Genomic DNA, 72,089 nt, shown 5'->3' with positions numbered 1-72,089 from the left:
CCTTTGTTTTACCACACTCGCCTTTGTATTTCATTAGAACTGGCAGAGCTGCACACCAGGGTAACTTCTGCTTGTTTCCTGCCGCGAGTAAGGTAGCATGGGGGGGAGGGGGGATTGTGTGTGTGGGGGGGGGATCGGTGGGTTTAGAAATATGTGAAATGCAAATTGCTCCATCTGGAAAGCAATAATGGGTCTGGTGGCTTGATGGACTAGTGCATTGTCTGTGGGGGCATGTTTTTGCCCTCATCCCCCTTCACCTCCCTTTTACTCATACCTAGCCTCCTACTGCTATGAGCTCCAAAACAAAAATAAAAAATGCAATCCTTCCCTCTTCTATCCCTCCACTATCCTTTTCAAACCAAATAATAGACTAACCTGTCCACCACTCAAATTAATTTCATATTTCACTATACTAATTCCCCACTAATCCTTTATGGCTTCCAGGGTAACGTGCTACTGCCGAAAAAGCACTACAACACCTTATGAGGTGTAGCAAGCACTATATAAATACAAACCTTTTTCCCTCTTCTACCCCTTCGCTATCCTTCTCAATCCAAATCACTGACTAACAGTCCACCACTCAAATTACTGTCATATTTCATTATACTAATTCACCACTAATGCTGTATGGGTTCCAGAGTAGCGTGCTACTCAATGAAAAAGCACTTCAACACCCCACCAGGGGTAGCAAACGCTATGTAAATGCAATTACAATACAATACAAAGGGTTTTGTGTTTTCACAGTCTTTTAAGTGAGCATAAAATAATGTAATAACAGCTTAATAATTGTGTGGAAAACGCTGCTGCAGCAGAAGGGGACAATATAAGTGGTCTCTTTTTTTTTTTTTTTTAAAGGGCCATTCATTAGTGAAACTGGAACTGCTGTCAGGTGTGTAAGTGGCCACTGCTGGTTACCATTAAGGAAGCAATTGAGGCCGGACTGGGGTCCAGGTGTTTCAGGGGTCCACTGCATCACAATTAAGACTGTGTACCTTTATAAAAAGGGCATGATAGCTTATTTTCCTTTCTAGCCTTAGGATCGAGGTGATGGTCTGTCATGGTGGGAAAGAGGTAAAAGGTTCAGAGGCGATTGCCTGCTACTCATGTCTGCATTTATGATTAGTGCAGCAGGTGTGATTGCATTGGGGGTCCAAGAGTGTGAGGGGCTTATAACACCCCAATTATGGGGATACGTATGTTTTGGATAATACGTTTTTGTTCGATGCATTTGCTGTTTTATAAATCTCATAGGTTAGTGAGGTTTATAAGCTATAGAAAAAGTACTCCTGAAATGATGTCATAAGCCCAGCCCCCTGCAGGCAGCCATGTCCCTCCTGCTACCCCAATCCTTGCCATAAATTGTGGAGGGGGGCCTGACCTCAAAGCATTTTACTTAGGGGGGCTCTGAGGAAAACAAGTTTGAAGACCTCTGCTCTAGAGGTTTATGCCACCGCTCAATGTGTCAACTGACACTAGTCTGTGAGGTCTGCCACTGATCGTGTACGTGTAGTCCACGAGCATCAGTTGGTTACTCTTTTAGTTGAATGCAATTCAGATGGGGAAGCAGATGCCAGGAGAATAAGCATTAGAAATGCAATAGGTCTCAGATTTGTTTGAGTTAGAGCTATTGGCATAGCTCAACACCAATATGCACTCCTGGTGATCATTTAGAGTTATACAATAAAGCTTGCAATTTTTGGCTGAACATATAACAGCAATGACAAATGTAAAAGTGATATTAGATATGATCATTACTTAAGCAGTCATGCCAATCTGCTGTGATTCACTATAGATGTTCTATGAATTGTCTGAAAGAGGAACACAGATGAGATGTTTAGGTTAATGGCACATACAGTTTAATGCTCTAATCCACCAAGATCATACACATTTCCCACAGAACTTGGGAAAATCCAGCCAATTCTTTGTTTAAATTCACTTAGCTCCCATGTAGCACATGTAAAAACCAGAGTGCATGAACACTCCATACATTTGGGTGGGGAATGCATTTACCACAAAATAAGAATCTCTAATTTGATCTTATACTCAGTTTTTCTCAAGAAGAGTTCACGTTATTAATTAGTATGTATGTACCCCCAATGTATATACAAACCTAGGAAAGATCATAATAAGTAGCGCTCATTGATGCACTGGGACAAAACACTTCAAAACAATTTATGAAACTAATCTCTTCCACGCTAGGGCTTCCGCGGTCCATTGACCCATCCGAGGTCTATTGACCCATCTTTCCTGCCTAAGAAGTAAGACAGGCACAGTCATCCATGTACTAGTAAGGCTACCCAAAACTACAGGAAGGTCTAGTAAGTCAGACTCCCTCCTTCCCTACTCCGACAGCAACTGACAGTGAACTGAGGAGAACAAAAACAGAGGGCATACGTGCAGGCAGCAGAAAGGGGAAATGTTTCACAAACCTGTGAGCGCTATATCTGTATGTGATATTTCACAGGGCAGACCTCAAATTACTTTTGTTATTGAAGAGACACAAATATGTTTTATAGCCCAGTACAAATCTTACATTTGGTTGATGCAGACTAAAATGTCATGAACATTTTTGAACCCTTTAAGACATTGTTTGTAGCGGGGGGCGTGGCTTGGACGGCAGCAGAGATGGCTGCCTGATCACGTCGCTCAGAGGAGCGAAAAAACCCTCTATCAGGCTCCAGATGCGACCATTCCGAGAAGAGACGGTGTGTACCATCTTGCTTTGCTGGCTGTGCTCCTCGAAGCAATGATTAGGGACTGCAGCAGCACATTATCGCCCTAAACCCGAGCGACTCCCGGCACTCCACGGCACCCAGACAGGAGCCCTAAGATGGGGGCATGCGCCCTGTCGAACCTTTGGATCGTCTGATGCCACCTGTCCCCTGCTGACTGGCTCCTCTCGCGGAGGGGCTACCTCACTGATCAAGACTCTGCTACAAGAGGTGGGTGCCCAAAGTCATCACAGTTGTCTCCTTGTTTGCTCACCCTCCATAGCGGCATGCCTGACCCCAAGATGGCGGATCTAAAGACACCCTCAGTCATTGCTGGCCAGCGCTGATTATAAACGCTGAAATTGACTTTGGACCCTGGTGTTTCCCTGAGGATTGCCGCAACGGGACTGCGAGAACCAGCAGCCCCGTAACTTTGTGCAGCTGTGTGCCTCTTCCTGCCCCTGCCTGCTTCATATCAACTCGCAGCCCCCGCTCTGCGGGAGACGCTATCTGAAATTGACTTTGGACCCTGTTGTTTCCCTGAGGATTGCCGCGACGGGACTGCGAGGACCAGCAGTCCCGTAACTTTGTGCAGCTGTGTGCCTCTTCCCACCCTTGCCTGCTTCTTAACAACTCGCGGCCCCCCTCCGCGGGAGCCGCTCGCTGAAATTGACTTTGGACACTGGTGTTTCCCTGAGGATTGCCGCAAAGGGACTGCGAGGACCAGCAGCCCTGTAACTCTATGCAGCTGTGTGCCTCTTCCCGCCTCTACTTGTATGTACTTAATTGCACAAGTCTACCGCTATGCGGAACGCGCGCGGGCACGCGCCGGGCGAAGCCCGGGCCAAGGACGGGCCCGTTTAAGCCCGTTGCAGCCCAGAGTAGACCGGACCGGGCCAACCCTCTAACGTCTGCATCCAATACTGAAGATCACCCTGTACCTGTAAGTACCTGCTGCAATATTTATAATTGAATAGGGAAATGGCGGGGCGTGAAAGCAGGAGCAAGAAATTGACAACTGGAGGTCATGTCGCAGGGACCTTGGATAATTTAATTCTGGGGCTAATTCATTATTAAATAACTCTGGTAGAGCGTCTGCTCTCCCAAGACATTGCCTTTGCGAAAAGATCTTCGCTGGGACTTCTTGCGAATGCCCGTACACCAGAACGCAACTCTTTAATATCAGTTGGGGACGGGCTGGACACTAGTATAATCTCTGATACCATCTAAGGAGTGGGGAAACTACCTCCAATCGTGGAAATACAGCCACAGTCAGTAGTAGAGATCAGTCTACCAACAACCCTTTTATCCAACCAGGTACTAGGCGGACTGGATGATCACAATATGCGCCAATTAAGGGGGAAAACTGAAGGGGCTATATCAAAAAGGAAGCGCGCTGCCGTAGCTTCTTGTGGCAGAAAGTCCAAGATTGCAAAATGCACTGATGATAGCGCTTCAGCGACCTTGGCCCAGCCCCCCAAAGACCTTAAAGGTTGTAGATACCAGGCCACTTCAACCGCTACCGACAACAGAATCCACCCTAGAAGGGACAAACCCAGCGACCATAATAGACAACAGAGGACTCGCTTCTGGCAAAATTGGGTCTCCTTCTTCATTCATCATTTCAACCGCTTGAACTGAGAATCTCATTGATAGAGCAGCGACTGACAAACATTGAAAAAGTTACAACAGGGACCTTGGATCATCTAAAGTCTAATAAGGTGATTTCTGCCCAAAAACAAGCCAAAAATGGACAGGGTGATCGACTCCAAAAAACCTTGTGGTACCTTCTGACTTGCCTCCTGCATATGTGACAGGTCCAACTAAGGCAGATCCTGTTGATCCACCTGGCAGCTTCCCTATAGAGGTCAATAATGAGAACACCAGTACGGCTTACCAGCATCAAGAGCAAAATGGCCTAAGTAGACCAATTAGAATTGATATGCCGACAGAATCAAGTCCGTATGTAGTGGTTTTTGCTGGGGTACCTGAACAGTCAAAAAACTAGAGAGGAATCTCATCTGTCATTGAAAAACAAAGTTATAGATTGGCTGAATGGAAACAGACCGCTCCCGGGACACGCTAGTAGTGAAATCTTGCATGTTCGATGGGTATCTTGGGTTGGCCACAGGCCCAAGAACATCATGGGCGATTGTGTTTTGGTAAATTTTAGGGATGTTCGGGCTGTATCTCATATGATTGGACGCAGCCCAATTCTAGTTCAGTTATACAATCTCTACCATTGTCGTATTTCTACGCCCCTTGCCCCACGCGTTCCAGGCCAGCTATTGATTTAGACTGGAAGATAGTTGGGTCCTGTGTAGGGGTGGGGAAAAATAGGGGCAGATATGGAGCAGCCCCTCCACCCTTCGATATTTATACACAAAATAGATACAGCTGTCTGGACACGGTTAACTGACTGGAGCACAACGATGAGGATCCAATGGGGTCACTCCTGGGGACAGAGAGGGCGAAACGACGAAATGGGCTGAGAGGGAATCTCCCGACAGTTGCAAGCAATAGGAGTATAGGAGGATGTTTGGTAAATATAGCTTCCCACGCCTCCCAAACTAATCATCAACCACCTACTGCCATTAGTATCGAACCCTCACCAAAAACACCACTCGAGCCATTTCCAAACACAGCAGTTGAAGATAGTCCATTGGGTCCCGTGGTGCTTGGAACAAGATTCCCTGAAGGGGGAACAGAAGGAGTCTATTCGGAGTTCTGAGTCAGGGAGAAAGGGAGTCATACTCAAGATATTGTCATGGAATGTGGCAGGTCTGCCTAATAAATGACCTGCCCCGACTATGGATCCTTTGTAGACAAAAATGATGTGTGTCTCTTTCAAGAGACATGGGCCTGTGAAGAACAGTGCCGGGGGGGGGGGTTTGCTTCATTCCACGTCTCGGCCCTGGGGGGGGGAGAAAGGTTGCCCGTTGGGAGACCTCACTATCTGGGTTGGCTCCCATTTGGGATGCACTGCTACGACAGTAACCACCCATTTGCAAGATGTCCAATGTGTAGTTCTAACATGGCCCAACGACTTGAAGCTTGCCCTCATTAATGTCTACTCCCGCCCCGTGACTATAACCAGTGAGTCTAGGACCATCGAGGAACTATCTCACTTCTTGCATACCATCTCGAGCGACATTCATCTCTTGGTAGGGGGGTGATCTGAATTGTCACTTTGAACCCCTAGAGGGCCTGAAGGATGAGGTTCTAGTGGCAGAGGATGACTATTGGTCCATACCTGTGACCCAGGCTCTATCTCCGAGAGCATGGTCTCCTCTAGCCATACAGATTATTGCTCTTACTTTAAATCATTCCCTACGAGCCTGTAATGGTCACACTCCCTCTGATACCCCAGCAAAGTGCACCTTCAACAAACCAGGCCAGATGTCACGCCTTGACTATATCCTGAAAGAAACACGCTTATGGCCATTAGTTATAAATTTACATGTAATCACGCGAGTGGAGAGTGATCATAATGCCCTAATTTTAGAGTTGGGCCCGCTCAACTTCAGTGGGAGCAGCACCACAGCCCCTGGAGATCCTGATGACAGACTTACTCTCACTAATGATAGGCGTAGAGTTAAATGGCAAAAACTAGTGGAACATCCGGAAGATATTTGAAAACTCTATAGCCGGATTGTCCCCCTGTTTACAGAGGTTGACGTGCTAACTATGTAACCTTTACCCCCTGATTACTCTACAAAGATACAGGCTCTTCATATGGATCTAGTATTCAATTTGGCGAAGGTATTTAACCCCCGGGTGACTAAGAAGAACAAAAGGGCTAGACAATGTACCTGGTTTAATGCAGCATGTAGGGCGGCAAAGTCCGAATTAGTACGGGCTTTAAAGGAAAACAGTAAACCTGAAATTAAATCCAGGAGAGCGCACTATAAATGGGTGATAAAATGCGCGAAGGAGGAGTGGGACCATGAGAAGTGGGCTAGCTTATCCACCGCACTAGCAACCAAAGATTCTAGGAAATTTTGGTCAATAGTTAATAATGGCTCGGGAGAACTAAAACCTGCCATTGAATCGAACATAGCAGCGGAAGCGTGGGAAGACGACTTCCGGGCTCTTTACCGCAGCGAGGACCAGTCAGATGTTCAGGAATTTTTATTGGCATACCCAGTTTTTAATTTACATTCGGAGGCGGAGGCAGATGTCATGCTTACTGAAGTGTGTAATGCAAACTCCAAGCTGGCCTTAGGCAAAGCTCCAGGCTTAGACAAACTTCCGGGCGATCTCTTCAGGCAGGAACAGAGGATATGGGATCCATATTTTTGGATCCTTTTTAATGCGGTCCTGGGCGGTATGGCGGTGCCCTGCACTTGGCTGGGCACAGAGATAGTCCCTATTTTCAAAAAGGGTTCTCCTCTGCTCCCAGCCAACTACAGGCCCATCAGCCTTATAGATGTCCCACAGAAGATTTTTGCCAGGTTAATCTTGGACCGTTGACCGTTTGCAGGACTGGATGGAGGAGCACACAATCCTTAGGCTGTATCAAGCGGGGTTTAGAAAGAACACCTCCACTATGGACCAAATCTTTCGATTATCACTACTGTTTTGGAAAACTGTGACTATATAGAGGGTGGCAGCCTCTACATGGTGTTCGTCGACCTCCGCTCGGCTTTTGATCTAGTCCCCCGGGGGAAACTATGGATTGTTCTCCTAGAATTGGGCATACCGGTCCCACTCTTGACCATATTGATGAGGTTACACGAGGTGAATTTCGCCCAAGTCAGATGTGGGAAAAGTGGTGCACTGTTGGCAAGATTCCCTGTTGACAGGGGGGTTAGGCAGGGGTGTGTGCTTGCACCTACCCTGTTTTGCCTCTATGTCAACGGGGTAATCTTGCACCTGAATGGAGTGCAGAATAACGATGTCCCAAAGTTGGCAGGCAGAAGGGTTCCTGCGATTATGTTTGCCGACGACACCCTCTTGCTATCTAAGTCCCCAATGGGGATCCAGCGCATATTGGATGGCTTTGAGGCATTTTGCAGAGGAAGGAGTTTGGAGATAAACTCGCTAAAAACCAAGTTCATGATTTTCAACCCCCCCCATCCCCCCCCCCACCCCCCCTAAACTCGCCCAAATCCTAATCTAGGTACATCAAGGCTAGAAAGGGTCTCGACTTTTGATTATCTGGGGGTTACCATTAACGAGAATCGGACGTGGGGCCCCCAGCAAATCAAGTGTCAGCTTAAATTGGCCCAAATTGTTGGCAGCATCCTGAAGCTATCCAATACTTCCTCTATTAAACCGGTTGGTCCACCATTGGAAGTATGCAAAATGCAAGCTAGGGGTGCGATTATGTATGTCGGGGAACTTTGGGGATACCCCTGCAGGACTAAAATAATTAAGACAGAAAACAAATTCCTAAGACAGTTTCTAACGCTACCATCCAGCACTCCACTCCTGCCGTTAAGGCTTGATTTGGGACTTAGGCCTATTGACGAGGAGCTAGCGCTCAAACCTTTAAGGTTTTGGCGTAGGCTCTGGGTGACAACAGAACTTGCACACTACAGGCAGGAACTTATAGAAATACTAAGCCTTCCTGGAGCTGGGAAAATTCCCTGGCTCAGATTTAAAGAACGAATGTGCAAGGCTAGGATTATCTGCCCTATGGTCTGACCCGGGGAAAGGATCCAAAATGATTATTCGAAAAAACCTTACGAAGATTTATTGTGAAAACAAACATGCTGCTGCTTTGTCTAACTCTTTAGTCGGCACTCTAACTGCTTCCTTTTTAACTGTTAAAGATTTTTATCATTTTGAACAATTTATGGATGAAATGTATCCTACTTTGGCAAGAAAACTGTACATACATTGGAGATACGGTGTTCTACCTTTGCGAGCTTTTACTAGAAGGTGGTCATCACCAGCTTTGGAAAATTGTCCTGGGTGTAACTGTGACAGGGAAAATGATCTGCACGTTCTCTTCTTTTGTCCAGCTTACCACAAGTACAGGAAGTATTGGCTCGTACCCCTCTGTAAGAATCTGTTTTTTTTAAACTGAATGCTTTTAGAGTTCTAAAAACAGATACATCTAGACCCATTGTTTTTGCCGTTTCGCAATTCTTACTAATCCAAAACAAAATGCCAATACTGTCAAGTGATTTCAATACACTTATTTCATACCACGCATATGGACAAGACTGTATGCAGGAAGGAATTTATCTCTCAGACTAAATCAGTTCAAATCTGCATTTTATTTGCACAATTCTTAATTTTTGTTATTTTTTCAAAATATTTTTTCATTTCAAAGATACTTTTTGAAGCACATTATAAATGAACAATACAAAATATAATCATGTCACAACTCACCTATATACACCATTCATACCAACAAGACATTGCAATCCTACTGTGAACTCATTCAAACTACTGACTATATAGAAGACAAAAACACTTTTTGTACAATTATATACAATATATGGGAGAGAAACCATAGATATGCAATTTGATGTAAATCACTTTGATCAACAGATTTATTCAATTCTCTTATGGTTTCCACGAGAGAAACGTGATATCAAGGGGTCTACGCGTTTCAAACTCCTGGTTTTAGGAGTTCTCGTCAGGACCAATAGCTGTGAATGACAAAAACAAGGAGGGACCTGTGTTAATGTATAACCTGTTTGTGCGTGAACCTACTTGGGTTCGACACCCACATATCTGCCTCTTACCTCTCTAAGTGTAGCAAGGTGTGCCTCATATATTCAACATATGTCACGGAGCGGGATCACCTGTGTAACAATTAAATACGTTTACTAAAGCAGCTTTTTCATGACACCGTTTCGTTACATTCATGCTCAACCTCATACTTACTTCAGGAAAGGTGTGTATGTCTTTGGTTCTATAATGGGGAAAGGACAGAGATTACGTCAATGGCTATTGTTTAAAACTGGGGCTGACATTCCCATGCATAACTCGGCATTTCTTACCGGGTGGTTCGCTGATTACGCCGAAAAAGTTTGCTTTTATATCGATCAGGTCGATGATCACAGGGCGTCTGTGGGGGCCAAGAGCAGAAATGACTTAGTGTGCGAGGTGGACGTAAATCATTAAATCCTTCAAATACTTTACGAGTCTCAACTACGTTTTCGGGACGAGCCTTACCGGTAAATGCAACGCTGTGCGCCAGCATCTGTTTCTGTTCGGGCGCGGAGTCGTATCGCGTCTAAGGGGTCAAAAACGGGAACGGTTTAAATACATGTTTGCACAAATCAAGCTGAATTCAAGTGTTTTCAGTTTGAGTTAATACTCGTACCTTCAAGTAGCTATGTGCTCCGGTCGGGTCCCGTCCTCCGATCCACTGGGTCTTTTTCTCCATTTCTCCAATTGCTGAGAGGATGGTTCTCTCAAAAGTTAGCAATTCCTTAGGTGTTTTGTAATTAGGAGGGCACAATGTTGATTTGTTATGAAGACCAGTAATTTCCATATTGGTAGTAGTTGGATTTTCTGTGAAGTACGTTTTTAACCTGACTTTCCGGAAGAATTCAATGGTTTCTGTTTTTAGTTTCACAAAGTCGGTCCAAGATCCTAGAGGAGGAGATTTAGACATGAAATTGTCTAAAAAAGAGGCCTCAATGATTGTCAGATTCAACACGGCTACCAATGGGTTAAATGAAATATCTGAGATGTTCAAACTATAAGAAAACATTGACACTGATGTTATAATTGAGGAAGAGTCAAGTCAAGTCAAAAACCACTTTATTCGATTTTGTTAAAAATCATAAAAGCATACTACAACAATATAAAATCATTCCAATATAAAATCATTCCAATTACACATTTTGCAATTTCATATAACACAATGTAGTTAAAAACACATTTTATAAAAATTCCAAATTATACAATTCAATTTTAAAAAGGTCATAAAAACTTATGTGCAAAAGAGCCAGATATATTTTAAATCATCCCAGTCCCCGTTGTTGGGCTTGTGCTTTCCTCCTCCTAATTCGAACTGCAGCCACAAGATAATTTGCCACACTAAACATTACTAAGGGAGAATCAAGCATTTGTAAGAACAAAAAAGCGGGTTTTGCTTGCATGAACGCTTTCTCCTTTAGTAAAGGTAACAAATACTTTCTCCTTGGAACTTGATAAAATGGGCAAAACAACACAAGGTGTATGTTGTCTTGTATGGAAAAATTATCACATTCACATACTGGTGCATCCTCAAGTTTGCACCAACCCTGTCTCTCACTGAGTACCAAGTATATCTGGTTGAACCTAAACTTAACCAGGAGCCATCTATGAAATGGGATATTAACTAAAGTAAGGTACGGTTGGATGGCAATACATGTAAGAGTCATATAATGTGCTCTGACCGTAGGTTTTAATAACTGGAGTTGTTCTCTCTCCAGAGACTTGAGTCTGCAAAAATTCTCTTTGACCCAAGCTAGGTCAGCTTTTTTTAAACCAAGCGGGGAGGAGAAAATCTCCGGACGTCCAAGTTCTTTCGAGCACTTATTAATGTAAGCCAGCCAAGCAATATCTTTATGTTTATCCAATTTTAGACAGTCCAACAAAATTTTGTGGTTAAGACTTAAGTTGTTGTTGATCCAAACTCTTATCCATAATAGAATAGGAGCCATGGAGAGGATATCTGTGATATAACAAACTCCAAGCTCCTGATGGACAGCGAAAGTGGCTGTTGATAAGGGGAGTCCTAGCACAGAACATAAAAACTTATTAACCTCTGTTTGAATGGTTTCAGTTTTTACATAACCCCATAATCCAGCTCCGTATCTCGCTATAGCCAATGATTTTGCCCTATACAAGGCCAAAAGTGCACCACTTGGTTTCCCCCCCAATCTCCTTGCAAAACTTAAGATTGCATTTACAGAACTCCTTACAGCTTTGGTCTTTGCTACTACCTGAGGGGTCCAGCTACCCTTGGTATCAAAGATTACTCCGAGGTAAGTGAACACTTTAACATTGCTGATCACTTCCCCTTTGCAGTAAAAGGATTTGGTGTTATTCTTTGCTGCCCCAAAGACCATAACATGGGATTTTGCGTTGTTAACTACAAGGTCAAGAGAGGACATAAAGTCACTAAATGCATTAAGAAGTCTCTGGAGGCCCAAATGTGTCCTAGCTATTAAAGCAGCATCATCCGCGTACAGGAGCACTGGGATGTGAGTGTCTCCTGCACGTGGAGTGTCCACAGATGAAGCCAAAAGAGTATTTTCCAGAGAATTTATGTACAATGTGAACAGCATAGGAGCAAGGATGCAACCTTGTCGCACACCCCTGCCTGATTTAAACCACGCTGTACGATGCCCCTCTTGATCCATTCTAATGGAAGCCTTAAGGTCTTTATGGAGTTCAGCCAAAAAGTGAACCAGAGGGGGGTCCAATCCCATCTGTAACAGCATGCCCCACAACTTAGCTCTGTTCACTAAATCGAACGCTGTAGACAGGTCCATGTATGCTACAAAAATAGTCCCTTTTTTAGCCTTCGTATATTTAGCAATTATCATGTTCAAGTTCAGACATTGGTCCTCTGTCCCTCTGCCTGACCGGAAACCATACTGGGCATTGGACAAGATGTTATTCTCTGTGGACCATTTATTAATTTTCTCCAATAAGACTTTTCCCAGAATCTTCATGGAGGAATCCAACAGGGATATGGGGCGATAACATTTTGGGTCATTTCTTACTCCTTTTTTAAAAATTGGTACAATAATTGAGCATGCCCAAGTATTTGGAAAGCCCCCCTTAAGCACATTATTAAAAACATTCGTTAATACAGTTACCCATAGCTCTAGGTCTGATTTATATAAGTCCAATGGGACCCCATCGGGTCCTGGTGCTTTGTTCTTGGCGGACCCAATTATAGCGACCTTGACATCATTTTCAGTAAAAACAACCGCAGGTTGCAGATCAGTGTTACACGGTAAACAGAAGCTTTCATAAAGTAAATTGCTCCCATAAATACCTGAAAAATGGTTAAGCCAATCTGACTCCGGTATATTGGCCTCAAGGTCTGTGTTGCCTGTTTTAGCAAATATGGGGTTATTTACAATGGACCAAAATTTAGAGCTGTGTTTTAAGGTGGTGGAATCCATTAAAGCATCCCAGGCTTCTTCTTTGACAGCTTTTTTCCGTATTTTAACCGCCTCTGCGTATTTTTTCCTCAGTTGAGCTATCACTTGCTTGTTTCTTGGGGAATGTTTTAGTGCAGCTATCAGTGCAGAGTGGGCTTTTGAGCAAGAATGGTCGAACCAGCCGGAGACTGGAGCGGGTCCCCTTTTAGGGCTAAGGGTGAATTCTTTCTCCACCTTCAAACAAATAGCCTCAAAAGCGGCAATAATATCTTTGTCCTCCCTAGCTGGGTCCCTGCAAATCTGAAATTCCATCGCCATTTCATGTTCAATGAGATTCAAAAAATCTTCAGGGCAAACTTTGCACCATTTTAAACGCCGCCCACTATCTTTACTCTTAATGTGTTTCACAGAAGTGGATAACAAGACCTCCTTCAACAATCCAAGTGATCCATCCAGTGTTAGACACACCGGATTGTGGTCGCTAAAGCCACTTTCAATGGCGTTATAAAAAAGGACATAGTGAAGAAGCCCTGGGGACATAAAGATGTAGTCAATGATGGATTCACTACCCCTTGCATTGTAGGTTACCACCCGTTCATTATGGTCAGCAAAACTAGGTTCATAAAGATCATTAGCTGATAACAAATGTTCCATAGAGGAACCCTTCGGGCTATGCTCAAAATGGGGAGGGGTCGTAAGATCAGGCCCATCGGGATCTTTAATCTGGCAGTGTGATTCACATAAGTGAACATTAAAATCACCCATTAAAATAATTTGAACAAAAGTGGTTTGTTTTGACGTGTAATCCTCAACAAATAAATTTAAACAATCTAAAACAGAGTTTTGAGGGTCACCCTGCGGAGAATTATAGCAATTTATAAGGAGTGTTTTATTTTTATCTAATTGACATATTTCTACCAGTTGAAAGTGGTATGAGGAGCTATGAATTTCTCTCACACTCCCGGCTATATTGAGGGATACTAAGAACATCAGGCCGCCAATGTCCCTTCCCGCCACAGAACACTGTGCTTTTACAAAAAAGGAAGAATAACCATCCAGCCAAAAAGAGTTGTCCCTGGCCCATGTTTCCTGCATGGCTACAATATCGTATTCTTTCAACTTGCCTAGCCAGATTGGGTCATTTTGTTTTGCACGTAAGCCAGCAATATTCCAGCTCAGAATCTTAATGTTTCTATTACCTCCCTCTGTTGTTGCCTCCCCCACATTTGCAACCACATTACACGGGGTAAAGTTAATAGCTGAATTACAGGGGGTTGGGATGTCTATAAGGGCATCCTGTGTAGTAGCTGAATGGTTAGTTAACACAGGATCTAGTCAGTCCATGACAACCTGGTTGTCAAGAACCGCGAATCTATTTGAAAGAGGTAGGTTGTCTGAAGGTGTATTCATTACCGGTGTGGCGACACCACTACCCCTAGCCCTTTTAGTCACCCATTTATTTCCTTGCTGCTGGAAATTTTGGTTGCCCTGGTGCCCTGGATTGTTGTTTAGCTGGGGCCTACCGCACCCAGCCCCGGTTGGCCTGGGTGTGGGAGGGTAGAAAAAACCCAGTGGCATAGCACGCACACCTTTACCAAAAGGATCTAAAGGGGACGCATCCCAGAAGAGTCGGCTAGTGACATCACACGATTTAAAATTTACTATGACACAGTCACCCGCCACACATTTCTTGGTTTTACCAACCCAATTGACCCTTCTACACATCAATATATTAGCTGAGATGTTGCTTTCACCCGTGCAATTTGTATTGCACCACTTTTCTGTGTGCTTACGCAGCGTTGCATAATGTTCTACCTCCCCCGGACCTAATTTAGGTACGTTAACCAGGACAGCCACAAAGGGTGTTGCATCAGGAGGTAGGTGTACTGGGGGCACCCTAAACTCCTGGTCTCCCAAGGGGCATGATGGCCTAGCCACTACAGATGTATTCGGTTGAACCTGGTTTGGTGCAGCTTGTGGTAAGGGTGTGTATCTACCATTTACAACTTTACCTTTGACTGGTACAAGGCTTTCTGTTGGTATGTTAATTACTGGGTTACTTGGTGGATCAATTCCTATGGGTACTATGGGTACTGAGACAGGCGGCTGATTACTCAAAGAATTATTAATACGTTCACATTTAATCAACAAATTGTTAACACAATCCCTCAATGTCTCTGTAATATCTGTTGCAATTTGGATTAGGGCTGATTCTAGCCTCTCAGTAAAAAGTTTTTCCAATATTTCCATAAGACCCTCCTTAGTAACAAAGGAGGCCTGCTGTCCCCCAGGTTGAGTGTTGGCCACAGTTTCATCCACACTCCCAACCTCATTACCGACAGGTTTTACAGAAATAGGCAGTTCTGGGGAAGGCAGGACTGTGGGAGTCTGTGCCAGATTAGTCCGGCACGCTTCAATTATGACTCTCGGCTCCAGTGGTACACACCTAATGGGAGAAGAGATTGTAGTGCTACTACTCCCAGATGTAGTTTCCAGCGCCAATGCACGTTCAGAAACTGCTATCTGGGTGGTTAATTCGTCCACTTTGGAGGTCAAAAAAGTGAGGATACTGGTTGTGTATTTCGGCACCTTAGCATTAGCCTCGCCTGCTGCCGATGTGTTTAGTTTGCGCTTACCCATGGTGAAAGGGACGTGGCCCGTCCCGTCCCTGGTCGTCCTTGGACGGCCTTAGACGGCCCGCCCTCTGCCCGGGCTCCGCCCGGCGTCCGCGCGCGTCCGCGACGCGGAGGGGCTGGCCCGCTTTTGAAGCGCCTCCGGGCGCGCTGTCAGCGGGGACCGGAAGTCCCGGAAGTGCACGCAAAGCCCGCTGGGAGCTGTAGTCTCCAGCCGCCGAGATGGTGATGGCGGCGAGACCGACAGCGTTCCTGGACCCAGGGGCGTGAGGCTGCGTGTCAAGGTGGCGAGATGGCGTGATGTTCCTCCAGGTGAGCTGCTGCTCTGACAAGAGCCCCCCTAATTGAGGAAGAGGTCTCCTACCGAAAGATGCCCCCCAACGGAGACACCACCGAAACTTAATGCACTACTTGACACGTTTTTTCGTCAAAACATAACTTAATAATAATAACTACGAAAATATCAAGGAGATTTCAAGTGAATATACCAGCAAGCACACAAGTTAAGTGTCGACATGTGATAACCCAACCATTCAAATATGGCGAACAGAATACTTGATGAAGTCACGTGACGCCAAAACCAGGAAGTAAATAGACCATCGGACGTCTCCACTACTAGATCGGAGGACGGGACCCGACCGGAGCACATAGCTACTTGAAGGTACGAGTATTAACTCGAACTGAAAACACTTGAATTCAGCTTGATTTGCGCAAACATGTATTTAAACCGTTCCCGTTTTTGACCCCTTAGACGCGATACGACTCCGCGCCCGAACAGAAACAGATGCTGGCGCACAGCGTTGCATTTACCGGTAAGGCTCGTCCCGAAAACGTAGTTGAGACTCGTAAAGTATTTGAAGGATTTAATGATTTACGTCCACCTCGCGCACTAAGTAATTTCTGCTCTTGGCCCCCACAGACGCCCTGTGATCATCGACCTGATCGATATAAAAGCAAACTTTTTCGGCGTAATCAGCGAACCACCCGGTAAGAAACGCCGAGTTATGCATGGGAATGTCAGCCCCAGTTTTAAACAATAGCCATTGACGTAATCTCTGTCCTTTCCCCATTATAGAACCAAAGACATACACACCTTTCCTGAAGTAAGTATGAGGTTGAGCATGAATGTAACGAAACGGTGTCATGAAAAAGCTGCTTTAGTAAACGTATTTAATTGTTACACAGGTGGTCCCGCTCCGTGACATATGTTGAATATATGAGGCACACCTTGCTACACTTAGAGAGGTAAGAGGCAGATATGTGGGTGTCGAACCCAAGTAGGTTCACGCACAAACAGGTTATACATTAACACAGGTCCCTCCTTGTTTTTGTCATTCACAGCTATTGGTCCTGACGAGAACTCCTAAAACCAGGAGTTTGAAACGCGTAGACCCCTTGATATCACGTTTCTCTCGTGGAAACCATAAGAGAATTGAATAAATCTGTTGATCAAAGTGATTTACATTGCATATCTATGGTTTCTCTCCCATATATTGTATATAATTGTACAAAAAGTGTTTTTGTCTTCTATATAGTCAGTAGTTTGAATGAGTTCACAGTATGATTGCAATGTCTTGTTGGTATGAATGGTGTATATAGGCGAGTTGTGACATGATTATCTTTTTTGTATTGTTCATTTGTAATGTGCTTCAAAAAGTATCTTTGAAATGAAAAAATATTTTGAAAAAATATTTTGAAAAAATAACAAAAATGAAGAATTGTGCAAATAAAATGCAGATTTGAACTGATTTAGTCTGAGAGATAAATTCCTTCCTGCATACAGTCTTGTCCATATGCGTGGTATGAAATAAGTGTATTGAAATCACTTGACAGTATTGGCATTTTGTTTTGGATTAGTAGTTAGGGCAGGGTTTGGCCTTACTGTCTGGAAACCCATACCCAGTTTTGGTTTATCGTTTCGCAATTCTTGGCAGCAGTGTGGCACAAGCGAAGGCTCTTAATTGTCAGAACCTGAATGTGATTATGACACGCAGCCTCTAGAGTTTCGATAATTTGCATTGTATTTTGACTGTGATAACTTTTATTTTCTTGCCATACTGCTCCATTTGGGAAACTTATGGGGAATCTTTGTCTCCTTGCTATAGTGATTTGAAATGCCACCTATCAATTTCGCATTTTACTGTTATGTCTCTTTTATGGCAAATTGCCGAAATAAAGATTTTATGATGATTATGAATCTACAGACTGCCTCCCCGCATGCCTTGCTGATTTATGCGACCGCTTTACTGCCAGCAGGCTTTGCCGCTCAACTAGTCTTGGTCATATTTATCCCCCAAGAGACTGAAATAAAGTCCTTTGCTGTCGCACGCTCAAAATGGCGCCGCACTAACAACCAAGGTCATAATTATAGCGAAGTTTCCCCGGCTGGCTCCCCTAACATGACTGAAGCGAAGCGTTGCCCAGACTGGTTATCCTGCTACCTGGCGCCCTGCTGCTCTCTGTGGTGGCTTGATAGCTACCCCTCCTTGCGCCACAACCTCGTCATAGACACCACCGAATGCCGGCAACCCTCGCTGGTGATATGAATGGGGGGGCTTGCCCTGCTTCGCCGCACCTACCTCCATTCTAATCAAAGAGTCAGACTCACTGATACCACGTGGGGCATCCAGGTCCGCTCCCGTTCACACTAGATGACTAGCTGGCAGCCCACCTGTTTGTTCACCTGCGACTGGTAACCTGGGGCTCACAATTTCCAGCGTGTGATATTCCAATCTGCCTGAGACTTACCCGCTTACTCCAGCCAATGACAAATACCGATAGCGCTGGCAGATATGGCTTAACCCCACCTCACCTTAATACTTGACAGCCATTCATCAAGGTGCAGGGCTCACAGAGATCCGCCTGGCAGTCGACGCATCCTGCATGTGGATTCAGCCTCATTTGAAACTCTGACCACCGTGTGCTCGCACCACTGGAACGATTCCACGTGCAATAAGAAGCCTCTCCTGCTACGGTGCCCATCATACCATACCGCCCACACACCTGCTTAACTTGCCAAAAGCGACTCAGAAAAGGGGATGGTGATGAGCAGAGTGTCTGAATTAAGCAGACCACTCTTACCCAGTCCAAAGATCAGGGCTTGATCCATCACCGTTATTTAGCTCACTGCATCATCCAAGCTCAGAACCTGGCTATATGCAAATCAGTCTGTCCCTGGCCCAGTGCATCATGGGAACAGGGCAGACTAAACTACCAAGCCAATTCTTCACCAGAAAGGAGACAAGCTTCCGGGGACCGGTTTCTGGCATTTCTGGCATGCCAAAAGGGCAGAAAGAGAAGGCAGAAACAACACCAAAAAAGTGCGACCAGAACCTACATTCTCGGATTCCTCCATCAAAGCGAGAGCCGACATATCAGCTACCATGGACATGACCCTCAAAAAACTTGCTGAAGTACATGATCTTGCCAAGTCCGCCAAGAGCAATGCAGACTCCATGCAGTTGGAAATCACAGCGATCAGGGCGGACATGAGCAGCATGAATAAAAGTCTCAACGAAGCGGAGCAACGCTTGAGTGACGTGGAAGGCAAGACCTCACAATCTTCAACACTAATCCAGCGCCTTCAAACCACTACAAACTATCTTATACGACAAAATGCTGAGTTGGAAGACCCCAATAGGAGGGGGAATATCCGTATCTTTGGCGTACCAGAGAATTCTGAAACTGATGCAGGTTCATGCGTGGCATTCCTAGAAACATGGATTCCAATGATCACAGGGATAAAATTCCAGCACGGATTCGAACTAGACAGAGCGCATAGAATCCCTACCTTCCACGCCCAAGGTAGGAAAGGCCCTCGCCCGCTAATATGCAAACCTCTTAGGTACCAGCACGTCAAATCCATTTTGCAGTTTGCGAAGAAGAATCACCAGATTTCATGGGAAGGCCAGAAGATAATATTTACCCAGGATTTCTCCAAAGAAACTGTAGAAATACAGAAAGGATTTCTCCGACTTGGAAACAAACTGAAAGCGAAAAGTATCCTGTTCTCCTTCGCTGGCCCATCCAAATTCAGAATCACCGACAATGGCAAACAGTTTTTCTTCTCTGATCCACGTGAGCTAGCATGCTACTTGGAAGGCTGCCCGACCCAGACAAGGACCTGTCAAGCGGTTCTTCCAATAAAAGGAAAACGGACTCCCAAGAAGCTCCAAATACCTGAAATGCCATGCTACTTGATCATTGTCACATAGTCGTAGGTCCAACTATATACAATGGCTATAAGTTTTGTCTGTTGTCTCTTCTTGTCGATTAACCTGTTCGATTGGCACTAGTTTACAGCACTCAATGTGCTTTTTCGCCCCAGCGGGGCTTCCGGTTGTATTTTTGTATAACTTTGATTATACAACACACTATGTTAAATTTGTTGAGATATATGCTAATGGCATCCGCAATTTATGTTGCTTGTACTGTTTGGACGTAGCCACCCCGTTGTTCTATAATATACTCGTTACCTAGCTACTTCTTCAACCAACACCTATTTCTTAAAGGCTATTATGGGCTCCTCATATAACCTGTAATAATAATAATAATAATACTGTATTTTATAAAGCGCGAACAGCTACCTCACGAGGAGGTGTCCCGGCGCTAGAAGAACCACAGAAGTCCAGGGGCAGAGATAGGAGACCTAGCGAGGCTGGGAGAAGAGCCAGGTCTTTAGCATCTTCTTAAAGCAAGGTTCAGATGGAGCCTGCTGGATTGCTTGAGGTAGGGAGTTCCACCTGTCTAGCCTGAAGTTCCATAGCCTCATTTAGAAACCTCTGTTCTCCTAGCAGACGGTGTTGCCGTCGCACACTCTAACTTTCGTATACTGGGGAGGGTGGGAGGGGAGAGATAGGGGGAAGGTGGATGTAAAGGGGGGGGGTCAAAATCGAGGGTTCTCACCTCACTGGTCGTTTCGATTTATATTGTTTTCTGTCTCTTCTTTTTTGTTGTGAAGGTTAATACATCTATGATAGCGCACAAACTACACACTTCCGAATGCCCACACACAAGGATTGTACCTGGACACACCCAGTTAACATTTCTACATCTGACAACAACTTGCTTGCAATGGCTAACTCCCTCAGCGACATCACCTAGATAGATGACTATGACTAATTCTATAACAGAGAACCTCACTGTAGTCTCACTGAATGTTAAGGGTCCTAACCACCCTGTGAAAAGACGCAAGGTCTTCAAATACCTCTCTAAATCAAAAGGGGATGTCATTCTACTTCAAGAGACTAAATTATCAGAGGATGACATACGCTTTATCAACCTTAATTGGATCTCTCACACTCTCTGCTCCTCGGCAAACCATAAGAAGGGAGGGGTCATAACTCTAATATCAAAAAAATCTAACCTAACGGTCACCTCGCACACAGACGACACGGATGGTAGACTACTAATTACCCATTTGTTGAGAGACGATGACCCAATCCATGTGGTGAACATTTATAACCCCAACTCTGACTCACCTGACTTCTGGGAATCAGTTTCCCAAGCCATAGGAAACATCCCTCAGGATGAACTCCTAGTGGTGGGTGGAGACTTCAACCTTCCCATGGACCCCTTGCTAGACCGCAAATCAAAGTGCCTATTCCAACCCTCTAAATCACACGATTCACTAGTGCGCCTATGTAATAAATTCCTGCTAAACGATTCCTGGCGGCTCCAGAACCCTGACAGGAAAGACTACACCTTTTATTCAGCCCCTCACAACTCATACTCGAGAATTGACTACATCCTGATATCTAGCCCCTTGACTCACCTCATTGAGGAAACTGATATTGCCCCAAAGTTGATCTCCGATCATGCTTGCATTAGCGTTAAGCTCGCAGGCTCCCATTCGGTCGTGCTCCCAATACGCTGGCGCTTTAATGATGAAATTCTATCAGCCCCCGCAAATAAACAATTAATAGAAAACGCCATCACTGAATACATCACAATGAACGACTCCACTGACATTCCCACCTCCACAGTCTGGGACGTATTGAAGGCCACAATTAGAGGAACAATCTTAGGCATTAAAGCGAAAACAAATAAAGAATTAAATCATGATCTGGATAGACTTGAAAAGGACATTAAATCCCTGGAAACCTCCTACTCTACTGATTTAGACAACAAACTTGTTCTAGAGCAACTAGTCAGGAAAAAAAACGAATATAACTCCGCTGTCAGCTGATGCGCAGGCGTCTGGTTCAATAAATTCAAAGCCCTGAAACTATGCGATGGGAATAAAGCTGGGAAACTCCTCGCATTCTATCTCAAGCATAAGCAGAAACTGCTTACCATAAACTCGATCAAGGACTCATCTAATATCACACCCACTAGACAAGGGAAGATTGTAGATACCTTCAAGTCCTTCTACGAGGACCTTTACAGGAATAAGATGTCCTTTGATCCAACTGCTTGCACTGAATACCTAGAGAACCTGAACTTACCCAAACTCTCAGAAGAAGAAAACGCTACATTAAGGTCCCCTATTAAAGACACTGAAGTCCTGTCCTCTATCAAATCACTTAAGAGCAACAAAGCCCCGGGTCCAGATGGGTTCTCCACGAATTTTTTTAAAGAATTTGACAAATCACTAACCCCCATGCTCCAAAAACTTTTCAATTCGATATCCCCCTCGGGTAGTGTTTCGAAATCCAATAGCGAAGCCACCATAATTGTTATCTCGAAAGAGGGTAAAGACCCCCTCCTACCTAAAAATTATCGCCCCATCTCCCTTATAAATCTGGACTGCAAAATCTACGCAAAAATTCTAGCAAGCAGATTAAGCGCCATTCTTCCAAAATTAAACAGTGACTCCGAGGTAGGGTTTTTAAAACATAGAATGTCCAAAGATAACACACGTCTCCTCTGCCATATCCTTGAGAAAGCACCAATAACACCCTCCCCAATGGTAGCCATAACCCTCGACGCTGAAAAAGCGTTTGATAGGGTTTCTTGGTCCTTCTTACACCATTGCATGACAACTTTTAACCTAGGGAATTCCTTCATCAACATGGTTATGGCCCTTTATTCTTCACCGTCTGCCAGAATCGCCATTAATGGTACCCTCTCAGACTCATTCCGTCTACAACAGGGCACCAGACAAGGATGCCCTCTCTCTCCAGCCCTATTTCTGTTAGCCCTTGAACCTCTTCTACTAGACATAAAACAGAATAATGATATAGCCGGAGTGAACTTCGGAGACACTCAGGTGAAACTAGCAGCTTACGCTGACGACATTCTAATTGCCACAGAGAAACCGGAGACCTCCATAGAAGCTCTTATGGATACCATTGATAGATATTCCATTCAATCGGGATACAAATTAAACAGCGATAAATCTGAAGTAAAACCATTAAACATCCACGGCACTAGGGACATGCTGGGCTCCTCCGGCCTTACTTGGCAAACTGGTTTCGTTAAATATCTGGGAATCCAATTCGGCAGCTCCCTTCTTGAAACGCTTCACCACAACAAATCCATCACTCTAAACAAAATTAAAACACAGCTGGACGGGCTATCTTACTAATGTCGCTATCTTGACACAGATAGCCGTATACTGACCGAATGAAGACGACGACCCTGTGCATACTATACTTTATACTTACCGTTGGTGAGTACATGTAATCTCATACTATTTAATGCGGGAGTAGGTTTAAGATTAGCGCTCTTTATTCTACTGAGTTACCGGTAACAGACTTCTCTCGCTTATGATGGGGGTGAATTTTATACTAGCAATGTAGAAGACAAGGAAACCTCGTGTACAGAATGATTATGTTAATAATTTTATTTAATTTTGTAATTGGTTGAGGAGTATGCATTTAGTGAGATGCTTTTACTCATAAGATGGTCTAATAATATATGCATGGTACATGGACCTGAAATCGGGGAGTGACATGTGCTAACTCTATTGTTTAGAATATAGTGGACAAGTGAAGCCTAAACGATCACGTATAGAACACACCAGACGATAATTACTGGGTGAGTGTTGTAGGATATACGTTTGTATCAATTCTACCCAGCAATAATAACTTGGATTGTAATATATTTATTTTTGACTTCGGTTGACATTATAGATGAATAAAGAAATAGAGGTGGTTGACATATTGCTGGATGAATTGGGAGGAGATTCGAAAGGTAAACCAAATTTAATAACAACATAGGGGGTGAACGTTGGACTTTAATTTGGCAAATTAATTCTGTTTGGACTCACCAGTGAAATATTCAGTTGCATTTTTGATATCAGTGACAGTACTTAGGGTATATATCATTTTGAAATGCCTCTGTTTTTTCAGACTGATAGATTTGTTTATACTATGAGGATCATATAAGGATGAGAGATTACGGAAAGATACAGAGGTGATAAGTAACCCCCACCGTGCTTATATATCTTGGTGGCAGGGGTCTTTTTTTCTATTATACACAGGGTGGTTATTAGTACTGGAATGGTTTCTTGACGATTTATTTTCCTACTTCTAACTCTTCACTTGTCAGACCTTTATCTGACTAGATGGTGGTTGGTACTATCCCACATCTTACTTAAGATACAAGGAAAATATTTTTACTGATTGTAGGAAATGTTCTGTTTGATTACAGCCCTGAAGAAGTCGAGGTATAATTTATGCACGACGAAACACGTGTTGGCTGGTGTAATCAACTTTTGAAATTCATTAAAAGGACTTCAAATACAGAAAGTGGACTCTTTTGTGCATTGACCTCGGAGACTATATTGATTGATCCGACTCCTGAGGATTGGAGTTGCTTGCCATATATACGTTGGAACTATATGTGTGAACTGTGGGTGTGCTCAGAGGATATTGTTCTTATTGTTGCTTCACATGAAGCCATTTGATGTAGGATACGCATCATTCCTCTAGAAGCACCTTATGATTATTGTCACTAGTTATAACTTAGTACCCTAAAGTTAAGGTAGTGCGCCCATAATAGGTTGGTATCCCCCACTAAATAGACCCCCGTTTTATAACTTGGTGGTGTAGGGCCGAAACCATTAAAATGATGATCGTCCCCCTAGTTAATTACCTTATCATGATGCTCCCTCTTACCCTAACCCAGGAATTCCAGCATAAACTCGACAATCTTCTTTCTAAATTTTTGTGGAAAGGGAAAAAAGCCAGAATTAGCCTAAAATAACTGCGCCTAGATAAATCCATGGGGGGGATCAATTTAGCGAACTTCAAACTATATCAGACGGCCTTCCTAGGGAAAAAAGGCTCCTACTGGTTAGCGCCACTGGCTGATTACACTCCGGTATGGCTTACTGTCGAGAGAGCCCTTATTAAAAATCTCGTCCCAGCATCCCTCCTCACGGCCAAAATGAATACGCCTTGTTGCTCAATTCCCGTTTTCAAAAACACAAGACTTGCCCTGCTCAAAATTGACAAACTGCTGCCGAAACAGATACGAGGCTCTGAATGGGAATCATTATGGCACAATCTCTCAATAAAATACAAGGGGATACCCCTCCAGAATGAGACCTGGGTTAACAAAGGGTTATTCTTTCCCTACCAACTGTTCTGTAACAACTATCCGCTCTCTTTCAATGAACTCCAAAATATATTTATGGTCTAGACTCTGCAGAATTGTATAACTTTTTAAATATTAGAACAGCAGTTACTAAAGCAAAACTGTCCAAGTATCCTCCATCACTTCCGAAGTATTTAGTCTCCCCCAATATGCTGGGTCATCAGGTCTCCAGACTCTATAAATTGCTTCGCCCACAACATTCCAACCTCACTAAAGAACTCCAACAGTATTGGGAAGCTCCCTCATCGCTACCAATTTCAGAAAGGGAATGGTCCAAAACATGGGAATCTGCCACAAGATACAAAATAAGCCCTACACTTTCCCAGACGAAATTTTGGCTGCTCCACAAAGCCTTCTGGACCGGCGCGTCTCTTTGCACATAACATCAGGGACAACGCCACATGTTGGAACTGTAACGATAAAGATGGCGACCTTGAACACCTAATTCTAAGCTGTACTTGTGTTACGATATTTTGGGACCAAATATTTGCCTTTGTCACGAAGGTCTTTTCTTACTCCCCACCCAGAGAGTTCTCCACTATAGTGTCTGGGTTTACCAAGGCTACCCCACTATCGGAGGATGATAAAGCCCTACTTGACCTCATGTTCACGGCCGGAGTAAAAATGATCCTGAATAATTGGAAAGACACCAGCAAGGCCTGCTTTAAATGCTGGCTAAACTGGCTCACATACTTGAGAGGTGCTGACAACATCTCACTCCACACACAATAGAAGGGGGTTCCCCAATAGGATGAATGATGTAGGCAGGAAGGGAGGGGATCAAAACAGTGTAAATAGAAAAGAACAACACCCTGCCAGAGTAAATAACTAATGGTCCTCTAAGGGATCCACATCTGTTATAGAGGGAGCAGTGTTAACAGTACATCAGAGCCAGAGACATCAATCATGTGTAAATCAGTCCATACTTTTTATAGAAAATATATATTTTTATTCATTTTTATACAGTTAGATATTTCTAAAAACATTCAATAAATACATATACAGGGTTTAATGGATGAAATTAGTGCAATGTTTTCGTGTCACAAGGGGAAAGAGACATATTTATAATGTTAAGTGTTCACTCACTCCAGGGCAATTCAGGGGACTCAACGGACACTCACACCTTCAAGGGATCAATCAAAATCACACACATTCAAACAATTCATTAGGATGAATCTAGCATGGCCTGAAACTATGAAATGAAATTATGGTTGCATGGACGGGGGTGCAGGGGTAAGAAGACAGATTAGATGATGTAGTGTTGTCCGCAAGGACTCAAATACTGCCGTTCTTAAAGGTAGCGCTGATGCGCGTTTCGGTGTAAGGCACCTTTGTCAGGGCAAGCAGATACAGCCACGGAGGGGAACACACACTGGGTTCAGGGAAACTTCAAGGTGAAAAAGGGCGTATTTTCCCAATCTACTAGATGAGAATTTCTGTTCAGCCAAAGGGAGAATCCTATTTTTCTTTCCTTTAGATAACTGTGGGGGAGTCCAGCGCTAGTATTTATTGTTTAAAATCAGACTTCGGGTCGCAGGAGATCAAGCACTGGTGGTTACTAGAGGACGGTGGCCGCGTCTGGATAGCGGGGGATAATGGTGGTGGAGGCTTCACGACATCCACTCCTTTGTAATAAACAGGCTCCGAGGGGTAGAGTCCCAGGGAGGTCTTTAACACCGAGGCGCTTCCAGACTGCTGGGGCTTTTTCTTTCTCGTCCGATGGCGACGTGGAAATAATAGGAAATTATTTCCACAAAGGAGTAGATGTCGTGAAGCCCCCACCACCATTATTCCCCGCCATCCAGACGCGGCCACCGTCCTCTAGTAACCACCAGGGACTCTACCCCTCGGAGCCCGTTTATTAAAAAGGAGTGGATGTCGTGAAGCCTCCACCACCATTATCCCCAGCTATCCAGACGCGGCCACCGTCCTCTAGTAACCACCAGTGCTTGATCTCCTGTGACCTGAAGTCTGATTTTAAACGATAAATACTAGCGCTGGACTCCCACACAGTTATCTAAAGGAAAGAAAAATAGGATTCTCCCTTTGGCTGAACAGAACTTCTCCTCTAGTAGATTGGGAAAATACGCCCTTTTTCACCTTAAAGTTTCCCTGAACCCAGTGTGTGTGTGTTCCCCTCCGTGGCTGTATCTGCTTGCCCTGACAAAGGTGCCTTACACCCAAACGCGCGTCGGCGCTACCTTTAAGAACGGCAGTATTTGAGTCCTTGCGGACAACACTACATCATCTAATCTGCCTTCTTACCCCTGAACCCCCGTCCATGCAACCATAATTTCATTTCTTAGTTGCAGGCCATGCTAGATTCATCGTAATGAATTGTTTGAATGTGTGTGATTTTGATTGATCCCTTGAAGGTGTGAGTGTCTGTTGAGTCCCCTGAATTGCCCTGGAGTGAGTGGAACACTTAACATTATAAATATGTCTCTTTCCCCTTGTGACACGAAAAAATTGCACTGATTTCATCCATTAGACCCTGTATATGTATTTATTGAATGTTTTTTTAGAAATATCTAACTGTATAAAAATGAATAAAAATATATATTTTCTATAAAAAGTATGGACTGATTTACACATGATTGATGTCTCTGGCTCTGATGTACTGTTAACACTGCTTCCCCTATAACAGATGTGGATCCCTTAGAGGACCGTTAGTTATTTACTCTGGCAGGGTTTTGTTCTTTTCTATTTACACAACATCTCACTCCAGAACACCCCGTGGCGACCCCCCGCCGGCGAATGTGGACGTCTCTTGACAATTATTTCAGCGTACACAAACCCCCATGAATCCTCGACTTGCAGTCCCTGCCCACTAGGCTCTTGGGGTCACGCTTACTCATCTCCAAACTCAGTCAGCAGTCTCTTGTCAGCTCCGATGGGCCTTGCCCGGGGAGGGCTGGTGTGTGCATCACGCCCAACACTCCTGGGTAGTGGCCTAGTACACAACTAATGTCTGCTATCATACCACCTTCGCATTTATTGTACATTTTTCTGTTATTGCATATATATTTTTCCCGCTGTCTGTATGATGATGTAACACCTTCATTTTCTTCATTTCCTTCATATCCTTCATTTCCATTGTTTTCATAGCCAGACCGTCAAAACTCAGTATGTCGCCATGATTCCCTTATATTGTATTTTCTTGCTTTGTTCTGAAAACTACCAATAAAAATTTGTGAAATAAAAAAAAAAAGACATTGTTTGTAGCATTATCTGTAAACTGTTGCTTGCAGCTTCAGGTGTTACGTTCACCTCTAGCTTTAATTACAAGCTTTTATGCAAGGCAGGATGTAGTTGCCTCATTCTTGCTTCCATGTTGGTTTTTGTTGAGCGTGCTACACTGGTTGAGGGAATGATGAAGGAATTTTGGACTTACTCCACTTGATCCTCGGCCGAATGTTCTAGTCTAGGGCCATTAAAATATGTGGTAAAAGATTGGGTGCTTGGCAAGTCTCTTTCTTAGACAGCAAAAGCTTTTGTTTTTTTGATCTTCGTCTTCTGCTGTGCTGTGCCGTGCCGTGCCTTGCCTTGCGTTTGGCAAAGCCGTTGACCTTTAAAAGTAAACAATGGACGGTAATCAACCAGCAAGCACATGAGAAAGGTTCGTTCTATTGCCTAAAATTTTGCAAATACTTCCTGGAGAAAAAATGGATTGCTAGAGCCAATATATCTGGTCTGTAACTAAAAGTGCCCCTTCAGCTACTGGTGGGTGTATGCACTCAGTAAAACACACGTTTTTAGACTCTTCCTTTCAATCATGCATCCATTCATCTACCCACTGACTCACACTAGAAACTGCACAGTTCTGGCTTAAAAGGCGGCGGGCAGCATATGAATCTTGCTTCTAAGTTTCCATGCGTAGGGGATGCACAGGTTGATCAGATTTTGAAACCTAAAAATGGTGACCTTTCACAAACATCAAAGTAGGACTCTGATTTTGAAGCGACTGAGAGGCACAGAATGACTTGACAGCACTCACGAGTAGGCTCACTGTTAGACCTGACATCATTGGCTTGAGTCTCTCCTCCATTTTTTTCTGTTTGCCTCCTCTGTTTACGATGTTTTTGCTGGTATACTGCTTTGGGCACTGTGCCACTGCTGATCAGTGCCACAGTGCAAGTGCTCCCTATGTAAAATTACTGTATTGATTGAATTCCATGTTTGGCTTATTTGGTTTACTGTCAGTCCCTAGTCTAGTGCACCAGGAGTGCCAGGGCTTGTAAATACAAATCACGCTCGTGGGCTTGCAGCACATGTTGTGCCACCCACAAGAGCGGCCTATTAAAAGTATGTCTACAGGTCTGCCATTGGCAGACCTACGTGCAGTCTGGTACTGTCACGCTGACTGCGCAAGTACACCTACTTGCCAGTCCCTAAACCTTCCCTTAACTTCATGTCAGTCACCCCTATGGTAGGCCCACGGGCAGGGTGCATTGTAAGCATAAGGTAGGACAAGCCTGACCAAGTTGGCATGTCCTAATAGTGAATTACAGCCATATTCGTTCTTCACTATAGTAAGGTAACCTGCTCTCCATTAGTTAGAATGGGCTGCCAGGATTATTAATGCTATAATCCTAGCTGGCTCTGGGAGCATGGTGCAATGTCGAGTTTGGTATCCCTGAACTCGGGGTTTAATCACGCATCCGTTTGTGTGGATGGTTTTTGGACTCTGGGTTTGAAAATAGCACTTTTAGAAAGTGGCTATTTTCTTGTCTAACTATTTCTGGTTTCTGCTGGTTTGGTGTGTGTGTGACAGGAGCTGGGTGGCTCCAGAGGTCTGAGTGAGTCAGTGTGGGATGAGTGGGACATTTGCATTGAGAGTAGGGGGAGAGTAGTTCCTGATAGCCTGCCCTGCCTGATACAATGCTGGCTCCACCTCCTGCCAGGCGACTGATGACTCTGTGCCTACCAGGGACGATCCTGGCCCCACCTCCTACCAGGAGGCCGATAGGTCATGCTCCTGCCAGTGACATTGCTGGCTCCACCTCCTGCTGGGCGTCTGAGGACCCAGCCCTGCACAGTGAATAGGCCAGGTGCCTCTGCCTGGCTACACCCACAACAAACCCAGGATGTTGGGAAATTCCCCTGCATGGACAAAGGGATCAAAGCCAAAAAGGGGTATAAGAGAAGGACCCCTGAACCAAGAATTTAGATCACTTCTGACAAGGAAACCTGAACCAAGGACAAGAAGCCTGCTGATCCAAGGACTTGCCTACCCCTTCTGCCAGTGTGCTGTTTGCTGGGGGGAATCCTGCAGTTGCTTCTTTATTTTTGCCAAGGAACCAGGAGAGAGGAACTGAGTGTGTACTCTCAAGCTTTGCTAAAGAAAATCTCCAAGGGCTGGAAGAGTGCCAGCCTCCTGTTGAAGTCACAGGGCTAAAGGACTTCATCTGCTAAAAAGTGCTATTTGCTGGAACCTGTGAATCCAGCACCTCTGAATGAAACCAGCCGACGGATGCCGCCGAATCCAGCTCGACATCGTGAATAACGGCTCCAGTGTCCCACTTCCTCGAGGCCGGCCGCCGGGCCCGATCGACGCCAGCAGCAATGCCAGTGAGTAGCGAGTTCGGCTCCAGCTCCAAGTGACCCCAGGTCTGCACCGCTGCTGATCGCATCGAGCCCTCTCGACGGCGTGAGCGCTGCTCACTCTTGCAACATCGACATCGACGACAACGCCGTATCCTGCTTCGCCTCGTGAGCGCTGCTCCTGCCTGACATCTGTCGACGCCGCTGCAAATCGCCCCGACTCCGAGGCCGGATCGACGCCGAAGACGCGACGCCGGACATCTCGATGCCGCTGATCATCGTGTGCTTCGCTTTTCCAAGGTACTGTGTTGTGGGGGTCTGTGCGACTCCGGGCTCGACGTAGCGCTCCTCGCGGTCGACGCGAACCCTTTGGATTAACTTTGCCTCGACGTCGTGTGACTCCAGTGTGGGTTACATTGTTGCCAAGAACTGTGTTTTAAAGAAGAAGAGTTGCTTTTGATACTAAAGACTTTGTGCTAAGAAGAAACTACACTTGAACTATTATTTTTCCTTCCAAGAGTATTTATTGAGATTGTGGTATATTTTTGTCGTTATTTGGTCTTGTGCTAAGCCTTATATAAAAATCCTTATTTTTATAATACTACTGTGTCGTGTCCATTTGTAGTGTATTCACTTTATTACTGTATGTGGTCATAAATGCTTAACACACAGCCTCTGAGATAAGCCTGTCTGCTCTGCCAAGCTACCAAGGGGGTCAGCAGAGGTTATCAAAGGGTGTGATCCCCTTGCCCTGACTAGAAAAGGTGTGTCCCTATTTGTCAGAAGTGCATACCTCTGCCAACTAGAGACAGCTGGTTCTAACATTGGACACAGCGGTGAGGATTTGAACCTTGCATTTATGACCCATGTGCAGTGATTAGTGTGCGCTACATAGTGAAAAGCAGAACATAGCGCAGCCACAATCTATTTGGTAGGATTCTATTTTTGTTATCCGCTTTTCTGAAGCCTGATTTTTTTGAACACTGCCAGTTTTGACCATGACTGACGCCGGAGTCACTACCCCTGTTGTTGTTGTGGAGGAATTTGATAGATCAAAAATCAAGGGATACACATACAATCAGCTGAAATACTTTTGCAAGCAATTGAAAGTCCCTACCACAGGCCTCAAAAATAAGGCAGGATATTTCAAAGCATTGTAGGCCTGGTTGGAGGCCAGAGATCCCACTGATCCGGTGGTGGTACCGCCAGTGGAAAGGGAGGAGGAGGTGCCAGTGAATGGAGCCGTGTCCTCTCCCGGTAGCAGTGTTTCCTCTAAAAGTCTTTCTCCTGAAGAAAGAGAAGAAAGGGAGAAGGAGCGAGCATACAACATGGAGATGGCAAAACTGAAGATAAATGGGCAGTTGGAGTTAGAATATGCAAGAGGTAGGAGAGAAGCTGATTTGGAGATCAAAAGGTTGGAGTTTGAAAGAGAAAAGTTAGCTTTGGAGCGTGATACCAGGTTGAGGGAGTTGGAGCTCAAAGCTAAAAGTTTAGAATTGAATCCCTCTGGTGGCAGCATCCCATCTCTGCCTGCAGAAAGAAGGTTTTATTTTCCTAAAGATGTGGTAAAAGATTATCATAAGAATGAAGATATTGGCCAATGGTTTAAAGCATATGAGTTAGCATTGTTGGCCCACCGGGTCCCTGAGAAGGATTGGGGAGCGGGGTTGTGGGGTCGCTTTGTGAATGAGGGGAGAGATACCCTGTTAGACATGCCTGTTGAGGATAGGATGTCTTATGCTCATATGAAAGATGCTTTAATGTTGAGGTATGGCCTAACCCCAGAAAAGTACAGACAAGCCTTTAGAGAATGTAAGAAATTGGCTGGTACGACGTGGGTTGAATATGTGTCTTTTTTTTGCAGAGCCATGGATGGTTGGGTAAAGGGCAGCAAAGTGGAAAGTTATGAAGCTCTTTATGATTTGTTTGCTTGGGAGCATTTGTCTAATAACTGTTTTCCAGAGCTGCACCAGCACCTTATTGATAGCAAGATATCTAACCCCAGAAAACTTGCTGAGGAGGCGGACCGCTGGGTCAGTACCAGGGTCCACAAGGGTCCAGTGGGAGACTCAGCCAAAGGTGTGCAGGGTCCCCAGCAGAAGAGTGGGGGACAAGGGTAAACAGAAGGAGTCCCAGAAAGGGCCCCAAAGTAATCCCCAAGGGAACCAAGGGAAAGGTTCCCAGCCTCCCCCTGTGAAGAAGCCAGGGGCCCGACAGGTAAACCTGTTCATAGGGGCCCAATGACCTGCTATGTTTGTAAGCAGGTAGGACATCGTTTTTATGATCCCCAGTGTCCCATGAGGGACTCTAGTGCACCACCACGTGCACCCCCCCCGTCAGCTGGTGAGTGTAGCCCTGGGAGGGGAGGAGATGGTTGCCCCTGGTGGGAGGGGTCCCGCAGAGATGTCCCTGGTCGCTTTAGGAGACATGGAAATGGTCCCTCCACCCCCTCTGCCTAGTAACACTAATAAATATAGGCAGTGGGTGACCATTAATGGCCATAGAGTGGTAGCTCTCAGAGACACCGGAGCGAGTGTGACAGCTGTCAAGTGTCACTTGGTGTCCAGAGAGCAGGTGGTTCCCCGCGCATTCTACCCCGGGATAGCTGCTGACAACTCCCAGAAAGAGTGTGAGGTAGCTCAGGTTCCCTTTGAATGGGGGGGAGTTTCAGGTACTCTTCAGGTTGCTGTGAGGCCCGCCATGCCTGTTGATTGTCTCCTGGGCAATGATTTGGAAGACTCCCCTTGGGCTAAGGTGGAGAGGGAGACACATTTGAAAATGTTGGGTGTGCCAGAGTGGGTGTGTGCAACCACTCGATCCATGACAGCAAGTAAGGGTGTTGGTGGGGTCCCGGAGCCTGAAAGTATGGCCCAGGACCCAGCTGTAAAGAGAAGAGGCAGGAGGCGCGGGAAACCGGCCCCCATAGTTCCCGTGATCCAGGAGGAGGTAGACCCCGAGGGGGATGCCCTGGAGCCCACAGGGGAACAAGTTGCTGAACTGGGAGACCTGCCCGAGCTGACCCACTGGCAGCAGGATGGTGGTCCCTCCAGGGAAGAATTTGTTGCAGAACAGAAAGTGTGCCCTTCTCTTGTGGGTATGAGGCAGCAGGCCTCAGCCCAAACCTCAGGTGATCAGTCAGGGTCACATTTTGTCTACTGGGAGAACGACCTCCTGTATAGCGAGCCTAAGGCTGCTGAGCCTGGGTCAGCCCATGTGCTGGTGGTACCCCAGCGCTTCAGAGCCTTCCTACTGGGTTTGGCTCATGACGTTCCGTTAGCTGGACATCTGGGGCAGGACAAGACCTATGACAGGCTTGTCACCCATTTTTATTGGCCTCAGATGAGAAGGGATGTAGACATCCATTGTAAAACCTGTCACACTTGCCAGGCAAGTGGGAAAAGCGGAAGGAAGCAGAAGGCTCCCCTCCAACCTTTTCCAGTGGTCAGTACCCCCTTTGACTGGGTGGGGATTGACATTGTTGGGCCCCTGGACCCCAAGACAGCCCTGGGCAACAGGTTCATCTTGGTCTTGGTGGACCATGCCACACGGTACCCGGAAGCCATCCCTCTCCGAACAGTGACGGCCCCCGTGGTGGGACGGGCACTGATGGGTGTTTTCTCCTGCATGGGGTTCCCCAGAGAGGTGGTGTCAGACCAGGGCACCAACTTCATTTCCAATTATATGAAGTCTCTGTGGAAGGAGTGTGGGGTAACCTACAAGTTCACCACTCCTTACCACCCTCAAGGTAATGGGCTGGTTGAGAGATTCAACCGGACCCTTAAAGGCATGATCATGGGTCTTGAAGAACCAATGAGGCGTAAATGGGATGTCCTCTTGCCATGCCTGCTGTTTGCTTACCGAGAGGTGCCGCAGAAGTCTCTAGGGTTCAGCCCCTTTGAGCTTTTGTATGGTCACCCGGTAAGAGGACCTTTAAGTCTGGTCAAAGAAGGCTGGGAGCAATCTCCCAGGAAACCTCCCCAGTATGTATACAGTTACATGCTGGCCTTTAGGAACCAGACTAGGCGCTTCAGAGATCTTGCTCAGGCAAATCTGGAGGCCAGCCAGGAAGAGATGAAGCGGTGGTACGACCGGAATGCCACTCTGGTCGAACTTCAGCCTGGTCAAGAAGTTTGGGTCATGTCCCCTGTGGAACCTTGTGCGCTCAAGGACAGGTGGACTGGACCGTTTAAGGTTGTGGAGAAGAAGAGCGATGTCACCTACTTGGTGGACTTGAAATCTCCCAGGAACCCCTTGAGGGTCCTGCATGTCAACCGTTTGAAGCCCCACTTAGAAAGGTCCGAAGTGGGCATGCTCATAGCTACAGATGCTGGAATGGAGGAGGAGAGTGAGCCTCTTCCTGACCTCCTGTATGCTAAAGAGCAAGATGGGTCAGTGGATGGTGTTGTCCTCTCTGACACACTGACCCTTGAGCAGAAGCAAGATTGTCGCCAACTGTTGGGACAATTCCCTGATCTGTTTTCCTTGGTTCCTGGTGTCACTCATTGGTGTGTCCATTATGTTGACACCGGAGACAGCACTCCTGTGAAGCACAAGGCTTACAGGGTGATTGACAAGGTCAGAGCATACATTAAGGAGGAGGTCTCCAAAATGTTTGCCTTAGGGGTGGTTGAGCCCTCTAGCAGTCCTTGGGCCAGCCCAGTGGTCTTGGTCCCGAAGGCTGCAGCGCCTGGTGCTTCACCAGAGCTTCGGTTCTGTGTGGATTACCGAGGACTCAATTCAGTCACCAAGACTGACGCGCACCCCATCCCCAGAGCTGATGAGCTCATAGATCGGATGGGGGCTGCCCGGTACCTTAGTACGTTTGATCTAACGTCTGGGTACTGGCAGATCGCCTTGACTGATGGGGCAAAGGAGAGGTCAGCATTCTCCACACCATATGGGCTCTACCAGTTCCGGATGATGCCCTTTGTGATGAAGAATGCCTTCCAGAGGTTGGTCAACCAGGTCTTGGCTGGACTGGAGGATTTCAGTGCCGCCTACCTGGACGACATTGCAGTGTTCAGCGCCAGCTGGGAGGAACACTTGCGCCACCTCCAGGAAGTGTTGTTGGCCCTGCGCAGAGCAGGCCTCACAATCAAAGTCAGTAAGTGCCAGATTGGGCAGGGTTCTGTGGTGTACTTGGGGCACCAAGTAGGGAGCGGCAAGGTGGCCCCCCTGCAACCCAAGATAGATACCATCCTGGCTTGGGCACCGCCCAAAACCCAAACTCAGGTGAGAGCCTTCTTAGGACTCACGGGTTACTACAGGAGGTTTGTCAAGGATTATGGTAACATTGTGCACCCCTTGACTTCGCTGACTTCCAGGAAGCAGCCACGAAATGTGATCTGACTGACGCCTGTCAAACAGCCTTTGACACCCTGAAAACTGCAATGTGCACAGCACCTATACTCCAGGCACCCGACTTTTCTAAAGAATTTGTTGTAAACTTGTAAACTTGCAGATTTATAGAGCGCGAATTGTTGCCCGGAGGCGTCCAAGCACTAGGATAACCAGAGCCTACTGATGAGCAGAGGAGGGAAGGCAGGCAGTTAGTAGGAGGATGCAAACAAAAAGGTCTTTAATTGCTTGCGGAACACAGTGAGGTTAGGGTTAGCTCTGAGGTGGAGTGGCAGAGTGTTCCAAGTCTTGGACGCATTGTATGTGAACGTCCTTCCGCCAGATCTAGATCTTTTTATTCTTGGCACCACTGCCGAGAAGGTCTGGCTGGAACTAAGACTTCGGTTTGGGGTGTAATGGGTAACCAGGTCACGGGTGATGCTGGGTCCTATGTCCCAGAAGGCTTGATGGGCTATGCATAATGCCTTGAACAAAACTCTCTGCCGAATCGGTAGCCAGTGAAGGCTAGTCAGTCCGGCCCTCACTGAGTGTCTGCGGGGGATTTTGAGCAGTAGGCGCGCTGCGCAGTTCTGTACAATCTGCAGCCTGCGTAGGGTGTATTCTGGGGCGCCGAGGTAGAGTACATTATTAAAATCAAGGCGTGATTGAATAAGACCTTGAATGGCTACCTGTTTGGCTTCCATGGGAAGGAGGGGAAATATTTTGTTTAGCACCCTCATGATGCCAAAACAGGTGGCTGAAAGTTTTGTGGCTTGGACATTGAAGGATAGTGAACTGTCCAGCCACACTCCGAGGCTTTTGATGTTATTTTTGGGGGTTGAGGGGGGGGCTAGACCAGGGGGCCACAGAGAGGGAGGAAGGGTCAGATCTGATGGGCCTAGGAGCATCAGCTCTGTTTTGTCCCCGTTCAACTTCAGGGATGATGACGACATCCAGTTCCTCACTTCCTCCAGGCATTCTCTAAGCCCGCCTGGCGCAGTTCGCTTTGCCTCCTGCGCCAGTGAGACCACTAGCTGCGTGTCGTCCGCATAGGAGATGATCTTAACTCCAAATGGTCGGACGACATCGGCTAGCGGTCTCATATACAGATTGAAAAGTGTGGGGCTTAGAGAGGAGCCCTGAGGAACACCGCACTTTAGGGGTCTGCTGGAGGACACGGATTCGCCATCAAAAACCCTAAGGGATCTGTTCTCCAAAAAAGATTTAAACCATGCCTAGGCTTTATCCTTAATCCCCATACAGGACAGGCGGTTCAGTAAGGTGTCATGGCTGACCGTGTCAAATGCCGCGCTTAGATCAAGGAGGATCACTGCCACTGATCCTCCTTGATCCAGGATTTTTCTAGTTTCCTCGGTAACCATGAGGAGGGCGGTCTCAGTCCCGTGTTTTGGTCTGAAGCCCGTCTGAGTGGGATCTAGTATGTGATGATCTTCCAAAAAGTTCACCAACTGTTGGTTAATATATTTTTCAAGGACCTTGCTCACCCATGGGAGCAGGGAGATGGGGCGATAGTTGGCTAAGTCAGACGGGTCCAAATTGGGCTTCTTAATTAATGACCTGACCATGCTTGCTTCCAGACAGTTGGCACAGTGCTGGAGGAGATGGATGCATTTAGTACCTCCCTAATGACGGGCAGGGTGATCCGGGATGCTGCCATTAAGATGTCAGGAGGGGCAGGGTCGTCCGGCGAACCTGATTTGACACTGAGAGCTAGTGATTCAAGGGTGGGGAGATTCAGTGGGGGAAAGTTGGTTAGGCTGTGTCGAGCGGGGGGAGGGGAAAGGGTTGGGAAGATGTTGGGTTGGTTTGATGAGTTAATTTTTGGGGAGGGAAATGCTGAATAAATCTTGTTTACTTTCTGATAGAAAAACTCGGCGATATTATTGCACTGAGTGACAGATTTCTCGACGTGCAACGCAAGGGGGGGGTTGTTAACTTTTTAATGATCTGGAAGATCTCTCTGGGTTTAGATTTGGCCTGCAGAATTTTATCGGCGAAGTACGTGGACTGGGCTGCTTTTATTTGGAGTTTATACTCGCTAATAGTTTCACGGTAGCGGGTTTTGTTGTCTGCTGAGTTATCTAGACGCCAGCGTCTTTCCGCCCTTCTACAGAGACGCTTCTTGTCCCTAAGAGACTGCGTATACCAAGGGGCAGTTTTGTGGGGCCAATTCAGTACAGTCTTGCTCATAGGGAGAGTGGTGTCAAGGGTATGATTGATCCAATTGACATAAGCCTGATTTGCTAGGGCAGGATCCTCCTGTTTCTCGGGTTGTGAGCTGGCAAGTTTAATAGACCAGTTGTCAACCTCGAGGCGCGACCAGGCTCGCCTGAGCCTTGTGGTGGGGGCGGGTTGTGGAGTTTTAATCGAGGTCCAACTGAAGGGGATCAGAAGGTGGTCTGTCCATGGCAGGGGAATGCCTGGGTCCACTGAAATGTCAGGACAGTTAGTGAAAATTGGGTCCAGTAAGTGGCCTTTGGCATGAGTGGGGGTAGTGACACGTTGGATGAGTTGTAGAGCTGCTAGATCCTCTAGTAAGGTGACGGCTGTGTGGTCAGAGGGGGAGTCAAAATGAAAGTTCAGGTCACCTAGCACGGTGAAGTTAGAGGAGGTACTAGCTCTATCGGCCACGCTAGATGGCAGTGTTTCATGGAACTGCTTCGGGGGGCCCGGCGGGCGGTAGATAAGGGTGCCCGAAAAACAGCTATTGGGTGAGAGTTCAATATTAAAACCAATACTCTCGCAGTCCGAGATGGTCTCGGAGGTGATTCGGCAGTGGTATTGTTCCTTGTGGATAATAGCCAGGCCTCCTCCTCTCCCTTTAGGTCGGTCTTGCCGTATGATTTGAAAGCCATCAGGGAGGGCGTCTACTATCGCGGGATCAGACTCAGTGGTGAGCCAGGTTTCCGTCAGGAACAATATATCTGGGGTGTGTTCCTCTAACAGCAGGGCCATTTCAGTGCTATGCTTGGGCAGGGAGCGGCAATTTAGTAGGAGCATGTGAAATTCATGTGTGGGCGCCGAGCAAGGTTTAGATTTGAGCGGTACGGAGCAAGTGGGGCAGGGTAGCGGCAGGTCTTCGGCTTGAAGGATATGCCGAGTGCAAATGTTAGTGGAGGGCCTTAGTCTATGGAGGGTTGCCGGAGTATAGCATCTGCGCAGTGGTGGCTGGGATGCAGGAGGGGTGGCCCAGAGCCCGGACTCGGCGCGGACGAGCGCAGACGAGCTTGCCTTATGCGCGCCTTCGGCGCGCATTCGTCGCGCCCGCTGCGCTCGTCCGCTGCGCTTCCGGCGTATGCACATGTTTGTAGCAAGGGGGCAGTGCAGAGGGCGTGGCCTCGAGTGGGCGTGTCCCAGTCAGGTCGTGAGGAATACAGCTGGTGGTAACTGGCGATTTCGCCCTACCCAGTGCTCGTTTTTGAATGAGAAAGGGTGCCTGCGCACAGTAATCGTGCAACAGGCAAGGTGAGTGAGTTTTTAAAACAAGTGCAAAATTTCAATTTTAACAATTAAAAATACACGATATTCGCTGCTGCTCCCGGCTGTGCCTCAGGAGATATCTGGCTGTCTAAGCGCTTGTGGTTCAGCGCGGTATTTGTTGTCCAGACGGACGCTTCAGAGCATGGCGTGGGGGCTGTTCTAGCTCAGGTGAATGAAGAGGGCCGAGACTTGCCTGTAGCCTTCATCAGTAGGAGGTTACTTACCAGGGAACAGAGGTGGAGTGCGATAGAGCGAGAAGCTTTTGCTGTGGTCTGGGCGCTGAAGAAGCTAAGACCCTACCTGTTTGGGACTCACTTCCGGGTTCAGACAGACCACAGGCCCATCAGATGGTTGATGCAGATGAGGGGTGAGAACCCAAAACTGTTGAGGTTGTCCATTTCTCTACAGGGGATGGACTTCACGGTGGAACACCACCCTGGCACAGATCACGCCAATGCTGATGGTCTGTCCAGATTTTTCCCCCTTAGTGATGAGGACTCCCTAGGTCAAGGGTAGTTCTCCCCACATTTCAGCTGGAGGGGACACGTGTTAGATCTGACATCATTGGCTTGAGTCTCTCCTCCATTTTTTTCTGTTTGCCTCCTCTGTTTACAATGTTTTTGCTGGTATACTGCTTTGGGCACTGTGCCACTGCTGATCAGTGCCACAGTGCAAGTGCTCCCTATGTAAAATTACTGTATTGATTGAATTCCATGTTTGGCTTATTTGGTTTACTGTCAGTCCCTAGTCTAGTGCACCAGGAGTGCCAGGGCTTGTAAATTCAAATGCTGCTCGTGGGCTTGCAGCACATGTTGTGCCACCCACAAGAGCGGCCTAGTAAAAGTATGTCTACAGGTCTGCCATTGCCAGACCTACGTGCAGTCTGGTACTGACACGCTGACTGCGCAAGTACACCTACTTGCCAGTCCCTAAACCTTCCCTTAACTTCATGTCAGTCACCCCTATGGTAGGCCCACGGGCAGGGTGCATTGTAAGCATAAGGTAGGACAAGCCTGACCAAGTTGGCATGTCCTAATAGTGAATTACAGCCATATTCGTTCTTCACTACAGTAAGGTAACCTGCTCTCCATTAGTTAGAATGGGCTGCCAGGATTATTAATGCTATAATCCTAGCTGGCTCTGGGAGCATGGTGCAATGTCGAGTTTGGTATCCCTGAACTCGGGGTTTATTCACGCATCCGTTTGTGTGGATGGTTTTTGGACTCTGGGTTTGAAAATAGCACTTTTAGGAAGTGGCTATTTTCTTGTCTAACTATTTCTGGTTTCTGCTGGTTTGGTGTGTGTGTGACAGGAGCTGGGTCGCTCCAGAGGTCTGAGTGAGTCAGTGTGGGATGAGTGGGACATTTGCATTGAGAGTAGGGGGAGAGAAGTTCCTGATAGCCTGCCCTGCCTGATACAATGCTGGCTCCACCTCCTGCCAGGCGACTGATGACTCTGTGCCTGCCAGGGACGATCCTGGCCCCACCTCCTACCAGGAGGCCGATAGCTCTGCTCCTGCCAGTGACATTGCTGGCTCCACCTCCTGCTGGGCGTCTGAGGACCCAGCCCTGCACAGTGAATAGGCCAGGTGCCTCTGCCTGGCTACACCCACAACAAACCCAGGATGTTGGGAAATTCCCCTGCATGGACAAAGGGATCAAAGCCAAAAAGGGGTATAAGAGAAGGACCCCTGAACCAAGAATTTAGATCACTTCTGACAAGGAAACCTGAACCAAGGACAAGAAGCCTGCTGATCCAAGGACTTGCCTACCCCTTCTGCCAGTGTGCTGTTTGCTGGGGGGAATCCTGCAGTTGCTTCTTTATTTTTGCCAAGGAACCAGGAGAGAGGAACTGAGTGTGTACTCTCAAGCTTTGCTAAAGAAAATCTCCAAGGGCTGGAAGAGTGCCAGCCTCCTGTTGAAGTCACAGGGCTAAAGGACTTCATCTGCTAAAAAGTGCTATTTGCTGGAACCTGTGAATCCAGCACCTCTGAAAGAAACCAGCAACCTCGACGCCGACGGACACCGCCGAATCCAGCTCGACATCGTGAGTAACGGCTCCAGTGTCCCGCTTCCTCGACGCCGGCGGCCGGGCCCGATCGACGCCAGCAGCAACGCCAGTGAGTAGCAAGTTCGGCTCCAGCTCCAAGTGACCCCAGGTCTGCACCGCTGCTGATCGCATCGACTTTGTGCCCTCTCGACGCCGTGAGCGCTGCTCACTCTTGCAACATCAACATCGACATCGACGACGACGCTGTATCCTGCTTCGCCTCGTGAGCGCTGCTCCTGCCTGACATCTGTCGACGCCGCTGCAGATCGCCCTGACTCCGAGGCCGGATCGACGCCGAAGACGCGACGCCGGACATCTCGACGCCGCTGATCATCGTGTGCTTCGCTTTTCCAAGGTACTGTGTTGTGGGGGTCTGTGCGACTCCGGGCTCGACGTAGCGCTCCTCGCGGTCGACGCCGAACCCTTTGGATTAACTTTGCCTCGACGTCGTGTGACTCCAGTGTGGGTTACATTGTTGCCAAGAACTGTGTTTTAAAGAAGAAGAGTTGCTTTTGATACTAAAGACTTTGTGCTAAGAAGAAACTACACTTGAACTATTATTTTTCCTTCCAAGAGTATTTATTGAGATTGTGGTATATTTTTGTCGTTATTTGGTCTTGTGCTAAGCCTTATATAAAAATCCTTATTTTTATAATACTACTGTGTCGTGTCCATTTGTAGTGTATTCACTTTATTACTGTATGTGGTCATAAATGCTTAACACACAGCCTCTGAGATAAGCCTGTCTGCTCTGCCAAGCTACCAAGGGGGTGAGCAGGGGTTATCAAAGGGTGTGATCCCCTTGCCCTGACTAGAAAAGGTGTGTCCCTATTTGTCAGAAGCGCATACCTCTGCCAACTAGAGACAGCCGGTTCTAACACTCACCAATACAGAAAACAGGCAATTGCTTTCTAATAAGAGTTCTTAGCGAATCTTACACTGGAACACATGAAAAATTGCTTCCCTGCATGTTTGCTCAGCTCTCTGAAAACCAGAACCTGAGATAAATTTACTGAAATCTGCCGGGACAGATATTTAAAACTGGGACTGTCCCAGTAAGCCCTGGTCACCTCATTATACAAGTGAAGCTCCAGAGAGGAATGCAAAGGAGATGCAAAACCAGTCATCGTGTCTCTCTTGGTTATTGCATGTTTATTATGACCCCAGTGCACTGACATATTTAAAAGCGCAGAAAAATTGGAAAGAATAAATGTTATCACAGGTATAGAGAAAACCCTTTTGTAGGTATCTCTATTGTCCAATTATGCATAACAGCCCTGCTGAGAAGTGTTACTACAGTCTTTTAAAAAAATTAGGAAGTAGAGATGAGTCATATGGACGTCAATTTGGGGCATCACGTGCAACCTTAACTTGCCCTTAGTTTCCATGGCACTGTGTTGGTACTCTTGGTCCCATGGGTTATGGGGGCAGTGGCAGAAAGAGGCATGTTTGCTTTTATAGTTTCCACTCGTTGTCCTTCCCCCAACCCTGTTGCAGCAAACAGAAGGCAGTTGGTGGAATGAAGAGGACATGGATGGAGTCAACATGTGGTGTCATTGGTTGCCAAATGGTGTGTGATGACACTTCCGCTACTCCGGGCAGTTTGCTGAACTGTGTGAGTGTAATTAACAATTTGTGTCATGCCAAGCCACTGCTCTGAGAGCTTACTACCCGAACACTGATGCACAGTATACAACACTAGCATGCTGGTCTTTTGCCATAGTAAAGCAGCGCATGAAAGATCAGAATGTGGCAGGTTTTATCTTTCAATGACCATGAAAAATGCCTCTTGCGAAGCATGAGAAGTTCCAAAAAACAAACAAACATACACACCATACCTCCCCCCCCTCACCCCAGAGGGGTTGGTCGCAAACTGCGGGACATCTGGCAGCATGGTGTACCGTTGTCATCAATGGCACTAGTGGGAGCTGCGATGGAAGCAGATGGTGTCTGGGAACAATCCAGTGCCTGAGCGGCGCCCTCACCTATGCTGCGGGCGCAGGCCCCAGAGGTGACCCCATATCTGTCCTCATACTGCTCTCTCTCTGCAGGATCCCAGCAGTGGTAAAGCAAGGGTGACATCAAGAAATGCAAGCCCTCCACTCCACAAGGGAGATGAACCCACTGAGTCAACTTTAAAAGTTGAAGGTGAATAACTTAATCCGTTCTAACAGGTTCTTTTTCATAAAACGAAAGCATCTGTACCAGCTTGTGTCACACCGGAAAGCACATTTCTCCACGTAAATTCACTTTTCTTCTGTTCAACCACTAGCTAAAGCAAAAGTATACCGGTCTCACAAGCCCCTGCGTGAGCCCTGCAGTCAGTGTGCCCGGCTCTACAGATTAGATAACGCAGCAGCGTGTGCACTCGCTAGTCTATTATTAAACACTTTACTACGTGGATTCGCTTAAACGGTATTATGTTCGCTGGCGTGCAAAAGGTAAAAGGTTCTGCTAGACCTTTAAGCTTTAAGCAAAAATGAACGTCCGGGAGGTGTCCCAGGAACCAAATGCACTGCGTCTATCACTCACACGAGTGTAAACCTTGCTTAAACATGCAGTGAAAACAGTATTTTTCAAATCACTTAAACATTTTAGATCTGTAGTGAACATGCATTCAAAACATTTCAATGTGTTTTATAACAAGCATCAACTTCATTGTTTGGTTGCTCAATAAAGTTTTATTGAGTGTTCTTCTTTGAGTTTGTTGAATATTCACAAAGTCGTAACACGAAGAAAACAAATTCAATTACACATCCCAATGCATTTCGGGCATCTGTCTGCCCTTCGTCGGGGGAATCTAAGAAATAACAATAATGTACATTACTACATAATAGGCAGTCTATTCGCGGCTGTACAATCAAGGGGGGCAGGTAAGTTGGAGTAATGCTGCAGAAAGGTGCTTGATGGCTAGCAAAGCCCAATATAAAAAAGCCCAATATAAAGAAACCCAATGAGAAGCGACGTTACCTGTAGACCTATGTACAACACTTGGGGGCAAACTGTGCAGATAAAGAAGACAAGAAGAGACCCGTGAGACAGACGAACCTGTCAGGAAATGAGCCAACCGTGATGCGAGGATGCGCAATGATGTGTGAGGTGGGAAGGAACAATGGAAGTGACTGTAAAAGAGCGAGGTAAAGGTGCAGCAAAAGTAAAGTGAGGGAGATCGGAAAACCTAGGTGAAGAGAGCTTACTGTGTGTCGGCTCGGAGACGCTTAGTCGCCCATAATGAGTAAGTCTTCCTCGTATTACTGTCTAAACATTGAAGAACAGCAAAGGAACAAGGTAAACAAAAATATACTAAGTGGCATCAGCCTACATACCGGACACTAAATGGCGACTAAGGTAAACAGAGACTCACCCGTTAGAATCGTGGTGCGGTAAACGGGGGAAGAGTAGAAGAGACGTCCCTGCAAGGGAAAATCACGCTAGGTTAAACGGGTGAAAGTAGGTGTAAGAGGGTGGAAGAATGGTGCAGCATGGAATCGGCACCCACCTCTGAAGGGAGCGCTCCGTTTCCTGGTACCGGCAGAATTTCGAAACGTGACAGGAATGGGAGTTACTAACTTATCTTCAAAGGAGAAGTAAAAAGCGGACTGGCTGAGCGTGCGCTCCTGGGACACCTCCCGGCTCTACAGATTGACATGTGACTATGACCAGCAAAGGGGAAACTATTTTAGAGCTGCACAGCGCAAGACCTGTTCGGAGGGGAAAGCACCCACTGAGTGCACTTGGCACCTCCAGTTCGCCACAGTTAGTGCTGATGCAATAAAGTAAACAACCGAACAGATGATATGCTGTAATGACAACCTCTTGATCTCACAACGATTTGCATTCATGGACGAAAGGTTTTTGCCCGTAGGAGTTCCTGTGATGTCACTAACATGTGAGAGGCAAACTAAGGTACAAAATGCACTTTGCTCTAGACCGGGAAGGGATTACATTTAAAACGCCCAGGATTTCACTTCCCGGCCTGTCCGCACGGCTACTGGACGCATGCGTAACATAGCCGTGTGGACAGGTCAGGCAAAATAAAGTGCGAGGCTTAGCTAGCCAATCCCAGGAGAAAACAACCATTTACAAATGCAATAAGACTCGTATTACGCGAGACCTATTGCATTGTAAACAAAAGTGCGGGAGTTGAAAAACGCACAAACAGGAGCGGGTGAAGGGGGTGAAAAGTGACAGACTGCGGGAGGTGGGGTGGGGGAACAAGGAAAAAAATAGCTTTAAAGTAAAGGGGCTGATAGCCTCGAAAGTCGACAAATGACACCATGGCCGTGAAGAGGAGGGACTAACAATGGTAAAACCAATGAAAACACTGCATTTATGATGTAACCCAATCAAAAAGATGGGCGGACAGTGGGCGTATCTTTCCCCCACTATACTGCATACAGCATCTCTCTTACGAGACAGCGCATGCGCTGCCTAGTCCGAGACCTAAAAAGCAGGTCTGGCCATGTACATGCCATACTGGAAATGGCCCTTTAAACGCCTCCCCTGTCCAATATGAGCAATAGAAGCCTAGAAAAGCAGTCTATGTAAGTGGCACCTTGCTTTATTTATGATGAGGCAGGAATCCAGAGCAATTGTGGCAAGGAAGACCAGCTATATCCTCCGCCTGCCAAAATTTAATAGCTTACCAAAAGGACAGGGTCAGAGCTTTGAAGGATCCAGCACCAAACGTCACTACTTGGTATGCCTGTTAGATTAAGGTGCCTACAATTGCTCCAAAGTGACTCATTTGTTCCAGCGCTTAGTCGCATATCACTGCTGAGAAGTCGCGTCTTGTCTCAGATACAGCGGCCCATTGTATTATTGGGCTCCGCAAATGCATTAATGCTTTGAACTTACCTGAATATACTGAGTCAATGGATGATATTGTCATTTGACAAAGGCCATTGAATACACAGATTCAACAGTGATGACGTGGATACTTTTTATTTCTACAATAGGGAATATATGAGATATGTCTGGACTTTTGCCCCGGTTTATTTTTTTTTAACAATTAGTTTTATTGAATGAGCATCAGCAAAAATCACATTACAGAGGTATTATCATAGCATAAATAACACAGAGGGGGCACAGGGAGTCCAAGTAGACACATGATGAGGAAGTTCACGGGGAAGGGGGTTCATCAAGTACAGCAGTTCTGGGTGGTGTACAGATCTCTCCTCTGTACTGATTCCAGGGTCCCCATATTAACAACCATGTACGCAGGCGCCCCCTTGCAAGGTACACAGTTTTTTCCCTGAACATGCACCAGTCCAAGTCTTTTCCCCATACTTCCAACGTGGGTGGCTGCTCAGCGCCCCATAACTGAGCAATATTTCTTTTCGCTAACATGAAAGCCAATGTAGCCCACTGCGTCTATGCGGAATTCATGTCTGTGGGTTCCCATATGTTGAGGAGGCACCTCCTTGCCTCCGGCCTTATGGCAACTCCCAATACCCTGTGTATGATGTCGTATATGTTGCGCCAGTATGCTGTAATATATTCACATTCCCAGATGATGTGTAAAAACGTACCAGTCTGACCACACTGCCGTCTGCATAATCCGGAGGTTGACAGTCCCATGTGTACCAGCCGGGGGCCCGTAATGTAAACCCTGTGTAATATCCTAAGTTGAACAAGCCACAGCCGAGCTGGGATAGCCACCTCCTTTGGGATGGACAAAGCCGACTGCCAGTCCTCATCTTCGAGTTCTATACCATCTTGGACCCATCTGGCCCTAACTCCGCAAGGGGATCTGCCCTATGATTGATTAGCTTCTTGTATATGAGGGAGATTGTTTTGTCGGGGAGGTGGCCGTCAATAATTCTGTCCTCGAGAGGCGAAGCCTCCGGGGGGATCCAAGTCTCCAGGTAGTGCCGCCCGGAGTAATGTCGGATTTGCGCATAACGGAAGTATTCAGAACCCGTCAAGTCATATTCCGCTTGCAGTTCCTCAAATGTTTTGATTTTCCCCTTGCCCCACATATCTCCAACTGTGGAAATCCCTATAAGGTCCCACTTGTCAAAGCCCTTCGTCTTCCAAAGTTGGCCTAGTTTCTCCGAGTCGAAGAGCGGGGTGGCCCTAGTGATTGTCCCCTTCCAACCCAGGGAGTTAGTGACATCATGCCAGATCCGAACAGCATGCTTGGTGAGCCCCGGCAAACCCAATTTCGTTGGCCTCGAGTACAGTGCCCTGTAGTACCTCCGCCCTGGGAGGAGCCACCTATCCATGCCATAACCCGGGTCTGAGACCAAGCCATATGTGCCATGGTTGATAGCCGCCAGCTGAGAAGCCTAGTAGTATCGTTTGATATCCGGGAGAGCAATACTCCCATCGTAACAAAGGAGCATGAGCTTAACCAACGCAATACGCAGTCTGCCATCACACAGCAGGCCACACTGTAGCGCTTCGATCTCGTGTAAATAGCCAGCTGGCACCACGTTGAGGGTGTTCTGAAGAGCGTAGAGGAAGCGGGGCAGCGCCATCATCTTAAAGAGGGCCGCCCGCCCCATCAAAGATAAGGGGAGTCTCTTCCAGTGTGCAATGTCACTACGAAGCCTCTGCAAGGGGGGAAGAAGGTTATGATCATATCTAGCCACTGGATCAAGGGAAATGTAAAACCCCAGATACCGGAACCCCACTGTATTAATTTGTATGGGACAATGCTGAGGTGGGACTGGGGGTTTCCACACAGCACAAATATCAAGGATTTACCCCAGTTAATGGAAAGCCCTGAATTCCGCCCAAAGGATGCCCAAAGGATGCCAGGACATCGCAGACCACATTAAGGGATTTCCTAGGAGAGGTGAGATAAAGTAGTATATCATCCGCATATAAAGGTATATGATCCTCCCATTCCGGAACCCACCTCAGTCCCCGGAGAGAGGGTTCCCATCGCAACCAGGCAGCAAGTGGCTCAAGGGCCAACGCAAAAAGGAGGGGGGACAGGGGGCAACCCTGTCGGGTAACCCGACCGAGTAGCAATTGCGCCGACACCCTATTGTTCACAACTATTTGAGCAAGTGGTTTAGCATACAGTAGGCGCACCCACCTGATAAACTCGGGACCGAAACCAAACTTAGCCAAGACAGCCCAAAGATAGGGCCATTCAACGGTGTCGAAAGCCATGGTCGCATCCAATGATGCAATCGTGGCTGGCTCCTGAAGAGTGTGGGCTCATGCAGCCTACGCAAATGTATTGCCGTATTCCTGTGGGGCATAAAGCCCGATTGATCTGGGTGACTCAGGCCACTTATCACCTTTACTAGTCTGTTCAACAGGAGTTTGGCCAATATCTTCGGCTCTGCATTCAAAAGGGAAATGGCCCTATAGGAGGCACAGTTCGTTTTACTCTTACCCTCCTTGTGAATTACCACAATGGATGCCAGTCTCTGATCTCCCGGGAGAAATTCCCGGTCACGGGATTCAAGAAACATGTCTTTGAGGTAGGGCGCCAATTTGTCTGGTCTGATCTTATAGAGTTCAATGGGGAGCCCGTTTGAGCCCAGCGCCTTCCCTGAGTTGAGAGAACGAATAGCCTGGGCAATCTCATCAACTGTAAAGGAACTGTCCATGAAGTCCCGGTCTTCAGAAGAGAGACACGGGCGCTCTATGTCTCGGAGTAAAAGATGAGTCATCTTCTGACCGGACAGAGACCGAGGTATACACTGCCTGAAAGTGAGCGGCAAACCTATCGACAATGTCCTGCGGATTCGTGAGAGAATTTCCCTCATCATCAAGTAGCTCTGGAACAAGACGAGTAGGCCAGTCCTTTATATATAACCAAGCAAGGAGCTTCCCAGCCTTATCACCCAAGTCATAGAGTCTACCTTGCTAATCCCTTCCAAGTGTCCTGGCCCTGTCGGTCACCAGTGCTTTATAGTCATATTGTTTACGGCTCAGGGCAGGAAGTTTAGCTTGTGTTACTCCCTGCTCCAACTCCTCCTTCGGCGACCCAATCTCAGTTTCCAGGTCAACCACCTCCCTATTCCTTTCTTTCTTCGATCCCGCTATCAGTGACCCCTGATGACAGTCTTAAAGGCCTCCCAGAGGGACACCGCCGAGGACACCGACCCCTTGTTGTCATCAAATTAACTATTGAGCGCCTTCTTTGCGGAGTTTTGGACCACGCAGATACCATGGGTTAATAGGTGCCACCCTCCCAGCAGAGCCCTGGGTGAGAGTCATACGGACCCATACCGGTGAGTGATCGGAGATCCCCCTGGCTAAATGTGCAGATTCAGTGATATAAGCTGCCTGCGCGGCAGGGAGTAAACAGTAATCTAGTCGGGCGAGGCTATTATGGGCCCCCGAGTGGAGTGCGTTCTGTTGCTTATCTGGATGGTAGAGCCTCCACACATCCACCTGTCCCATTGCTCCCATAAAGTCCGGTAACCATCGCATAGCGGAACCCAAAACTTGCGGGGGATGCCTATCCACTTCCCCAGAGACTACAGAATTGAAATCTCCCCCCAAAAATAAAAGCCCCTCTGGGAGTTCAAGCAAAAGCCTGCCAAGGTCTGTAAAGGTTGTGCCCTGTAGTCCGGGGAGAACATAGATCGAGAGAACAGTAATAGTATAACCTTTCAATTGCCCGGTCACCCCGATATATCTACCCCTGTCATCCTCCCACTTGGAAGTGATCACCAAGGGGAATGTCCTACGAATTAAGATGCCGACCCCCCTGGAACCAGAGGTGAACCCTGAGTGTGCCACTAACTGGTACCCCATCCTATGTAAGGCTCTACATGTGTTACCCACTAGATGTGTCTCCTATAACAGTGCAATATCAGGTGCTTGTCTCTTGAGATACTGAAGGACCACACTACGTTTGATTTTGTTCCCCAACCCATTCTCATTCCAACTGAGAATCTTGACCTCCCTACCCCCCATCATCTTCAGGGAAGAAGTGACAATCCTCTGCGCATTTACTACCAATCAAATAATACATGCTGATGCGACGAGCAAACCATACAAACAATAAACCACATAAAACACACCACAATAACAATATTCCCAACCCCTCTCCCCACCCTGCACCCCTGCTCCCGGCTTCCGCCTGGCCCCAACTTGCAGTGTCGCATATTCTAACTAACCAACTATCTAGAGGTAGAAATGAGGAGGAAGGCAGCTCCCATTAACCCCCCCTCACGCCTGTAGCGTCTAATTCTGCGCCTAAAGCAACTCACATCCATTAGGGTCAGAATGAAAGAACTTGCATGCCGGACACGCCCCTTCACATTCCCTGAGGCAGCACCCTCTACTCCTGCTCTTGTTCCTCCCCCCCCCCCAGGACCCTCAGACCCCTGTTGAGGTTGTCTCTCCAACCAGTCCGAGGCACTGTCTGAATTGTCAAAAAAACAGGATTTCCCGTCGATCTCAATCCTCAGTCAGGCCGGGAACAGCATGGCATATTTCAGTCCTCTTTCCCTGAGCCTTTTCTTGACCCCCAAGAATCCTTGGCGCTGTCTCTGCACCGCCTGCGTGAAATCTGGGAAAAAGGAAAGACTGGTATTCTCAAATCTCAGAGGGCCTCCCCACCTGGAGGCCTGCAAGATAGCGTCTCAGTCTCTAAAATTAAGTACTTCTGCAATCATCGGACGAGGGGGGGCTCCAGGCCTCGGCCGCCCACCCGGGACTCTATGTGCCCGTTATATAGTAAAGAAATTACTCAGTCCTTTGGGTTTGAGGTGGTTGAGAACGAGGTCTTCCACGAATAGATCCAGGGCCGGGCCCTCTGCCTTTTCCGGGACACCGACAATTCGGACATTACTTCTTCATGCCCTTCCCTCGTAGTTGTCCAGTTTCCGGTTTGTGAGATCGCTAGCCGCCATTACTTCTTCAGGCCCTTCCCTCGTAGTAGTCCAGTTTCCGGTTCGTGAGATTGCCGGCAGCCCTGAGTTCCTGCACCTCCTGCTGCAGCAATGCCACATCGTCCGTCAAGCTTGCTGTTTTAATGTCCAGGGACTTGACCTTCCCACTAGTTTTGGTGAGATCCGCACGGATAAGGTTTACTTCTATAGTCACTGTATCCAATTTATGATCAAGTTACTCCATCTTCTGTCCCAAAGACGTTCTAACCCCCCTCTATGGCTGCCATCACATCAAGCAGTGTGGGTTCTGTCAGAGGGCCAGCGATTCCCTTCCCGGGTCATGTGTCTTCTTCATGTCAGGCGGGGACCCTCTGGGTGTCGTGTATCTGTCCAGCTTATTAGCCTGGGTGTAACGAGACCCCTTAGTGGACCGAGACTGTGACTTTTCGCTTTCAGGTTTAGTCGCCATCTATGATCCTCTGTCGGGGCTCTCCACTGTAACCAATTTAACCACTACAGCACTGATCAGTACCGTGAGTCTATCGGCGTCCTCCCCTCATAGGCCCCATTGCCTTCCACAGGATTCAACATATGCTTTTCCCCTTGAGCGCCAAACCAACCTTCAGACTCGACTGTCAAAAGGATACACTGGTTCGGCCCCCTCAGGAACAGAAGCTCTTACCCCAGACCCCCTCAAGCCAAAGCCAGGAACTACCTTTTAGTAATGCAGTCCATAGTCTTAACCCGGGGGGGGAAAGGGGAAGTGGACAGACAAAACAAGAGAGACAGCTTCCTCACTGGGTCTGCCTCAGGAGTCTTTCTGGTTAACTCTCTGAAAGGGAAAAGACAGATTTTAACCTCCCTACTTAACGTTTTACTACAACCCAGTTTTATTCTATTCCCTGAGCTCTGAGTCTTACCGATACAGACTGGGAAGCTAGCCACTCTCCTAACTGTCCTGTCTGGAATGTGTTATATCTGATTAACTGGAAGAACTCTTAGTGTTCTTTGGAAACCTTTAACAGAAAAATTGCGCCTGACACTCTGGACTGCGAAACTCAAAAGTCTTTAGCTCAAAACTGTGAACTCTCTCTCTCACGAGGTTTCCTGGACTCCCTCGAAGATAAATACTCAGATGCTGAAGTCTTGAATACTCTGAGGCACAAAATGTCTTTGCAAAATTACTTCACTTCAGTATTAGTCTCTGATAGGCTCAAGGCGCAATATGCTCTTCTGCCTCCTTGCTAGGAAGAGTCCTTAGCGCCCCTGGTTCATAGCCTGAGACTTTTCTTGTAAACCAAACAAATACGCTTACTTGAATATCTTTGAGGGAACTTCTCTTGACTGAAGTTTTCCCAACTCTGACTCCTCCTCACCACAACTTCTCCAGGCTCTGGCGTCGACGCACTTCTGGTCACGAAGTATACTGAGGGAAAAAACGTTCGTTAAGAAACGCTACTTTAATTCTAAAATAAACGTTTCGCAGTTACTTTCCTTTTAGTATCAGTTCTGAAGCCTTGTATTTGAAAACCTTGTCGAATAAACTTTTTCCTGTGGGAGAGCGTGAGGTAGCTCTCTTCTCCGGTGAATTTTTCGGTTGAAGTGCGCAGCACGTATCGCGCGCATGCGCGAAGTACAGACGCTCTAGAACAACTACAAAGCTGACCGCCGGTCGGGAAACGGAATTACTTTCGCATTCCCAAGATGGCGGATCGCCGCAAAGCTGCCACTAGAACTCGTAATGAAGTCTTCCAGCAAGGGTGTCTTAGTTTGTTAATTCTCTTTGAACACCTTATTTGGCGAGATGATGGGCGGATCCTGACATCGACCCTCTGCCTGCAGACGAATGCACTCAAGCTCCAGGTCTCATCTGCTCCGGTAGCCCAGGACCCCCCGTATTCAGGGCGTTTTCCGCCACCACTTCTGTCTGCAGGCGAGGGGCCGGGCGTTTAATGTCAACACACAGAAGAATCCTCCGTGATAGCCCATCCACCCGCAGCCAGTCACCACCCCAATTCACCCAGCTGTCTCCAGCACTCCCTGGCTGGCTTTCCTCTCACTTGAACCTGTGGTCAGGGGGGGCACTCTCCCACTTCCCAGGCAGCCCCACACAGTCACCGCAGGCCTCGCCAATTTGTATAGTCGTTCCAGCCATTAGAGCCTCCTTCCGTGGTCGATCAACTTCCTCAAATGTGTCCTGGCTCCCCCACCACAGGAGGTCTCATCCCTCAGTTTGCCGCTCCGGTCCCCGGCTCCACTATGTAGCCGGAGTCCTGTCAGGGGGGCTTGTATCCTCAAACCACGAGCCCACTCGCCCGTTTGCTGGATCTTCTTGCCCCCACCCCAGTCTGGCTTTCTATCTCTCACCGGCCTCACAGCGCTCGAATATTCCTCCTCTGTCCCTCCACAGCTAGCCAGGAGATTGAATGTGGGCTCTGATCTGCCGCTCCAGAGTCGACCCTGGAGCTTTCCCGGACCGGCCGGCCACTTCCAGTTTCTGCCATGGGTGTTATTTCACTCGCAGCCGGCAGTTGCTCCCACGCTAGCCCCGCTTCACCAGTCTCGGAGGCCAAGAATTTCTTTGCTCCTCGCTCTGGTCCCCGACCTCGCAGCGGGACCGGAGTTGCTTCAAGGGGCGCCGCAGGAACTCTGTTGACTACTAACAGGTTCAGCGCTTCAGGATTAGGTCAGGATGTGGGGGCGAGGGTTCGGTCTCGGCGGAGCTGATCCCCTACGCCGCCATCTTGGGCGCGCGTTTGGATCCTCCTCTTGCCCAGGTTTATTGAATCGAAATTATAAGAGAGTGCACACTGAAATAGTGGTTAACTCCAAATTACCGTAACAAACAATCAACTTTTTTGATGCCTAGTGACATATAGCGATATAATAACGACAATGTCAAGACCAAGATCAATACACAGTTTACCAACACTGCTGTTAAGGTTGGCTCGGAGCCACGCTTACCATCAACAGCAGAAACAGAACTTAAACAAGCCCTGAAGAAATCCCAAGAGGGATGAAACACGTTGGCAAGCAATTGTGTGGTGCTTTTTAAAAGGGACAAGTGATTTTCAATAAAAGATTTACTGAAACTACAATCAAGATACATGCCTTCTTGATATTTTCTTGTGGGAAGCTATTTTGTCAGCAATATATTTTTCTATTTGTCTAAACAAGTTGTATCATGACATTTATATAAGAAATACTCATAATGTAATAGCCCTTGTGCTTCTGTTTTGTCTCAAGTTTAACAAACCTTCAAATCCGTTTTGGATTTTCTTTTTTGCTAACAAGTAACAGCTTGCTGCAATGTGAAACACAAATGTTCGAGGCATGCGTGATGTAGATGCACATACTTTGCATACTCCTGCCATCTAGTGTTGGGTCCGGATGTTTGCAAGTTGTTTTTCTTCAAAGAAGTCTTTCCTAGTCACGAGGTAAGGTGACTCCTCCCTTCAGTGATAGTGCACATTGGCATCGACTCCATTGTTGGGTTGTTTTTTTCTGCCATCTGGTTCGGATGTGTATTGCTGCGCTCTGGATCGTAACAGTTTCTCGGGTTCCCCTGGACGTACAATTCTCCCTACCTCGACGGTATTGTGTCCGTACGTGTTCCATTTCTCTACATATCATTTTTGACATGGCAATCTACCTTCGATTGGAAAGACTCGTGGGTGGCCTTTGAGGCCTAACAACTCGGTAGCTCTCTGTTGATGGATCGGACTCTGTTTAAATTCTGCCCTCTGCCAGGTGAAGTATCCGCGTACCGACTCACACCAAGTGTGCAAATTGTGCTTATCACCCGGGTACAAGGAAGAAAATTGTGACGCTTGCAGATCGTTTCGATCAAAGAGGACTCTACACGATCGTCTGGCTCAATGGAGGGAAATGCAGCGTCAAAGTATCGGACACGCCGGACATCTTCGGTGAAGACTCCGGCCAGGAAGATATCCAGGCAGCAGAAGAGGAGGCCTTCTCCGAAGAAGACTCATGCTTGGAACTAGAGATCGACCTCGGCACGGAAGAGCTGCCGCAGGGTCAAGGTGATGTGTGTACCAAAAACCCCTTGCCCCCACAAACTGTCCTGAAGAAACATAAGGCTTCAGGCACCACCTCTGCCTTCTGGTCAAGATCGGCACCTAGATGACATTTCAGACACCCCGCCCTCTGGCCTGGCACCGAAACAACCTGTCAAGCCTTTAGGCTCTGTACATAGTCGACTAAAACCCTACTTGGAGCGGAAAGCATCCGGTTCCAAGCAAAAGTCCGCCTCAGAGCCTAAATCCACTGCGCCCAAGACCAAGCAACCTTCAAAGCCAAAACCTTCAGCACTGAAATGTCAGCCTCTCTAGACGCTAAAATCACTTGCACCGAAACATAGAGATGCTCCTTCAGCTCAGAAAATTGACATTATTCCATTAACACCCGTTCCAAATCAAAAAGACTACATAACCCTGATACTGGGCATATCCACATAAAACCACATCACGAACGCAAGCTTCAAGAAGAGGACACTTCTTACAAGATTCCCTTGAAGAGAGACGCTGGCTACAAGTCCTTTTTAATTTCCCATCACCCCCACCTCCAGCACCTGTCACCTCCTGAGAATACTTTGCATATTACACCCACTTTCTCCTCAATCACATGACAACGATGAGGCAGATGATAGGGGGAATGCCTATCCCACTAGATCCATGGATAGATTACACACTAGATCCACCTGGGGACACTGATCCAGACCTGTACCCAAGCAAACCATCTACTGATGAAAATGCATCACACCATGAGCTCATTGCCAGGGTTGCACATTAACATGGGGTAGAGCTCCATAAAGAATCATTGAAGATTTCTTATTCGAGATGCTAGCATCCACACATAGATAGTCACATTCCCTCCCCATGCTTAAAGGCGTGATGCGGCATGCTGGCAATCTTTAGGGACCCAATTAGGGCCCGCATCTTAACTTCTAGGGTGGACAAAAAATATAAAGCTCCTCCTAAAGACCCTATCTTTATTAGAGGACAATTGTCCCTAGATTCCATAGTGGTATCAAATGCTCGTAAGTGAGCACATTTTCAATCGGGAGACACTCCTCCACCGGATAAAGAGTCCAAACTAATTGATGCCTGTGGCAAGCGAATAGCTGCTCGTGCAGCAAATCGCAGGTATATCGCAAATACCCAGGGCCTTTTAGCTAGGTATGAAAAGGCACTCTGGGACAAAATGGAGCAACTTTTCCAATACCTCCCAGATGAGCATTGCTAAAGCTCAGGAGTTAGTAAATGAGGGCAAGCTCATTTCTAATTCCTCAATTCGCTGTGCTTTAGATGCTCCAGGCAACCCAGCTAGAGAAATTAACACTAGCATCATACTTAGGAGGCATGCCTGGTTAAGGATCTCGGGGTTCGAACCTGAGGTCCAACACGCAATCCTTAACACACCTGTTATAATGTCCTGTTCTTAACTGTGCATTATAATGGTGACTATATGTTTCTATTTAGAATTATACCATGCTAGGCTTCTTACTGGCGTTATAAGGTGTTTTTACATTTAATGTTCTGCAGCAATTGGTATCTTCCCTCACCCCTCCCTTTCCATCCCTATTGGAATGTGCCTTGTCCCTGGAGGCTGCTTTAGAATGTTGACAGGGAGGGCATGAGGAGTTGAAGAGAGCGATGTCATGAAGTGACCTGATAAGCTGCTTTGGTGGACTGTGGAGGCTGTGAATAAAGAATAAGTTTACTTGCATCCTGTCTGGTATACCTTATAACTAGGCTTTCCTGTTTTCAGTTTCTATTTTTGGTAAATTCTGGTGTTTTTTTCAGTGTTTTTAAGTAATTTCAATACATTAAAAAACAGTGGTTATCAGTGGTTACACATTTTCGTTTCCATTAAAAACAACAGAAACAGTGCTTTCCAGTGTTTATGGAACGTTTTGCTTTTATTATTGCTTGCTTTCTGCACTGATAGCGCATGGTATATAGACAGTGTATGTATAGTATATATGAGGTCCAAATAGATTTTTGAAAGTTAAACTTATTGTAGTACACCATACAATACTTCTTCAGTGAGTCTTTGGTCATGTGCGCTCACTCTTTCTTTCCCTTGTAAACTTATGTGAAAAGGCGCTGTCAACATTGGCACTTGAGAAGGGCAACGCCAAAACAGCCAGTACACAATTTTGTTAACTCTGGCCACTGACATAGCTTTCCATTACAATACTGGTACACTTGAAGATTGTGATCCTCAGGGCAAGTTCTGCAACAATTGCATTGAGCTGAGCGCTTATGCCCTCAGAGTTATTGAAGTGGTCAAAAATGAAGCAGCACTTTTGAAACTACAGAGGAAATTCCCCTTTACAGATGGGATCTAAAACTTGTACCACAGTGAGGTTTCATTGACTTCAAATGCCATTGGTGGTGAATGGACATTTTATGCATCACTGCAAGCAATTTCTCATACATTGTAAAATAAAAGTTCCTGAATTGCTCTTTATCATTGCTTTGCTTACCAAGTGACAAGCACTCTAACATGGAACATGTTGCAGTGCCAAAGTCACTGGAGGTGTCGCCCAGCCTACTCTGCAGGAGATGTTTCACATCTACACCAATTATGCTGAACACTTGGCAGACAAGGGTGTTTTTAGACTCTAGTTTTTTTATTATGTCCACTACAGCAGTTATGTTTTCCTGTTAAAATCTAAGAATGCAGTAGAGTGTACTTTTTTTCACATCACTATCAATATGCGACCAAAGATCCTAACATTTTTTGCCTGTGGCATCAACACTCAGGAAAAACTCTGTAAATCATTGCCACATAGATAATATAGCATCCATAACCCTCAGAATGAGAACCATCAGCTAAGGGACACAGTTGGGATGACTCTTTCTTTGATGCCACACAAAGCACAAAATAATAAATATTTGCGTTTTAGTTCCTGTGCATAAGAAAACAGTGCACCAGAATGGACTAAAAAGTCAATACCATTCCTCATTAAACTCTGAATATTGTAAAGATGCTTTCAGCATACCATCTAACAAGTGGCAAGGATCTCTTACAGTGAAGCACTTCAGCTCAGGAATCAATTTTGACAGGTCATCACACAAAATGTTCATATATATAGCTGAATCACTGCAAATACGAACAATATCACTCAAATCTTGTTGAACTTGGAAAGAACCTTTTTTGCAGAGCATTCCAAGTGACACTGCGTTCTATGTTTTCCAAAAGTCTGGTGTCATGTTTTCTCCACTATCCGAGATGCTTGGTGATATCGCTCTTTTCATATATACTTGTCACTATACCTTGCATTGAATGTTTAAAGCCAGAGGTGTTGGCAATCCACCTACTATCAATGCCAACTCACTAGAAACTGGGGGCTGGTGTGTTAAGGGTTTTCACCCATTCTCTGTGGGTGAATGTGATGACACATATTAGGAAAGAGTCTTATGAAACCAGCCATTTTACCTATCAATGAAAGAATCAAATGCAGCCAAAATATCAAATATGGTTTTGGTGTTTCCTGATTATTTACAGTTTATAAAATAATTAAACAAGACCTAAAACATGCTTCTAAACCCTGCATCTTTAGACCAAAGACCACAAAACTGAAAAAGCAAAAATAAGAAGAAACAATATTTTAGTTGCATCCCTAAACAACTAAACTTAAGCAGAATAATGTTAGCCCAGTCTTTCTTACTGCTAGCTCATATAACAAAGTTACATTGTATTGGCCCCTTCAGGAAGAAAATAAATTTCTCTTTCACTCTCTTTTTCCTTTCCTTGAATGGCATTTAGTTTGTGGTTGTACAGGTGTTTTTTCAGTGATTATATGTTTTCACTGGTGAGGGCTATTTCTCTTTCAGTGGAGTTTTATCAGTTAATATAGGTTTAAACCTAAAACCAGACAGCCTACTTATAACACTGGCGACGACTGATCTGCATGAGGGAGCAGTGCAGCCAACCTTCCCTCTTGTGTAACCCACCAGCGAAACCTTGTGGCCCTCAAGGTTAAGGTACTTTGTAAATTCAAGGCCTTTGCCAGGTCATTGTCATCAGCAAGATTATTAAGCGGCACCAGCAGCGGCGTTGTATTTGGAGTTATACTGCCAGTTATAGACTATCTTCATGGCTAATTGAGACTTTATTATTTCCTGCGGTTATTGTGCTCGATAGTAAACGGCTTGGTATTTCAATCGAGTGCCGTTACTATTTAATTCCAGCCTTTGTAAAGGAGCGCGAAGACAAGCTGTGCTTTTATGGGAATTAAACTCTGGGTGTGCCGAGCGTGAAAGGAAAACTCATGCAGAGAGCGCAGGCTAAGTGATTAACGATAAACAAACACAGCGCTTAGCCGAGCGTGAAAGGAGGCTCATGCTCATAGCGCCTGCTGATCCTTATCATCGCGTTCAGCCGATTGTGAAGGGAGGCTCGCGCTGCTAAAGCCTTAAAGGTTCTGTCTGATCATCATCGTGGGGGGCATGTTTCTTATACACCTACATTCCTCACTCCGCTGACAGACTCTAACGTTGTCACGTCAGTCAGCGCCAACCTCTCAGCGGTGGTGTGCGCGACAGCGCGTCCTGGGCACCAGAGGGCAGCGCGCCTGTCATAATATTCCCAGCGCTGACAGACTTTAACGTTCCAACCTCGTCCAGCGGCAGTTCCCTCACCTGAGGCGTGCGCGATTGGGCGTTCCGGGCGCCAGAGGGCAGCACACCTTCCATTATTAATCCCAGCGCATGGAAAATTCGGCCGCTCCAGACACTTGAGCAACCAGCGCATTAAGGGCCTTCATTTTAACCCTTTCCTGATGTGGGTTTGAGGATTTCTACTATCTACGTCCTGTGCGCTGACAGGCTCAGCCTTTCGTTGGAATTAAGCCGGTCTGTTGATATTGTCTGGACTGTCCAGCGGAGAATATATGTTTAAAGGAAGTTTAGTCCTTAGAGTTGTGAGGATTTCTGCTAGCTACGCGCTACTCGCTGACAGTCTCAGCCTACCATTGAAAATAAGCCTGTCTAATAATACCACTACGAACTGTGCAGGGCTTTAACCTACCTCGCCTTGCTGTCCTTGCTGGTGGGCAGTTGTGTTTCTGGACCCCCCACTCCGCCGCCGCCACTTCACAGCTGTGGCCACTGAGAGGAGGACGAGGGCTACGGGTCCCAGGCTCCATTGCGGCAATTTCCGCGCCCAGAGGCGCCTTAAATCCCAGCGCAGCCCTCGAGTCGCGGGAACACGCGCGGGACGAGCCGGGCGAAGCCCGGGCCAAGGGCGGGCCCGTTTTAGCCCATTTTAGCCAGTTCTAGCACGGTCAAGGACGGGACAGGCCACCCCTCCAACATCGATAACAAGGTTAGTGTGTGAGATAAGACTATTGCCCTACAGTGAGTGGGTATCACTCCACACTGGGAAGGAGGTTTCTGAGCTGTTCAATCGTACATTTTGTCTACCCAACCACTTAATGGCGAGAGTCATAGGAAATCCACTGGAGGGTAACTAATGGGAACGGTGGACAATTTCCTTGTTAGAGTGTCTTCAGCACTAGCCTGGGATATCAAACTAACAGAGAAGAGACTATCCCTTGATATCGCTTTTGATAAGAGATCCTCTATGGGAAGTTTGGCGAAAGCTAGGTCACCAGTTCCCTCGCAGATCAATATCCATGACACAATATCCTCATTGGAGGATGTAGAGATAACACACACAACGAACAATTGAGGAAGGGTCTAAGGGCAGGTTTACCGACCAACCAGGTATGAGCCCCAAACACAGTCTTATAACAACAAATAATACCTGGGGGTCAAAAACAACATATTAGTATGTCAAAACAGAAAGGATCACGAAACCAAAACTTCGCAAAAAACACCAGTGAGAGTTTCATGCCAGCTAGTGACTACAAGGCTAGTCAAGGCTCAAGAGCAAATGGAGAATAGTTCCCATCAGAAGCCACACTGTACCGCCCTCTTTCTCATCATTTGGGTTCTCCTTACCCAGGAGACAAAACGGCCGGTCAGATGTTACCGTTACCGATGAATGTGGGAAGAGGATAGTATGTTATGTACAAAAACTAATAGTGGCTACTGAAAAAAGCAGTGTATAGTAATGAAAGTGAAGAGTGAGGGGTAATACTAAAATTAGGTGAATTGGGTAGAAAATCAAATTTATTAGTAACTCCCAACCCCTAAGGTTAAAAAGCAAGTGTAAGTGCGAATTTGAAATAATAAACGCACTAAATGGTCAACATGTTTCTGCATTACATAGAACAGAGTTTCAAATGCATTCTTCAGGACCTAGTTGGAAAAACACTACTGCTTAAATAGTTAAAAACGAAAGGATATCACCTGAGAGTCTAGGTGTACTCAACCGTATACTGTTAGTGCATAGTATCCAATGGCGTCGGATCCAAACAGAGAGACATACAAACAGAAAAAACAAAAGAACATGCATGATTCATATTCAATTGGTTACCACAGTGTGATGCAAACATTCACACATAGTGGGACTTCAGTTCCCATATACACACTCACCCAAATATGATGGCTGAGAGGCTTCACCCCACCTGGCTGCAGCGCAGGTATAAGGAGCAGCGCTCTAAAAACAATGAGTCATTTTTTAGAGGTTTTCTAACATAGGGAAGGAATTTACACGGAGGCAAAAGGTGTCTAAATATGCCCACTAGGTACTATGTGAATAAAATGAGGGTCACCCACCAGCACTATGCCGCAGCGAGACGAATCATGGTTAAATTTTCATTGGTGGCATGTCAAGCATGGTTAGCAGAAAATGAAAGGCTTCTCAGTGAAACGGAGAGCGAGCGCAGCTTTTCGCATGGATGACAACTGTTTATTTTTATCTGCGAGCGCGCCAGCGGACAAGCGCTGTAAGTATGCTCTAAGATCAGCGCTGATTATCACAAGGATAATAACGGGCGCGCCAGGGAACGAGCGCTATGAGGCCCGCTTACCTGTCCGTCGGTGTCTCCCGGCAGTCATCTGTACTGTCTGGGGGGGCACCGGCGAGTGTCAGCGGGAGCCGTTTGTAGAATCGGGCTCAAGCCAAACAACATCACGTGATACAAGGCGGTCACGTGATGTAAGGAAAACTGGGAGATGTAGTTCCACGAGGTTCCTAACGAGTAATACACTGAGGCCAGTGTTAAGGTGATCTTTATATAAAGGGATGGTGATCTTATTATTACCGCTGAAACCTCCCACAGATTAATCTATTCAATAGAATGTGTTTTCTTTAAGGCATTAACTATTTGGGGGCTACTGTTGATGTATCAGAAGCATCGGTTCGAACAGCTGGAATTAGCATGAATGTAAATTAGTCATGTCAAGATTACAGTGAGAGCGACTAAGAGTGTAAACATATAGCACCACCAATCAGAGAGACATCCAGGGTATTGGCTCATTGAGGCCCTCCTTATCGCTGTTCAAGCGGTACACCCATTTCTGTTCGATTTTAAACAGAAACCGACCGATGTCAGGACACGAAACAGGAATATGGGGTTGTTCCAAGACTGTCCAGCAAAAGTCTTCGGGCCGTGTCCCTTCTCCAAGAAATGGGCAGTGAGGCGAGTAGCTTGTTTTCGGCATCGCACTGTACTCTTGTGCTCCTGTATCCATGTTCGGATTTTCCTGGTCGTCATCCCAACATAACGCAATGGGCATGGACACGTTATCAAGTAGATGAGATTACTACTGTTGCAGTTGGTAAATTTATTTTGATTCCATGGGCGATTAGTGCCAATGTCGACCACGGTGGATTTGCAGGTTTGAGGGCAGACAGTGCATGCTCCACAAGGATGATGTCCGACAACAGGAGGTAAGTCCCACAGAGTGCCCACTTGTCTTGTTTCTTTGTTGATCGGGCGTGTGTGGACTAGCTGGTCTTTTAGGTTGGGTCCTCTTTTGAAGGCGAAAATGGGTAAAGCGATGTCATCACCTCCGGTTTTTAAGATCGACCAGTGCTTTTTTATGATCTTTTGTACTTGGTTCGATCGGATGTTAAAGGTATTGACAAAGGCAATACGGTCGGTCTTTTCTTTAGGAGGGAGTATTTCTAGTAGGGACTCTCTGTTGTTATTAGACGCCCTCTTTTTTGACTGGCGAATAATTCTTTTAGGGTAGTCTTTCTCACTCAACTGAACCTCCAGATTTTTCGAGTGGGTCTCAAAAGACTCTTTGTTGGAACAGTTTCTTTGTACCCTGAGGAACTGGCCAAAAGGCAAGTTGTCCCTCAGGGCTCGTGGGTGGCAGCTGTCGTATCGCAATAATGCGTTTCTTGCCATTGGTTTGCGATACAGCTCAGATTCGATACCAGTTGGAGTCGCATGTAGCCTCAGGTCAAGGAAAGCCAATGATGTTCTGCTGAACTCGATGTTGAATTTGAGGTAAACATTTTTACTGTTCAGCCACCCATGGAATAACACTAGATCTTCTTCCGTGCCTCGCCACACCACCAGGATGTCGTCAATATAACGTTTCCATACATATAGTGATGGTAAGTATGGGTTGGTGGGCGTTAGGACCTCCTGCTGTTCAAAATGGTGGACGTAAAGGTTCGCCAGGCTAGGCGCGAAAACACTGCCCATACTGGTCCCAGATGTTTGCAGGTAAGTGGTATCCTCAAAGCGAAAGTAATTCTCTTTCATAGCGATTTCCGCTAAGTGCATAATGAAATGTGTTGGAGTGATGGACTGATGGTTATTCTGTTCCAACAAGGCACCTACCACTTCAAGGGTTTCGGTCTGCGGAATAGACGTATATAAAGACTCTACGTCAAACGATACTAAAATATCAGTATCGGGAATGAACTGTACTGTTGGCAGGAGTCTAAGAACATCTTTCGTGTCTTGCAGGAACGTTGGCATTGCCTTGACCATGGGATTCAAAAAGTAGTCGACAAAAGTCGAGAGAGGTTCTAAAACTGAGCCAATCCCTGAAATGATGGGCCTGCCAGGTGGCGGCCTCTGAGGTTTATGCACCTTTGGAAGACAATAGAAGTACGGGATCGTAGGATGTCTGGTAACTAAGTATTGTCCTTCCTGTGGTGTTATCCAGCCTTCAGTAGTTGCTTCCTCTACTAGGTGGCTTATTTTGGATTGTAATTTTTCTGTGGGATCTTCTCTTAATGGCAGATAAGATTTCCGGTCACTCAATTGCCGGAGACATTCTTCTCTGTATGTCTCGGTGTCCAAGATGACAGTAGCACCGCCTTTATCGGCAGGCTTGATAGTGATCCTGTCATTGGATGATAAGGAACGTAAAGCTAGCTGTTCATCTCTAGAAAGATTCATGAAAGGTTTAGTCTCTGTCTTGTAGAGGCGTGTAATGTCATTTTCCACGGCTGTCTCAAAAGTCAAAACCTTGGGAGGTAGAACAGCACTAGGTGGATTAAACGTAGATGGCTTCTTCAATCCGGTGTTTTTGTCATCAATGGCCAATCCCATATTTGCTGGTTTAGAGAAGAAGTAGTGCAATCTTACTTTTCTGAAAAGCTTGGATAATTCGATTTGGGCTAAGAAAGGATCCCCTTTCTGGGTTGCCACAAACCCCAAGCCTTCATTCAGAAGGCGCTCTTCGTTGGGAGAGAGTACATATGAGCTCAGATTCATTACGAGGCTGGTTGGTTGCTTGTCCCCGCGATGTCTTGTGGGACTTTCTTCCCGCTGCGGAGGTCCATTCTCGATGGAGAGAATCGATGTAGAGATAAGCCAAATAGCCCAATCTGTTGACCCCCTGACATGCAATCTAGATCTCCCGGCTACTGTAAAGGATGTAAGATCTATGGAAAATTGTAGTCCTTTAGTAAGGGGTGTGTGTTCGCCAAATATTAAGACCCGGTCAGCTAGTAACGCCAAAATGAGCAAACCGCACCAACCATCCAAAAGGAAGCAACCGGGGCTCAAACTCAAGCGAAGGGGAAGAAAGTAAGAACTACGAACGTGGCCTCACCTAAGGGGAATTTGACACTAACCTCTCCCCAAATTTCTACTAGAACACAACTTGATACTCGCCCACCGTGTAATGGGGATGAAACACTGAAAGAGATGGGTCCGTCTTTTTGAGCAAAATTGGAATACACCATCAAAAGAGTATGCCATCCACTTTATGATAGACTGGACTCAATTGACACGAGACTTGTGTGCCTTGAGTTATCCCTCGCCTCAATACAGGGGAGAGTGGGAAACCGAGCCAATGAGCCAAAGAGTAAGATGCCAAATGGTGTGAGGGAACGTGTACTAGATGTTATTCCTAATGTACTTCCCAATGTGAATGTGAACGCTATTCAGAGGGATAACACCATTGTAACTACTGCTCTGACTAAGTCGGCAGGGCCTGGTCCTCATCCCTCCTCAGTTAATACAAGAGTAGCAGAACGAGAACAACAGAAGGATAGGACACAACAAGCTGAACCAAGTAGGCAAGCTGTCCAAAATCGAGCTGTGCTTGGGACCCCACTTGCTCCCACCGAGCCTGTCTTACCAGTTCTGGAACTCCCCCCTGAATCATCACCTTATGGGGTGGTCCTGGCGGGAGTTCCTCCATTGGCTCAGGGCAGAAAGAAATCTTATGCTGAGGTCAAAAACAACTGCATTTTTTGGCTAAATAGAAATTGCCCATTGCCAACGCATGTATGTGCAGAAATCCTCTTTGCAAGAAGAGTGAGTTGAGTGGGGAAAAGCCAAAGTACGTGAGGGGGGACTGCATAGTTATCAATTTTGGGGATTGGAAGGCTGTGGAATATATTTGTGACTGGCCAAGGAAGGACTTATTGTAAACAATTGTACCTTTACCTTTGTCTTATTTCTATGCACCATCTGGCCCCTTATATAGTGAAAATTTTCAAAACGGGGGTTTAACTAACTGGTGTGCATCTGAAAATATACTGTCAGTAAACAGGTTTAATGTTTTATCCGGCTTAGAAGAGTGTGATTGAGAACCTGTGAATGAGAATTCCCTACTAAATACCTCCATTGGAACATCTACGCTTACAATTGTATCGGAGGAAAATGAAAGAACTATTACCCCGGGAAAGAAATAGGACCTCACCCCTTGACTGAGGCGGGAATGGGAGAAATGGGGGAAATTGTGTACCAGTTGGAAGTCTGTACTCATGTGGGGCTGTACCTAGTGTAGAAATAAGAGAAGGGATAATCCAGCCAGGGACTATCACTAGTGTTAGCTCCCCCGATACAGGAATAGTGAAACTACAACTCAATCCTGAGGTAGCTGATGGAAGTATAAAAATCCTCTCGTGGAACGTAACCGGGTTAAAAAATAAGCTACTTACGCATTAGTGGGGTACCTTTTTGGCATCACACGACATCTGCCTGATGCAGGAAACCTGGGCATTGGAGGAGAGTGCCAGCCCAGGTTATGCAACCTTTGATATCCTGACAACCACTAGGGCTAGAGGTCGCCCATCGGGTGGTTTATCGATCTGGGTAGGTACGCACTTGGGCGTCCAGGCAGCCCAATTGCCAACTAACTCTCTAGACGTACAATGTGTGCTACTGACACCCCTAAAAATGCCCCAACTAGCCATAATAAATATTTACTCAAGGCCAGTCAGGAATGGACAGGAATCAAATACTATTAATGTATTGGATCTCTTCATCTAGGCACTTGATCCCTCAATCTCTATAGTCCTTGGTGGCGATTTTAACTGTCAATTCGAGCCTTTGACCAACCCTGAGCTGGGCGAGCAAGATGATGAAGACTTGTTTTGGCATATCCCTGACCCTAAGATCCCCCATGTTAGGGCATGGACCCCGCTGGTCTTGCAAATTAAATCTTTCTCCCTTGCAACGTTTCTGCGGGCGTGCAACGGGAGGCTGGACCCTGACCGACCGGGGTCAGCCACATTCAATAGGGTAGAACAAACTTCCATCATTGATTATATAATGATGGAAGCAAAACATTGGGATAGTTTGATGGAATTTAGGGTCCTACCGAGGCAAGATAGCGACCATAGTGCCCTTGTTTTATCACTCAAGCCAGGGAGCTTCGGGTTGACAAACCCTGATGCCAAACCCAATACTGAGATCTTGCCCCTCACAGTAGCCAATAATAGGCATAGGGTAAATGGCCCTATTTTCAGGACTCCCCTAGTAGGCTTGCCAATATTTACGAGATCGATGTACCTAGGATTATTGATATGGGTGACTCGGGCCCCAACGGTCAAGCCGCAGAAATCCATAGGAAGTTGGCTCTTTCACTGGGGGATTTGTTCTACCCAGTAAGTGGGAATAAACGGTGTGGGGCTAAGAAGACACACCCCTGGTATGATGATAACTGCAGGAAAGCAAAAAGGGATCTCCTTTCGGCAATCAAATCCAGAGATAGTGTAGGAATCAGGCTATGTAGACAGCTCGATAAAAAGGCAATTATTAAAGGTAAGAGGGATTGGGAGGAAACGAGGTGGGAGGAATTGAGATTTGCTCTCCTTTTTAAGGATGCCAAGTCATTCTGGGCCATTGTTAGCTCAGGTGTAAGAGGGGAGGGGAGGCCGTTCTCCAGAATATTGCCCCCTCAGTGTGGGAGGCGCATTTCAGAGCACTATATACAAATATGGAATCTGGCAACGTCCATCGCCTAGGTTCCAAATCTGGCCAAGAGTATAGAACGACTAGGACGACGAATTCACTCCAGGAAGGAGACGTGGCCTTTCTGCCATCCCCTGTCCAAGACACCCACCACAAGTATCGACTGGTGGGGGACTCAGGCGCGAGGTTGCGGGTGGATTACCTGGAAGTTCCAGAGACTTACCTCCCTGAAATACTAGAGATCATCACCCTGAAGGAGGTAGAATCTGCCATAGCAAGGCTGACCCCCAACAAAGCTCCTGGCCTTGATAAACTGCCTGGGGACCTGTTCCGATCTCAACCCAAAATATGGGCACCATACCTGGTTATCCTGTTCAATGCGGTTCTTACGGGGTTTGATTTACCGGACACCTGGTTGGGAGTTGAGATCGTCCTCATTAACAAGAAGGGTTGTCCGCTAACCCCATCAAACTATAGGCCCATTAGCCTTATAGATGTAACACAAAAACTAATGGGTAGGATCATATTGGACAGGATACAAAGGTGGATGGAGGAACACCAAATACTGACTACTCTCCAGGCTGGATTTAGATCAGGCATCTCAACCCTGAACCAAATCTTTCGGCTCCAGTCTTATTCTGGAAAACAGCAAGAGTGGAGGGTGGCAGCCTCTACCTTGTCATTGTGGACCTGCGGGCTGCATTTGATCTGGTTCCCAGGGAAAAGTTGTGGAAATTACTCGCAGATTTGGGTCTGCCACCTTACCTATTGAACATCTTAACTAGATTGCATGTTGGCAATTATGCTCCGGTTAGGTGTGGGAGACATGGGGATCTTTCAGCCCGTTTTCCCATATCTAGGGGTGTGTGACAGGGGTGCGTCCTGGCTCCCACGTTGTTTAGCCTTTTCATCGAATTCCTTGTGGACGCCTTAAATGGTGTAAAAGACAATGACGCTCCCTGGTTGGCCTCTGGTCGGGTGCCCGCTCTGATGTTTGCGGATGACACTTTGTTGTTATCCAAAACATCATTGGGCATCCAGCGTGTTCTGTATGGGTTTGTATCATTCTGTGCCTCACGGGGTTTGGAGATCTACTTGAACAAAACCAGGTTTATGACCTTCAATCCCCCGAGGCAGACCTGTCCGAACCCTGTCTTGAACAGTATTCCCCTGGAACGGGTCATGACTTTTGTCTACTTTGGCATCACGTTGACAGAAGATTTTGGGTGGGGTCACCAAAATGCTAAATCTGCGCTTAAAATATCGCAAATAGTAGGGGGTATCAGCAAGTTCCACAGAACATCAGGATTTAAACCGGTAGCTCCAGTCCTTGAAATCTATGGACTCCAGGACAGCAGCTATGTATGGCGCTGAACTCTGGGGACACAAGAATACCTATAGCCTCTTGAGGGTTGAGCAGTCCTTCATGAGGAATTTGGTGGGTCTACCACAAAGTACACCACTTACCCCCTTGAGGTTGGATCTGGGACTCGAGTCCATAGAGGAACTGGTAGCTGCCCGGCCATTGCTCTACTGGAGGAGGTTCTGGAGGAGGTTCTGGTCAGCACCAGAACTGGTATCCTATAGAGTTGAATTTTTGGAGGTCTGGGGTTATATAAAAAACAAAAATATTCCTTGGCTATCTCATATTAAGGCCCTCACCATCTATGTAGGATTGCCCCAGCTATGGGAGACCCCCGAGTTGAGATCCCTGAGTACATCTAGGGCACAGCTGTTAACCCTGGTGAGAGAGAAAAATCTACTTGCATTACACCGATTAACAACCCAGGGTGGCTGTCTGTGGAGTTCCTCCTAGTGAAATCTGTACCTCGACAGGAGGAAATCCTAGATGTAGTCCAACCCCCTCTTGCGAGGAAATTATATAGTCAATTGAGACATGGATGCCTGCCAATTAGGGCATTTACCTCGAAATGGGCTAAAACAGAACATTTATCCTGCCCAGCATGTAATTACATTCGAGAAGATGTTGCCCAAGTTATGTTTTTCTGCCCAGCGTATATTGCAATAAGAAAATGCTGGTTGATCCCATTATGTAGAAACTTGGGCTTCAGGCAATATATGCAGGCGTGTAGAGTTTTAATGCACGACACCTCGCCACCTATTATCTTTGTTGTTTCTCGTTTTTTACATGGTATGTGGCGACGAAGGAAAGGTTTTGTTTAAAGTCATTGTAAATATACCTGGATTAACTCTTTTTTAAAAAAAAAATCAACAACAAAAAACTATCTTATCTAAATTCCCAATCGATAACTATTTGTTTAATTAACTTTTTATCTGTAATATCAGTCATTCATATTTATTGTTTTAATTACTGTGCTTTGTATGTATCTTATCTGCACTTTTATGGTCTTTGACTGAAATAAAGTTATCATTGATTGAATAATACAAGTCTAAAGGAAGCCCAGTCCACATCTTCTCTTCGTTTTCACTTCAATTTCATTCAAGCTGACTGCCATAGTATTAAGGGCTTTCAAGTCCATCACGCTGACAGGCACAGCTGTTCATTTTGAAATTTAAGCCTGTCCTATTACATTCCTTGGCTACTCAACGCCATCACGCTGACCGGCACAGCTGTTCATTCTTTATTAAGCCTGTCTGATTATATTATTCCGGGCTATTATACATCCATCACGCTGACAGGCACAGCTATATGGTACTGCGTGCAATTATATATAATCTTCCAGCTCATGCAGGGATTTGATAAAGGTCTTATGAATGTAATTCAATGCAACTTATCCATGGAAATTGTATATCTCGTGTTATGATGTAACTGGGTATGTAATGTTACTTTAGAACCATATTTTAGCGCTTTCCCTTCCCTGCAAGTGGTATTTCCTCTTTGTTATCCATCATTTTTGACAAGTGGTGTCATATTGCTTTGTAGTGTGAAACTGCTGTAGTCTATTGGTATATAACCTGAAGTATTTTGTGGGTTACCTTGGCAACATTATGGCTGCATCTAATATGTCAAAACCCACACCTTTTTTAAATGAGTGTGGGGAACCCAACATGCCATGGAAAGAGTGGGTGAGAGTGTTTGAGTCATATCTTATTGCTGTAGGAGGGGAGAAATTCAGTGCCTTTAGAAGACACCATGTCCTCCTCCACAATCTAAGCAACCGGGGCAGGAAGATATTTGACACATTACCGGAACCAGAAGTGGAGGATGCTTCTAATGTTTACGAAATATTGTTAATTAAGTTAGGTATCCACTTTGGGGACAAGATAAACATTGTACTTGAACACCACAATTTTTTTTGTAGTGTCCAGGGTAAAGAGGAGAGTATTGCTAGCTAAGTGGCAGTGTTAAGGGGTCTAAGTACTCATTGCCAATTTGGGGATCATAATGATTCCCTCATAAGAGACCAAATAGTGAGATGCACTAGCAATAGCAAAATTCAAGAGAAGCTACTCCAAAAACAACCTGATCTAGATGAAGCTATTGAATTAGCCAAATCCATCGAACATACTGCTAAATGCATAAAAGAAATAAGACCCAAACCCAATCAAGGGGAACATACCAATGCTGAAAGTAATTTAGTATCTGAAATAGAGGAATCCTCAGAAGAGGGAGAAGTACTAAAGATCAGAGGAGAAAAACACTCCCAAGCTGAGTAATCCAAACCCGCTGCTACCAACAAACTTAAATGGCAGCAATAATCATTTGGCTAATAACCCTACATGTCCTGCAATGTCAGCTATGTGCAAGAAATGTGATAAAAAGGCCATTTATCTAGGCTGTGTCATAGTCCGAGCCCAAGGCAGTTTTCTCCTTCACGTCCTCAAGAGAGAAAAGTACATTCCATAAACAAGATTGTATTCCAAATAAGAGAGTCCAAAGCAGTCAATCACATAGAGTATCCACAATGTGATGTCAATATTGATGGAAAGATGGTCAAAATGTACGCAGACTCTTGTTCGCCATTTACTTTGATGAATATAGCAGACTTTAAAAGTATGAATATGTGTGATGTAAAGGATTTGTTGGGGGCGGATAGCAATCCTCGTAGCTATACTAAAGAACATATTCCTGTCAAGGGTATGATGAACTCCCACATCACTTTCAATGACCGTTCCATCCTAGGCAAAGTGTATATTGTAGAAGAAGGTTCAAACCTACTGGGGTGGCAACACCAAAAAGAACTGGGCATAATACTCAATCCCAACAGCAGTGAACAAGTCCTTTCCATGGGGGCCCCCAGTTCCAGTGACAAGTGGGTTAAGGATTTCCCTGAAGTATTTTCATCAGAGTTAGGGCTCCTCAAAAACTTCCAACACAAGATTAAACTCAAACTTAAAGCAAAACCTATCAC

Source organism: Lissotriton vulgaris, chromosome 5, assembly GCF_964263255.1.
Source record: "Lissotriton vulgaris chromosome 5, aLisVul1.2, whole genome shotgun sequence".
Classification (NCBI taxonomy): Eukaryota; Metazoa; Chordata; class Amphibia; order Caudata; family Salamandridae; genus Lissotriton; species Lissotriton vulgaris.
The sequence above is the reverse complement of the archived record's forward strand: the minus strand, read 5'-3'. Positions refer to the sequence as shown.